This window comes from Mobula birostris, chromosome 10 (assembly GCF_030028105.1).
Source record: "Mobula birostris isolate sMobBir1 chromosome 10, sMobBir1.hap1, whole genome shotgun sequence".
Lineage (NCBI taxonomy): Eukaryota > Metazoa > Chordata > Chondrichthyes > Myliobatiformes > Myliobatidae > Mobula > Mobula birostris.
The window spans coordinates 88,354,459-88,426,547 of NC_092379.1; positions in this window are offsets into that span (position 1 = coordinate 88,354,459).

Consider the following 72,089-nt stretch of genomic DNA (forward strand, 5'->3'; position numbering starts at 1 on the left):
GCTTGGCCTAGGGTTGCGGGCCAAAAGACAATACCATTCACAGGCTTAGATCATTGTTTAGAACACCAGACCAGGTCAGAGTTGTTTCATCAAAGCTTCTCCTTAAAAGGATACTGCTAAATTCCTGCCTGCACTTTAGAACTGTAGTCACCCACATTCTGGTAGGAAGGTGCTTCCTATACTTATGCAAAGCATAGTTCAAATCATTCTTCCAATCAAGGAATGAAGATCCTCTAGATTCAAGTTGATTTGTCACATGTACATCGAAACATTCAGTGAAATGCGTCATTTTGCAAGGGTTTGGCAGGGGCAGCTCACAAGTGTTGCCACACATCCCAGCATCAACAAAACATGCCCACAGTGCTCGGCTGACCAACACAAAGCACAATGACATAGAACAGAACAGGCAGCAAAACGACAACAAACTAAGTCCCCATTCCTCTCTCCCATCCACACACATACAACATAACCCCACGTTAATCTTATTCTTTGGCCTCCAGCAGACCCGGATTCGGCCTCAGAAAATCAGATGTGGGCAAGCAGACACTGAGTGTTCATTTACCCCAGTGGATACACAGAGATTCACAGACACTGGGATCCAGCCAACGGGCCTTGGCTTCTGAGCTTATCATTGCAATATCATGGAGTAGGTTATCGCATTAAGGTGGATCTATGCGTAAATTATTGAAAATGAAGCACAGATGTCCTACTTCCGGACTCATAAATGGGGATGAGCAGGGAGAACACTAGGGGCTAAGTGATACAGTTTAAGGGAATGTAATCCAAAAAGAAGCTGGAGAATTTACAATAAATTGCCAATGAACCCAGGATACCCCAAGAACTGGAATATGAAAGGGTTGTGCTGAAGAAAATGGGGGGATATTGAAGTCTGCGTTGGAACATTGTGGGGAAAATGTCCTTAATTACTGTGAGTATCAGCAGTAAGATAGGGGATATAGGTGAGTGAAGCAGTGTTAGTAGGATGTATGGTAAAGGTGAATAAGAGACTCTTCTGAGACTTTGCATTAAGGAAATGTCGTTCTTCTTGGCTGGGAGCATTGCAGATGGTAAGACATCAGCTTGATTTGAAATCTTGAACATATTGCAGAACATCAATGTGAAGATGATATCAAAGATAATTTGTATCAAGAGTGTCAGGTAGAATTTGCAAGGTGATGCAGAATCGACAATTAGCTCATTTGACTCTTGGTGAAAAAGATTAATCTCTGAGAAAACCAAGTTTATGTGATTAAATTCACATATTTCAAGGAGACCTCAAATATAACAAAATATGCAGATATTATTAATCAGGATTCTGATTCTGAATCAGTAATAAGTGGGAAATAATGAATGGTAAATTTCAAAAGGTAAAACAATCAAATGCTACAATCAAATTTTACTGTTTAGTGATTGTTCATGTTTATTGGACTGAATAACAGAAACCTTGCCATCTAGAGAACCATTTCAGTAAGTTTCAGTTCCTATGAATTTGAATTTCTGTTATGCCGCCTGTGGTATTTCCCTATAAATTAAGAAAATAGAGTATTGAGAGACCATGACTCCTGTAATAAGGACTTGCTATTTCTGTGGTATAGAAATACCTGATAGCACTGGAAAAAATTGACTCTGATGACTCCAGATCTTCTGCCAGACACATGCAAAGCATGTATTTTACAATTGTTATTTATAGTGTTCAAGGTGCTATTTGCTAGTAACAGAGGCAGTGTAGATTGCAACAGACTGTCAGCTTCCACATCTATACCACAGCATTAGGCTGGAACTGATTTTGTAACACTTGACTGAGCCAGAAATTACATCAAGGTTAATTTTAACTGGTAAGCTGGTGAAACACTTCCACTCACAGAATGTATATTTTTACCCTCCACACAGTCAGAAGTTTTTGAAGTTGGAGTGAGTTTCCAACTGTCTGTTTACCAACTCATAACCTTGTCTCTAATATGGGAATTACAGATGTAGCCACAACTGTGTTCATCCATCTCCAGGTCAGCTTTGTTTTATTCCTATTGGTCAACCAACCATAGCCACTCTGACTGCAGTTACAATCACATCTTCCCATTTCCACGATAGCTATCCCTGCACAAAAACAATGAAAAATATATTTGTATTTTATCACTGTGCTGTAAATAAGCTGAGAAACTGGAAGGATGTTTCATTGGAACATTAAATTTGCTGAATAAATCATTAAAGAATGAATGATCTCACAAAATGCACAATGAAATCATGTTAAATAAACTAATTCACTAATGTAGATAATGAAATTGCATCTACATACTTCCCTTTTTAACATTATGCCTTACATACATACATGATTAAATTAACTGCAATCATTCAATCCCAGTTAAGTTTGTTATTATACTTACACCTCCCATCAACTGCAACCTCTTGAATTTGTGGTTTCAGGTTTTGGATTTTTATAAAAACCTGATAGCCCTTCAGTGTTTTCAGGAAATCCAAGCCTGACCAAATAGATTTACAGAGAAAAGAAATAGATGTTTGAAATGCAATGGACAGGTAAGAAAAGAGAACTTGGTCTGAGTGGTGGTGAGGATTTAACAAATAAAGTGCTGGTTTAGGTAGTGTTAACACTCAAAGATATGAAAGAGAGCAACCAAATTGAAATTATATGGCTTCATCAATCAAAGACTATTTCAATTCTCTTTGTTGCGTTACTGGTATAATGTTCATTCTTCTGCCTTTCTAGCCACCTGATGGAGATTGGGAAAAAAAGTTTGATTCATTAAGGCAAAGATTTTTTTTATATCTTCATTTACTGAAAATACTTCTTACAACATTGGAGGTCATTCAGTCCATTTGTCATTGCTAGCAATCATCAATTCCATTCTATGTCTCTTTATTTCACTGCCCCCTACAACTTTTTAATCTCTCACATGCCCACCAACTCTCCTTTGATTCTTTTCCCAAAAGGTCTTTTACAAAAGCCAACTAACCTGCCTTCACAGCTTGTGGAATGTGGGAGGAAATCAGAAGAGCTGAAAGAAAACTATGTGATAATGGGAAACATGTATTCTCCACATTCAAGTCTGAATTGAACCCAAATTGTTAAAGCTTTGTGGCAGCACTATACAGTACATCTTTATATCTCTCCATACAGAAATTTTATTTTTTTCCTTTGTTCGGTTTTGATACAGCAAACAAGGGAGTTCCAGGATTTAAAAAAAATCATTGATAAAGGACTTACAATTTCAGATCAGGATGGTATGTGACTCAGAGAGGAGTCTTAAAGTGGGTATGCTCCCATCTTCTTCATGCAGCAGTCTTCAATCGAAATTATTTTTAGTATACCAGGTGTTGTCAGAGTGCTTAGTGAATTAGCTGCAATACATCTTGTAGACGGTACATACTGTGCACTGGAGGTTGTGGAAGGAATTATTATTTAGGGGAATTAATAAACTGCTAGATCCTGATACAGTTCAAAATTTTGAGAGTTGTTGATTTTGCACTCATCTAGGTGAGTGATGAGTACTCCATCTCGCACCCAAGTTTTTCATTGTAGTTGGTAAGAAAGGCCTTGGTGTACTGTGCAGTCACTACAATAGTCATAGACATAGTCATACTTTATTGATCCCGGGGAAAATTGGTTTTCATTACAGTTGCACCATAAATAATAAATAGTAATAAAACCATAAATAGTTAAATAGTAATATGTAAATTAAGCCAGGAAATAAGTCCAGGACCACCCTATTGGCTCAGGGTGTCTGACCCACCAAGGGAGGAGTTGTAAAGTTTGATGGCCACAGGCAGGAATGACTTCCTATGATGCTCTGTGTTACATCTCGGTGGAATGAGTCTCCAGCTGAATGTACTCCTGTGCCCAACCAGTACATTATGTAGTGGTTGGGAGACGTTGTCCAAGATGGCATGCAACCTGGACAGCATCGTCTTTTCAGACATCACCGTCAGAGAGTCCAGTTCCATCCCCACAACATCACTGGCCTTACGAATGAGTTTGTTGATTCTGTTGGTGTCTGCTACCCTCAGCCTGCTGCCCCAGCACACAACAGCAAACATGATAGCACTGGCCACCACAGACTCGTAGAACATCCTCAGCATTGTCCGGCAGATATTAAAGAACCTCAGTCTCCTCAGGAAATAGAGATGGCTCTGACCCTTCTTGTAGACAGCCTCAGTGTTCTTTGACCAGTCCAGTTTATTGTCAATTCGTATCCCCAGGTATTTGTAATCCTCCGCCATGACCACACTGACCCCCTGGATGGAAACAAGATGCTCAGCCTCAGACCTACTCTTGTAGAAGTTTATCAAAATTAGTTTCTGGTAAAGGGTGATTCCTAATATAACAAAGCTGGGAAACTCAGAGATGGTAATACCTTGGGATGTTAAGGATAGGTAGTTAAATCCTCTTGTTGAAGATTATTGCCTGGTACCTTAGTGCAAGATTATTACTAGCCAGTTATGAATAAATGCCTAACTGTTGTCGAGATCTTGTTGCATGCATGAACAGAGTGCTTTATTTGCTGAGATGTTGGGAGTGGCATTGAATACAATGGAATCATTATTGAACATCCCCACTTCCGATCCGACAATAAAAGGAAAGTTAGTAATGAAGCAACAGAGAATGGTTGGGCCTGAGATGCTGCCCTGAGCAACTCCTACTGTGAAGACCTGAAACCAGGCTAATAGTTTTACTTAGAGACAAATCTTCCATTTGCAGGGAGATAAATTGAGCTAAGGTTTTAATCCAAAGACCTTCACCCTAACTAGGAAGGAAATACAAGGAAGTGTGTTTAACCTAAAACGGCACTCCTGTTTCTTATCTCACATCTGTGGCTTGACCCTAGCATTTCCAGCAGCTCAGAATCAGAATCAGGTTTATTATCACTAGCATGTGATGTGTAATTTGTTAACTTGGCAGCAGCAGTTCAATGCAATACATAATCCAGCAGAGAAAAATAATAATAATAAATATAATAATAATAATAATAATAAATGAGCAAATAAGTCAATTACCTATATTGAATGGATTTAAAAAATGTGCAAAAACATAAATACTGTATATTAAAAAAATGTGAGGTAGTGTCCAAAGATTCAATGTCCATTTAAGAATTGGATGGCAGAGGGGAAGAAGCTGTTCCTGAATCACTGAGTGTGTGTCTTCAGGTTTCTGTACATCCTACCTGATGTCAACAGTGAGAAAAAGTCATGCCCTGGGTGCTGAAGGTCCTCAATAATGGACGCTGCTTCTCTGAGACACCGCTCCCTAAAGATGTCCTGGGATCTTTGTAGGCTAGTGCCCAAGATGGAGCTGAATAGATTTACAACCCTCTACAACTTCTTTCGGTCCTGTGCAGTAGCTCCTCCACCAGACAGTGAGGCAGCCTGTCAGAATGCTCTCCACGGTACAACTATGGAAGTTTTTGAGTGTACTTGTTGACATGCCAAATCTCTCAAACTCCTAATAAAGTGTCCGTTGTCTTGTCTCTTTATAACTACATCTATATGTTGGGACCAGGTTAGATCCTCAGAGATCTTGACACTCAGGAACTTGAAGCTGCTCGCTCTCTTCACTTCTGATCCCTCTATGAGGATTGGTATGCGTTCCTTCATCTTATCCTTCCTGAAGTCCACAACCAGCTCTTTCATCTTACTGATGTTGAGTGCCAGGCTGTTGCTGCAACACCACTCCACTAGTTGGCAGTTCGTATTTATTTCAGATTTCCAACATCTGCAATTTAACTTATAATCTTCCATTTATGCAAAATATAATTCCAGTCATGCAAGCATTCTCTTTGTCTATTAGCACAACCTTTAATGGGGTACCTTAATTTTCCCATTTGTTCAAGTGTTCCCTTGGCATCAAGGGCAGTTGTTCTCTCTGTATCTCTAGAATTCAACTGTCATCCACATTTGACTCAAAGCTATGATGAGCTATCCCCATGACCTAAACTCAGTGTTCCAGATGCAATGTTGTTCAAGTCAGCTTTTAAGTATGTGATTTGATGCCCATGAAGTTTGCAGGCACAGATCCGCATCACTGCTGAAGGAAGAATTGAAGTATTTGCTGGTTTCTTCAACCAGCTTCCAGGGCTGATCTTGCACAGCACAAACCTCTGTAATTTGCAGTGTTTTAAAGTTATTTGACAATGACTTTCATTAATACAATTTAGGCCTGGAATTTGTAAAGGTTTCTATTAATGAGACTTGATCTTTAAAATATGACTCATGTTGCCAATCAGAAAACCTCTGCCATTTAAGGACGTGCATTGTTTGCCATTTCACACTTCCTGGGTTCTTATCTCATATTGAGATATACAGTTTAAATTTAATATGCAGATAATATTATTCAGCTACCATTGCTATTAATTAAAGTTGTGTTTAAATCAACATTATCTATGTTTTAAAAAACATTTCAATGAATGTGACATGAATTTCCTACTTACGTTTTATCCAATCACTTGTAAACATTGTTTTTCACAAATTGGCCTGTCATAATTTGTGTGGAGAAATATTTTGGGTGTTTCTGATTTAAATCCTGTATAAATAATATCAGCAAAGTGACACTGCCAGGTGAAAAATACAATAGGCATACTGGTGAAGACTTGTATTGGATGAGGTACTTGAAGACTAAAGGATGGCTAATGTTATACCTTTATTTAAGAATGGCAGCAAGGACAAGCTAGAGAACTATACTTCACTAGGTCTTGCAACAGTGTTGGGGAAGGTATTCTGAGGAACTGGATGTCTTTGCATTTGGAAAGGCAAGGACAGATTAGGGCTAGTCAGCTTAGCCTTTTCCATTGAATATAATGCCTCATAAACTTGATTTGCGCTTTTTGAGGAGACTACCATCGGAGCTGACAAGGACAGAGCTGTGGATGTTGTCCACACAGAATTCAGCATGGCCTTTGACACAGTCCTGCATGGTACACTAGTCCAGAAGGTTTGGATTATATGCAATCCAAATTGTGAGAGCAAATTGAATATAAAAATTTTCTTGATGGTGGGAGGCAGAGGATGGCAGAGAAGGGCAGTTTTTCAAATTGGCGACCAGTGGTCAGTGGTGTACCTCAGGGATTAGTGCTGCTCCTTTATTGTTCAGCACGTGTATTAATGATATGTAGCTGGCAGGATGAGTAAGTTTGCAGGTAACTCCCACATTGGTAATGTGGTGGATGGTGAAGAAGATTGTTTAAGTTTGTAATATGATTCTCGATCAACTGGCAGAGTGGGTAAGAGAATGGCTGACAGAATTTAGCTCAGACAAGTTCAAAGTGATGTATTTGGCAAGCCAAATCAGTCAGGATGTACATGATGCATGACAGAGCCCCAAGGAAAGTTAATGAACAGCAAACATTTTGGGTACAAGTATTTAGCTCCCAGAAAGTGGTGACACAGGTAGACAGAGTGGTGAAGTTCCAAGATGGCAACAAACTGTGACCTCTGTGGAACTGTAACTCAGATTTATTGGATTTTTAAGTAAGTGTTTAAGTTTTTACTTTTTTTAGGTTTGTAAGGATGGTTTTAGGGACAGAGAGGGGAGTTTGGGGGTCATGTTATGATTTTGGAACAGGGCTGTAGGGAATTAGAGATCAGGCTGGAGTCTAAGTCTCCATTCTATGTTCAAATACCAGCAACTCAGACATGGGATCTCTGTTGCAGGACATCAGATGTTGAGCCTGCAGAAAGGAGATGTGGACCTCCGCAGATCGCTGATTTGTCAGCTGGTTCCAGAGTTGGAATTCCATGGGAACAGGAGGAAAGAGGTTCAATGAACCCTTGCGTTTGCGAATCAATGAGACTGAGCTTTGAGGACTGGTATTCGGGGTCCCACCATCGGCGAGTCTCGAGCTTGAAGTCTACTGTTAGGTGATTGGCACGTTGGTGAATCGTTGCCAAGGATCGCGACCTAAGGGTTGAATTGGAAGTCTGCAAGTCAAGCCCCATTGGCCGGAGCTGAGTCTGCAAATTTCTGTGAGTCCATTGGGAGGTTGAAGCCCAGTGTCTGAAGGTCCGAGTCTATATCTGCTGAAGGCTTGTCCAGTGGTTAAAAGAATGTATATGGAACATGCCTTGTTTATGCTGTCGTTGTTTCGTTGCTTGTTATGTTCTGTGTTGTTCTCCCACACATTGTGGACATGCTATGTTGGCGCCAGATTGTGTGGCGACACTCGTGGCAGCAAATGGCACAGGTCACTTGTTTCAATGTACACACGACAAATAAACATGAACCTTGAAAAAGACATATAACATGCTTGCCTCATCAGATGAGACACTGGATGCAGAAGTTAGGATGTCATTTAGAAATTGTTTTTTAGGAGACACTTGGAGTATTGTGAGCAGTTCTAGTTCCTATGATATATAAGGAAGCATGTGATTAAGCCATAGAGGGTGCAAAAAATATTCACAAGCATTTTGCTGGGACTATATTGCCTAAATTGTATGGAGAACGTGTGTGTTCTGGAACTGTCCTCACTGGAACAAGGAAAGCAGAAGGTTGAACTTGTAGAAGTTAGTAAAATTATGGGACGCTCAACTGGATAGGAAATCAATCTTTCTTCCAGTGTTGGGGAGGCTAAAAGTGGAGGGTATATAGGTTTAAGGTGGGAGGGGAAAGATACAAAGGGGATATGAGGGACAAACTTTACCCACAGAATGCACTGGGTAAATAGAATGAGCTGCCAGAGGAGGTAGTAGAGGTGGGTACAGTTACAACATTTAAAGGATATTTGGAGAGGTATGTAGTGAGGGAGAATTTAAAAGGGATATGGGCCAAAGGCAGGCAATTGGGTATTGTATCGATGAGCACCTTGGTCAACATGGATGAATTAGGCCAAAGCACCTGATTCTGTGCTGTCGTGTCACTCCATGAAGCTGTGCTGTTCTTGAAGAACTTTTGCTTCCTGATTCCAGGGGTGAACACGATTCATTATCATTTTCTGATTTTTTACTTGCACAAACAAAATTATAGACTCAAAACATTCTGCCGTTGCTGGAAATCTTGAGCAACTGATGGAGGAGCTGAGCAAGTCTGACAGCATCAGTGGCGAGGAATATACTGTCAATGACTCAGGCCAAGACACTTCACCACTACTGGAAAGGAGGGGGCAAAACACTTTTGAATATTTTGTCAAAGGAAGCTGTGCTGATACAGTATTCTGATTTCCATTTAATCACCATAAGTATATCCATTTCTCCAACTTGTCTTGTTAAGAACAGTTGAATTGACATTCCCTTTCTGGTTGTAAATGATTGGTCTGCCTGCACTCAAATAATAGTTACTGTGTGAAGCTCAACTCCTGTGAATCTGTTTCTTTGCATCAATGGACTTTGTCTTATTTGGATGATATTTGATGAACCCTGTATTTTTCTTTATAAACACAGTTATGAAAATGTTATAAAATGAGTGACTTCTACATGCAGTTCGGATCTCAGAAATATTGCAGCACAATTAGTATATTAAATTCCAAGATCAAAACGATGATAATTTTGGCAGTGGAGTGTTCTATATGAATAGCTATACTTCTTCCTGAAACTCAGATGGTAGGAAAATGTTCTAAATAAAGCCATACTGTAAAGAACTGGCTTAAGGACTGGTCAAGATATTTTTTTCCGAACCTGTATTATTAACTGATGCCCAAAATATGACATTTTACATAGAAGTGAAGTGCATCTCTGTTACTAAAATGATAGGGCTCCATTCTGACTTTCAGCACCAAATTACTAATGTTCAAGTCTGGAAAATATTCCTTCCACAAATATTTCAATTAAATTCCTCATTTTTTTTAAATGTGGGTCTGTCCGTGAATGCTCTCTCAGCAATTTTTTGTGACAACATCCATGAATTTAAAGATTGCTTAACCCATATATCACGGTTTCCTATTCAGAAAATGTGAGGTTGCTGAGAACAACTGAGTTCCAAAGTTTCAACTTTGTATAGAGACATATTCTGCATCGGATTTCTTGGTAATCATCAAGTATGAATGGCTTCCTATTTTGTAGTTCTTGAGAACTAAATTGTTTTTTGGTGCTACATCTGGTTTAAGATGGTATTGCTGAAGTCCAGTGACCACATACTGGTGGTTACCAAAATACGAAATACAACTAAATACTTTATTAATAACACATTCTGTAAAACTTATGATAAACAGTCACCTCCAACAGTGAGGAGGTGAGTGAAGGCAATGCTGAGTCAAGGGTCAAAGGTTGCATGTGCGAGGTGAAGTCAGGGCAAAGTTGAGGCATAGTTGAGGCCAAGTTGAGGCAAGATTGAAGCGTATTTAATGCGAAGTTGAGGCGAGCAGAGTGGAGCAAAGGAGAGGCAGATTTGAGGCCCATTCACCTGAACCGAGGCTGAGGTTTGATTGATCTAAGTGCCAGGTTGATTAGAAAAGGGCAGGTATAGGCCAAAACATGGCAGCAGGGTCCAGGCACAGAGCATACTGATGGAACAGGGCCTGAGTCTGAGAGCAAGGAATGATTGCACAATTTAAATACTGGGCAGGCAGATTGAAAAGGTAGGTTGTCGGGACCAGATGCAAGAATCAGGCCATTTCCGCTCGTTGCTCTACGACATATACTCTGCTCTGTACTGCACTGAGGCTGAGGCTGTGCTCTCCTCCAGCTGCTCTGGGCTTCCTGTCTGTGAGCTCCATGATGTTTACTCCACTCTATGCTGAACTGAGGTTCAGGCTGTGGCCTGCTCTGGCTGCACCAAACTTCGTGTCTGAGGACTTACAGCCATTCTAAATGCTAATTGCTTACTTTCATTGTCTGCACATTTTTTTTCTCTCTACACATTGGGTGTTTGATGCTCTTCTTTCTTAAATGTTTTGTTTCTTTTTTTTTGTTTTGTGACTGCCTGTAGAGAAACGAATCTCAAGGCTGCATAATGTATACATACGTTGACAATAAATCTACTTTGAACTTTGAACTTTGAAGCAGAGACAAACAAGATATTTCAATTCTATCAAAGCCTCTTTCCTCTTTTTCGCTTGTGTTTCAGACTTATTTTCAAGAGAAGGTAACTATACTGTTCAGTATTCTTGTTATTATTTCATTATAGCTCTGGTACTAATATCTTCATGATTTTGCACACCCAATTCAATGTTTCTATGTCCTTATAATGTGGAGTTCAGTTCTGTGAAAGTATAATATAACCATGCTTCAATACAATTGAAATATAAACCTCATTTCATTCTCTCCAGGAGTCTAAATCTTAAACTTGCATTACTAACCCATGTCACAATTTCTTGTAATTGAAAGTCCCAGATCATGTTGATTTGTAGTCCAGTGGATTATAATTTGTCTAAATTATGTGACAAATTCCATTCAAAAGGTAATAGTACAAAAATTGGTGGAGCACACCTACAAGGAGTGCTACTGCAGGAAAGCAGCATCCATCATAAGATCATAAGACCACAAAATATATGAGCAGAATTCGGCCATTTGGTCCATTGAGTCTATTACACCATTTCCTCATGGGTTATCCTATTGTTCTCTCAGCCCCAATCTCCTGACTTCTCCCCTGAACAATCAAGAATCTATCAAACTCTGCTTTAAATATATATAAAAACTTGGCCTCTATAGCTGCTTGTGCAAAGAATTCCTCAGATTCACCACTCTCTGACTAAAGAAATTCTTCGTCATCTCCATTTAAATGTCTCTGAGGCTGTGTCATCTGGTCTTAGGCTCTCCCACCATAGAAAACATCCTCTTCACATCCTCTACCAAGACCTTTCACCATTCGACAGGTTTCATTTAGGTCAACCCTCATTCTTCTGAACTCTAGAGAGTACAGTCCCAGAGCCATCAAACGCACTTCATATGACAAGCTATTCAATCTTGGAAAAAAATTTGAGAACCTTCTTTGAAGCCGCTCCAGTTTCACAAATCCTTTTTAAGATAAGCGGCCCAAAACAACTCATAATGCTCCAAGTGAGGCCTTACCAGGGCTTTATAAATTCTCAACATTACATCCATGCTTTTATATTCTAGTTCTCTTGAAACGAATCGCAATGTCATATTTGCCTTCCTTACCACAGACTTAACCTGCAAATTAACCTTTAAGGTTGCACAAGGTCTCCCAAGTTCATTTGTGCCTCCGTTTTTTGCATTTTCTCTCTATTTAAAAAGTAGTCAATCCTTTCATTTCTTCTATTATACACTTCCTGACACTGTATTCTATCTGTCACCTCCTTGCCCATTCTTCTAATCTGTATAAGTCCTTCTGTAACCTCTCTACTTCCTCAAAACTACATGCCCCTCCACCTGTCTCCATATTGCCTGCAAACTTTGCCACAAATTCATCAATTTCATCATCCAAATCATTGGCATATATGTAAAAAGAATCTGCCCAAGTATAGACCCCTATGGAACACCACTAGTCACCTGCAGCCAACCAGGGAAAGCTCCCTTTATTCCAACTCTTTGCCCCTATCAATCAGCCTTATCCATGCTAGAATCTTTTCTGTAATACCATGGGCTCATAGCTTGTTAACATAGAAACGTAGAAACATAGAAAATAGGTGCAGGAGTAGGCCATTCGGCCCTTCGAGCCTGCACCGCCATTTATTATGATCATGGCTGATCATCCAACTCAGAACCCCGCCCCAGCCCTCCCTCCATACCCCCTGATCCCCGTAGCCACAAGGACCATATCTAACTCCCTCTTAAATATAGCCAATGTACTGGCCTCAACTGCTTCCTGTGGCAGAGAATTCCACAGATTCACCACTCTCTGAGTGAAGAAGTTTTTCCTAATCTCGGTCCTAAAAGGCTTCCCCTTTATCCTCAAACTGTGACCCCTCATTCTGGACTTCCCCAACATCGGGAACAATCTTCCTGCATCTAGCCTGTCCAATCCCTTTAGGATTTTATACGTTTCAATCAGATCCCCCCTCGATCTTCTAAATTCCAACGAGTACAAGCCCAGTTCATCCAGTCTTTCTTCATATGAAAGTCCTGCCAGCCCAGGAATCAATCTGATGAACCTTCTTTGTACTCCCTCTATGGCAAGGATGTCTTTCCTCAGATTAGGGGACCAAAACTGCACACAATACTCCAGGTGTGGTCTCACCAAGGCCTTGTACAACTGCAGTAGTACCTCCCTGCTCCTGTACTCGAATCCTCTCGCTATAAATGCCAGCATACCATTCGCCTTTTTCACCGCCTGCTGTACCTGCATGCCCACTTTCAATGACTGGTGTATAATGACACCCAGGTCTCGTTGCACCTCCCCTTTTCCTAATCGGCCACCATTCAGATAATAATCTGTTTTCCTATTTTTGCCACCAAAGTGGATAACTTCACATTTATCCACATTAAATTGCATCTGCCATGAATTTGCCCACTCACCCAACCTATCCAAGTCACTCTGCATCCTCTTAGCATCCTCCTCACAGCTAACACTGCCACCCAGCTTCGCGTCATCCGCAAACTTGGAGATGCTGCATTTAATTCCCTCATCCAAGTCATTAATATATATTGTAAACAACTGGGGTCCCAGCACTGAGCCTTGCGGTACCCCACTAGTCACCGCCTGCCATTCTGAAAAGGTCCCGTTTATTCCCACTCTTTGCTTCTTGTCTGCTAACCAATTCTCCATCCACGTCAATACCTTACCCCCAATACTATGTGCTTTAAGTTTGCACACTAATCTCCTGTGTGGGACCTTGTCAAAAGCCTTCTGAAAATCCAAATATACCACATCCACTGGTTCTCCCCTATCCACTCTACTAGTTACATCCTCAAAAAATTCTATGAGATTCGTCAGACATGATTTTCCTTTCAAAAGTCCATGTTGACTTTGTCCGATGATTTCACCGCTTTCCAAATGTGCTGTTATCACATCTTTGATAACTGACTCCAGCAGTTTCCCCACCACCGACGTTAGGCTAACCGGTCTATAATTCCCCAGTTTCTCTCTCCCTCCTTTTTTAAAAGGTGGGGTTACATTAGCCACCCTCCAATCCTCAGGAACTAGTCCAGAATCTAACGAGTTTTGAAAAATTATCACTAATGCATCCACTATTTCTTGGGCTACTTCCTTAAGCACTCTAGGATGCAGACCATCTGGCCCTGGGGATTTATCTGCCTTCAATCCCTTCAATTTACCTAACACCACTTCCCTACTAACAAGTATTTCGCTCAGTTCCTCCATCTCGCTGGACCCTCTGTCCCCTACTGTTTCTGGAAGATTATTTATGTCCTCCTTAGTGAAGACAGAACCAAAGTAATTATTCAATTGGTCTGCCATGTCCTTGTTCCCCATAATCAATTCACCTGTTTCTGTCTGTAGGGGACCTACATTTGTCTTTACCAGTCTTTTCCTTTTTACATACCTATAAAAGCTTTTACAGTCAGTTTTTATGTTCCCTGCCAGTTTTCTTTCATAATATTTTTTCCCCTTCCTAATTAAGCCCTTTGTCCTTCTCTGCTGAACTCTGAATTTCTCCCAGTCCTCAGGTGAGCCACTTTCTCTGGCTAATTTGTATGCTTCTTCTTTGGAATTGATACTATCCCTAATTTCTCTTGTCAGCCACGGGTGCACTACCTTCCTTGATTTATTCTTTTGCCTAACTGGGATGAGCAATTGTTGTAGTTCATCCATGCAACCTTTAAATGCTTGCCATTGCATATCCACCGTCAATCCTTTAAGTGTCATTTGCCAGTCTATCTTAGCTAATTCACGTCTCATACCTTCAAAGTTACCCCTCTTTAAGTTCAGAACCTTTGTTTCTGAATTAACTATGTCACTCTCCATCTTAATGAAGAATTCCACCATATTATGGTCACTCTTACCCAAAAGGCCTCTCACGACAAGATTGCTAATTAACCCTTCCTCATTGCTCAAAACCCAGTCCAGAATAGCCTGCTCTAGTTGGTTCCTCGACATGTTGGTTCAAAAAACCATCCCGCATACATTCCAAGAAATCCTCTTCCTCAGCACCCTTACCAATTTGGTTCACCCAATCTACATGTAGATTGAAGTCACCCATTATAACTGCTGTTCCTTTATTGCACACATTTCTAATTTCCTGTTTAATACCATCTCCGACCTCACTACTACTGTTAGGTGGCCTGTACACAACTCCCACCAGCGTCTTCTGCCCCTTAGTGTTACGCAGCTCTACCCATATCGATTCCACATCTTCCCGGCTTATGTCCTTCCTTTCTATTGCGTTAATCTCTTCTTTAACCAGCAACGCCACCCCACCTCCCCTTCCTTCATGTCTATCCCTCCTGAATATTGAATATCCCTGAACGTTGAGCTCCCATCCTTGGTCACCCTGGAGCCATGTCTCTGTGATCCCAACTATATCATAATCATTAATAACAATCTGCACTTTCAATTCATCCACCTTATTACGAATGCTCCTTGCATTGACACACAAAGCCTTCAGGCGCTCTTTTACAACTCTCTTAGCCCTTATACAATTATGTTGAAAAGTGGCCCTTTTTAATGCTTGCCCTGGATTTGTTGGCCTGCCACTTTTACTCTTCTCCTTAGTACTTTTTGCTTCTACCCTCACTTTACACCCCCCTGTCTCTCTGCACTGGTTCCCATCCCCCTGTTGTGAACTAACCTCCTCACGCCTAGCCTCTTTAATTTGATTCCCACCCCCCAACCATTCTAGTTTAAAGATACCTCAGTAGCCCTCGCTAATCTCCCTGCCAGGATATTGGTCCCCCTAGGATTCAAGTGTAACCCGTCCTTTTTGTACAGGTCATGCCTGCGCCAAAAGAGGTCCCAATGATTCAAAAACTTGAATCCCTGCCCCCTGCTCCAATCCCTCAGCCACGCATTTACCCTCCACCTCATCACATTCCTACTCTCACTGTCGCCTCATATGTGGCACCTTTTGAAAATCTACCAATTCGCTGTGTCTATTCTGCTTGTTATTTTTTCAAAGAATTCCTACAGCTTTGTCAGGCAAGTATTCTCCAGAGGAAACCATTCTGACCGTGGCCTGTTTTATCATGTACATCCAAGTACCCTGAGACCTCATCATTAATAACCATCTCCAACATCTTCCCAACCACAGAGGTCAGACTAATTGGCCTATAGTTTCCTTTCTTCTTGAAGAGTGGATGACATTTGCAATTTTTTCCAGTCTACAGGAATTATTTCAGAATCTAGTGATTCTTGAAAGATCATTACTAATGCCTCCACAATCCTTTAGCCACCTCTTTCAGACACTGGCTTGCATACCATCTGGTCCAGGTGACTTATCTACCTTCAAATCTTTCAGTTTGCTAATGAACTTCTCTCTAGTTAGCGTAACTTCACACATTTTATGACCCTAGCACCTAGAACTTCCATTGTACTGCTAGTGTCTTCCACACTGAAGACTGATGCAAAATACTTTTTCAGTTCATCTGTTATTTCCTTTTCCCCCATTACTACCACTATAACATTGTTTTCTAGTAGTCCAATAACCATTCTCACCTCTCTTTTACATTTGACGTATCTGAAAGAACTTTTGGCATCCTCCTTAATATTATTGGCTAACTTACTTTCTTATTTTATCCTTACCTTCTTAATTACTTTTTTAGTTGCCTACTGTTGGTTTTTAAATGCTTCACAATCCTCCAACTTCCCACTAATTTTTGCTTTATTATATGCCCTCTCTGTGGCTTTTATGTTTGCTTTGACTTCTCCTGTTAGCCACGATTGTGCCATTTTGGCTTTCGAATACTTCTTCGTTTTTGAGATGTATATAGCCTGTGCCTTACAAATTGCTTCCAGAAATTCCACCTCAGCCATCATCCCTGCCAATATTGTTTTCTAATCAATTCTGGCCAACTCCTCTCTCATGCCCCTGCAATTCCCTTTACCTCATTTTAATATTGAATCATCCGACCTTAGCTTCTCCATCTCAGATTTCAGGGTGAAATTGATCATATTATGATCACTTGACCTTAGGGTTCTTTACTTTAACCAATTCCATTTCATTGCACAACACCCAATCCAGTATAGCTGATGCCCTAGTTGCCTCAGACATGAGCTGCTCTAAAAAGCTATCTCATAGACGTTCTAGAAATTCCCCCTCTTGGGGTCCAGTACCAACATGATTTTCCCAATCTACCTGCATATTGAAATCCTCCATGACTATTGTAACATAGCAATTTTGGCATGCATGTTCTATCTCCTGTTTATAATTTGTAGACCTCACCCCTGCTTTAAACTCCCATCAGGGTCTTTTTACCCTTGCAGTTTCTTAGCTCTATCGACAATGATTCAACACTGTTTGACCCTATGTCACCTTTTTCTAAATATCTGATTTTATTTTTTAACAACACAGCAACGTCACCCTATCTGTCTTCCTGCCTATCCTTTTGATACAATGTGTATCCTTGGACATAAAGCTCCCAGCTATAATCTTCTTTCAGCCATTATTCGGTGATACCTACGTCATACATGCCAATCCGTAACTGTGCCATAAGTTCATTTACCTGATTCCATATATTACGCACATTCAAATATACTGTAACACCTTCAGTCCTTATTCACCTTTTTTGATTTTTTCCATCTTTTACATTGCAACTCATCCTGTTGACTGCAATTTTGCCCTATCAACAGCCTCTCCTAACTACATATTGCCTCTACTTTCAAACCAGCTACCTCATCTTCAGCACTATCATCCACCTTTCCTAAGATATTTCTTGCTTTGTACGTGCGGCTCAGGACACTAGTCACACCATGCTCAACCTTTTGATTCCTAACTTAGTCTGAGGTCTTACCAACACCTGCCTCCATAAACTCTCCACTAACTGTCCTGTCACTCCGTTTCCATCCCCCTGCGACTCTAGTTTAAACCCCACTGTGCAGCATTAACAAACCTTCATATAGGATGTTAGTCTCCCTCCAGTTCAAGTGCAAACCGTCCCTTCTGTTTAGCTCCCACCTTCCCTGAAAGAGAACCCAATGATCCAAAACTCGTATGCCCTCCTAAATCAATTCCTTACACACGTAATAAACTGCATAATCTTCCAAATTACGGCCTCAGTAGCACATGGCATGGGCTTTCATCAAAGACTTTCTCATCAAAGACCCACACCAACCAGGCCATGCTCTTTTCTTGCTGCTGCCATCAGGAAGGAGGTACAGTTGCCTCAGGACACACACCACCAAGTTCAAAAATAGTTGCTCCTCTCAGCTATCAGGCTCTTGAACCAGAGGGAATACTTCACTGAACTTCACTCATCCCAGTACTGAATTGTTCCCATGTCCAATGGGCTCGCTTTCAAGGATATTTCATCTCATGTTCTTGATATTTATTGTTTATTTGTTATCGTTTATTTGTTCTCAAAGCTCAAGTTAGTAAAACCTGAGGAATGCACATTGCCAAGCACACTCATATCTCAATTGCTGGAAACTTTCAGACTAATCTAGTGGTGTTTAGTATTGTGGCTTTCTGGATATTCACATTGATATTGCTGTGTAGCCCTAATTTCTAATATAATTGTGCAGTGGCTTTGGGGTGATGCCTATAGTAGATATTACTATTGGGACAATGTATACCATGTTCATGTTCCATAGTCTTTTAATTTCCTTTTAATTCCACATACTTCTGGTATTTTCACTTCTTGATTTCTGTGTGTTATGTGTGTTTGGAATGGCTATATCTGTTTAGAAGTAAATTGTTTTTGCTTATTTATCCTGTATTATCATATCTGGACAGTTATTATGGATTGTTCTATCTGTACTAACAGATCGTTCACAATATAATTTGTGGGACTCTGACTCCAAAACTGAATCAGGCTTATATTTATAGCAAGGTACAGCTTCTTTCATGAGTTTGTATTTTAAAGCAAGATTTTGGTGAATGATGTTTGCCACTTGATTGTGCCTGTGCAAGCAATCAGATTCATTTAAACTGCTGCAGGATCCAGTAATGAATTGAATTATTTCTGGTTTCTCTTGGCGTTTTCTGCATTTTCTTGAATTGCTTTGTGTTTTATTATGTATTTTTGATGATTTGTTGTGACAACCACCAGGTCCTGTATTTCGACATGAGTTTCTGGGAAGAGGTCTCCAACTCTCAGCCAAGCATTCAATACTTCCTTGACGACATCTAGTCTGTTCAGATCATGGGGATGTCTTTCATGGAGAGCCATGCTGTTCAATTGGTTAAGTCTTTCTTTGATAGTGATAAGTTCTTCATTTTTTCTGGGCTGTGCTCTCATTTTGCATTTAGCGGTGTGTATCTATCAGAGTTGCAAATGCCCGCGTGATGTACTGAATCCTGTTTTCATTGACGAAAATACATCTTTAGAAGTTTGTGTAAATTTTTACTGCCGGTTATTCCTTTTCCCCCTTCTGTCCTAGGTAGTGTTAATCTAAGAGCATTCAAGTGTACATAATGTTTTCTGAAATTTGTCATTCCTGCTCTTACTTTTCTTTGTAAATTTTCCAGATAGATACTGTTTGGCAGATTTTCTTAAGCCTTAAATTCTTTCAAATGTTTTTCTTTTGTGTTTCATATTCATCCATCTGTTGTATTATTAATATTATTTTTTTTGTATTTACATAGTTTATTGCTTTTTGCTCATTGGTTGTTTGTCCATCTTGTGGTCTACAGTTTTTCAGTGATTTTATTGTGTTTCTTTGTATTAACTGTGAATGTCTGCAAGAAAATGATTGAGGGTTATATATAGTGAAATATGTATGAACTTTGATAATAAATTTACTTTGACCTTTGAACTTTAAAACTCAAACTCACCAAGACTGAAATTCCCAACTGTATGCTTGCTCTCTAAATGTATTGCGCTTGTGAAATTCTTTGTCCACTCAAGTTGGTGTCTTTCTCAAATCAGAAACTGTGATTTTGATTCTGAATCTTCAAAGCAGGTTTTCGAAAAGCTGTCTCCTGTAATTGATGTCTATGAGATTCCAGATCCATCCCTCTGCTATTTGGTTTAACTGTAATTAATTATTGCTTTTTGTCACCTAATTATTAACTGTTACTTCTATTTGGATTTTGTTTTATTCCTCAATACAGCATCTTTCATCAAAGACATTTTGGAAAACTAGATACATTGTTTGTGCTAAATTAAACCTCCCTGTACTCTGATAGATTCCCATTTTTAAAATCCATGTTGACAACTCATTTGTTTTCAGCAAGTTTAATTTCTTTTCAGTGGGAATTTCACAAAAATAAAATTTCAAAGTTCAAAGTAAATTTTATTATCAGAGTTCATATATATCACCATATACCACCCTGAGATTCATTTTCCAATGGTCTTACTCAGCAAATCTATAAAATAGAAATCATAACAGGATCAATGAAAGATCTACCAGAGTACAGAAGACAACAAAATATGAAAATGAAAATATAAATAAATAACAATAAATAACAAGGCATGAGATAATGAGATAAGGAATCCTTAATGTGAGATCATTGGTTGTGGGAAACATCTCAATGATGGGGGTAAGTGAGTCTGTTATTCAAGATCCTGATGGTTGACAGGTAGTAACTGTTCTTGAACCTGGTGTTGTAGGTCCTGATGCTCTTGTACTTTCTGTCTGATGGCAGCAGCGAGAAGAGAGCATGACCTGAGTGGTGGGGATTTCTGATGATGGGTGCTACTTTCCTACAACAGCATTTCATGTAGATGTACTCAATGGTCGGGAGGACTTTATCCCTGATGTACTCGGTCAAATCCATTACCTTTTGTAGGACTTTCTGTTTGAAGGTGTTAGTGTTTCCACACCAGACTGTGATGCAGCCAGTCAATATACTCGCCACTACACACTATGGAAGTCAGTCAAAGTTTCAGGTGTCATGCCAAATCTCTGCACATAGATCAGTTAGGAAGAAAAAAATAACTAAGCATCTGCAAACATGGAAATGCTGTAGAGAGGTGACAAAGATGAGGAGAATGCATGGCGTCCCCTGCACTCATCCTGTCATCACAATATCTGGGTTCAGTGAGGTGTGCTTGAAGTCATTAATAGGAAAGTCTAGAAAGTTGATCAGGGTCAGTAAAGATGGAAGCCTATGAAGAAGGATAATGAAGTCAAAATCCACACGAGGTACAAACTGGACAGAATGTGGTTCTTGATGTTAGAATTTATCCAAAGGAACATTACAGATTTGTGCATTCCTTCCATGAATCATTTTAATAATTGTTGCCAGTCACAAAGGTTTACATTTAAATTTACTAATTGATAGTTTCTTGCAGGAATATCTTTCATGCTTGATACTTTTGGTGTTGTTTTCTGTTGTAAGCACAATGTTTTTTTAATCTGATGTCATGCACTGCTATTCAATATGGATTTAGATGTATCATTCTAAGCTCCTTTGCCTGATTGCATTGACATGAAAAATAGAAGTCCTTTGTGTTTAGAAAGGCCCCTGTACGCCTCTTGGTAATTTTGGGCCACGTAAGGCATCGCTGTAAGTAATGCTATGTTCTGATTCTTGTTATCGGTTGAGTTACTTCTAATATATTGATCCCAGCTCAGCAACAGTGTGGAAACCAGTGTTAGATCACTTTCTGGTCCTAGCGTGCTTGAGTTTACATTTCACTGACTTTCACCACTGCTGAGGTTTATCTGATAACCTATATCGGACAGTAATATTTCATCATTTAGCTAGTGTCCAGCTCTTCTGTTACAGTTTCATTTCAAGCACTTGCTTAGCACTGTTGAAAGACAAATGGCCTCATTATTCAGCATATTCTTCACAATCTGCAATTCATTGAACAGCAAGAAAAAAAAGTATTCTTATTTATTGTTAAAATATAAAGGAGGAACACAGCTCCCATGAAAAAAGAACATAAATTTGCTGCTTTACTGTAGCCCAGATTTTCTAGTTTGAATATTATTGCTGTGATTGTAACATGCAAGCAACTTGTGTTCATTATTGATTAATTGGTAAATTGGTTTATTATTGTCACATGTACAAAAGTACACTGGCAGTGACAATACAGATCAGTTCACTGTAATGGTGCATTGAGGTAGTACACATTAACAGCTGAATAAAGTGTTACAGTACGGAGAAACTGCAGTCCAAATAGATGTAAGTTGCAAGAATATGAGCTACCTAGCAAGGTCAATAGTCTTGTCATAGTGAGGAAGCATTCAATAGTCTTATAAAAGTGGGATAGAAGATGTCCTTGAGCTGAGTGGTACATGCTTTGAGGTTTTTGTATCTTCTGCCCAATGGGAGAGGTGTGAAGAGAGAATGCCCAAAGAGGGTGGGATTTTTGATTATACTGGATGCTTTACTGAGGCAGAGAGAATTGTAGACAGAATCAGTGGAAGGGAGGCTGGTTTCCATGATGTGTTGAGCCATATTCCCCAGCTCTGCAGTTTCTTGCTGTCATGGGTAGAATTGTTGTGATACAAAGCAGTGAGGCATCTGGATAGGATGCTTTCTATACTGCATTAATAAAAATTGGCGAGGGTCAAAGGGGACACGTCAAATTTCTTTAGTCTCCTGAGGAAATAGAAGCTTTTGTGAGATTTCTTGGCCATGACATCAACATGGTCTTATTGCTGATGCTTAATCATTAGAACTTGAAACTCTCAAACTTAGCACCATTGATATAAAGATGTGCATGTACATTCCCCCCCTCCCTGAAGTCATTAACCATCTGCTTTACTTTTTTGACAATGAAGGGCAGATTGTTGTCATGACACCATGTCACTAGTCTATCTGTGTCCTTCTGGGACTCCAACCCTTTATTATTTGAGAATAGCCCAATACAGCAGTATCATTTGCAAACTTGTAGATGGTGTTAGAGCAGAAGTTGGTCATGCAGTTGTCATTGTATAAGGACTCAAGTAGGGGGCTGAATACACAGCCTTGTGGGACACAAGTTTTGGAAATTGTTCTGGGCACATTGAAGGCAGGCGTACATGAAGAACTGATGTACATTTGCAATGATCGTGGCCCACCAGAACAGGCATTGCAGAAAATCCAATCTGTCATGTGCCTGGATGGCCAGAGAGGGGTGAGGAGTGAGCCTACTGGAGTGCCTCAGAACACATGGCCATTGGCGTGTATGTGCGGTTATCAGGTGTGTCAGCATGAGGAGGCTTCTGCTGTAGGGCCTAGCGGATCTGGTTGTCAAGATTCCAGATGATCGGGGTGAGGATCTGTAGTACGAAATGATGGGGCTATCTTAGTATTCTTGGAGCTGGGTCAGGAGGAGATAGTTGATTTGCTTGAAGGAGATAGCCTAGTGACATGGTGTCATGACAACAACCTGCCCTTCAATGTCAAAAAAGTAAATCAGCTAGTCATTGACTTTAGGGAGGAGGGGAGTGCACATCAATGGTGTTAAGTTTGAGAGTTTCAAGTTCCAGTGAGTAAGCCTGATGTGTGTTGAGTTGGCAGGTGTATTAAATGGATATGAGGTTAGCCCAGATCAGGAAGGACTCAGTGTTTCCAATCAGATAATGTCTGTATTTCTTTCAGAAAAACATTTAATGTTGAGTAGTCCCCTGTCTCCTACCACATAACAGTAGCACAAGAAGGCGGCAGAAGGTTGTGTCTTTCAGTGTAGTCCTACTGGGAGAGGATGGCTCCAGAATCCACTGCAGATGCACCTACTTCTACCACTAAAGGTCCTGAGGGGTTCTGATGGAGGAAAACACTTCTTGAGCACCTCAATAGCATGAACTACGGCTGCAGACTGGGATATCTATGAGGTTGGTGAGAGAGCAGCAGTTTGGCTGTGTTTGATCATGCTTTAATCGATAGGGGCTGGGGGAGCTTATCAAATAGAAGGCCCCCATCTCTACCTGGTGGTGCTGCTTTCCCAGATGCAGTGGGCACTTGATGCCTGGGTAATTGGTGACTCTGCAGTAAGCACACCAGTAGTTTCTTCAAAAACACTCTCAGTCTTGGTGCGGGGGGTGGGGGGTGGGGGAAAGGGCTAAGGGAGCTCTCCCACTTGCATGAGTTCTAGAGGAATTAATGGTGAAGGTCCTGCAGCCTGAAATGGTTCCTGGATCAGGACAGGGGTTCTAGCTGACGATGGAGCCAGGATAGGAATGGGCCAGCAATGCGCCTGCATTCCAGCTTCACTCCACTGGGAGGGTCCTGAATCCTGAAGGTCCTACATTGCGATTTGTTGCCCCCCCACCCCCACTTCCTGGATGGTCAAAAACCCGTTGCATCTCAGTGGTGAATTCCTCATATTTATTGCAAGTGGTGATTTCAGTGTCCCAGTTAGTGGCGGCCCAGGTCAGAGCTCACCCAGTCAGGAGAAGGAAAACAAAGACAATCTTGGCTTGGTCCACAGAACACAGGGGGAGCTGGAGCTCGAGTCACTGGAGCAGGAAGTTGTGACATTGGGTTGGGGATCTATCAAAATGTTCGGGCACTGGTATCCGGAGCTCTGAGGGAGGAGTTTGACTGACGCAGAGTTGCTGCATTAAGATGGAGAGTTGGTTGAGAGTGGCATGCAGATGTTCAGTGGTTTCCTGCTGCTTCAAGATAGTGTGCTTGTGTCAATGGATGACCTCCTTTAAGTGAGCATATTCTGCTGGGTCTATCGTTGGTTCACTCATCCTGTCAGGAGATGTAGAGGAAATTTGACCCTAAAGCAGAGCAGCCAAGGTGATTTAGCAGTAAATGATACTTTAATATACTATTCAACTGCAAAATAACAAGCCTCAAGGGGCCATGACACAGAGAAAACAGATACTTAACATGACAAGGCAACAAGGTAACTAAATGCTAGGAGCAACTGGTTGAGGCTGGTTCGTTTGATGAGTGAGCAAGGACTTTGGCTGAGAGTTGGGTTTAAATGGGCTGCAGGTGACGTGTTGGAAGTGAGTGACAGGTGACCACTGTTAGCTGGTGGAGACTGGTAAGTGACTGCCTGTGCAGGCTTGACATGTAAAGATAATCAAAATTTGATACATTAGCGACTGTGTGGTACAGCTTTGACAATTTTCTATATGTTTAGCAAATTCATCCAATATTTTATAAATGCAATTCTAATAGCTGCTACTTTGAGCTAAATCATTTTTCAGAAACCTGGAGGAAACCTGATTATTTCAAAGTAATGCATCTGGATATTTATTATGGTGGTTGCTTCAGAGTTTAAATTCCTGCTGTTTTCTTTGAATTCGGCCTACAGGCCCTGAATTAATGAGGAATGAGAAAGCTTTGGAATAGCCTCAGATCTTTTTTTTTAGCTATCATTTTTATCCATGCATTTGATATTAAATAGCTAATCTCTCATTCTTTTAATGGTTAGCCGAGTAAATTCTTAGGACCTCATCTGCTATAGAGTCACTGTAAAGTTTGAATAGGTTATCATTTGTTCCAGTGCATTCTGTGCATTGATGTCATTCAACGGCTGCTAACAAACTCAGGTTTGTATAGAAGACTGCAACTATAGATATCATTGAGTTTCATGAATATGATTTTAATGTCATCAATCACTCATCATTCAGATGATCCAGTTGCATCAAGTTTATTGTCTGCACTTAAAGCTTGTAAATATGTTTTTTTTCACATTTGAGAAAGAAGGTAATAATTTTATAGTTTTATTTGATGGAGTTCAGAACCAGGGACGACTTGATAAAACTGATTAAAAGCAGAGTTTGGAATTTCACAAATTACACCAAAGCGAATTGATTTATTTTTACTGCGCTCTACTTAATTGTTCTTGATATATTATGTTTACCTAGTTTTTTTTATTTTCCTGCTACCTTTCAAATATCCATTTAAAAATGCAAGTCACTTCACAGGCAAAATTTACAAATTTATGTAAAAACCTAAAATTAGTCAAATCCAATGCATAGATTCACATACATTAAGAGGAAAATATCTAAAGCCAGAGTGCTGTTTTTCAATGCTTAAGAAATTTTCTGCAAAATGCCATTTAATTCAGAGGATTATATTTGCTGAAGGACAGAAAAGTGCATTGAAAGCAAATGAAAGCAAGCCAAAATCTTAAGATGCATCACATGCAAGAGGAGAGCATGGAGAACTGTCTCAACTTGGATTGGAGGCAGATGGGTGAGACTTCCATTAAAAGTTACTTTACCCTAAGATGTTGTTAACAGAAAGCACAGCAGCAAAGCCAATTTAGAGTTCCAGGTTCAAAATCTCACATTTGCTAGAAATGGATCTTTAAGATCTGCATAATGTTTAATAAACAGTAACATTACATAGTTGAAAGCAAATTATATAGCCACATAACTGCAGATGGATGTGGGTTGAAGGGGTGGTAAGAGAATTGTGTAGTGCTGTTTGACGCAGCACCTGCACCCAGCTCAACAAACTCAACTCTTATGCAAAAATAAACTATGAAATATAGGCACTGCAAATAAATTGGAACATCAAGCACCACATATGAATCTTTCTAACTGCAGTAACATTTGGATATGCCTTGAAAGATAACATTGTATGATTAAAATTGCAGAAGTTTATAAGGTAAGATGATGTAGCTCAGATTGCTGGATTTCCCAGACCAATAAATTGTCCAAAGAATGAAGCTGGTGGAAGGAAAAGTGCATTCTATATTAAGCTGTCAATAGCAGATAAACCATTGCAGGTGGATCATAAAGGTTACTTAATCTACAAATTCTTCATGTAAGGCCATAAATGCATTGGGCTCATTGCAAACCATTAAACACCAGTGCTAGATCTTTACATGCAATCAGGCACAAGGGGAATCCTTTGATACCTAATATATATATATATATATACCATCAGAGAACAAATTATTTGTGGGATTTGGAAGGTCAGTCAGTAAGAAGGATGTTTACACGAGATGCATGTATTACATTTGGTAAACTATCTTAAGCTATGCAACAGTGCAGAATTATCTCCAAGCCAGCATATAGATGTTGGGAAACATTGTATTTGACCTGGATGGCTAATTCGTATCTACAAACATTCATATGTAGTGGACATTGAAACTTTATGGAGAGGGTCAGGATAGAAATGAATCACACTTTGTATACCATTTGAACAGAACTAACTAAGTGTAAGGTAGCATAATCAAAATGAGGGAAGCAATATTTAATGTCCTTCCTAAGCAACCCAACTACACCCAGTCATGCAGCTAAAACCAAAAGGCACATTGTGCTGATGCACAAACTATATTGAAATGAAGATGTGTGTCTCTCTACTTAGAAATGCGAGGAAAAAAGCCATGTCATTGGAGACTCTGGCAAACCTGTGCAGGTATACATTGGTGAGCTTTCTGACCAGTTGTCTCATGGCTCGGTATAGACACTCCAATGCACAGGAGTACAACATGCTACAAACAGCGAGCTCCATCACGGGTACAGCTATCTCCACCATCAAGGACATCTACAATAGGCAATGCCACAGGGAAGCACCATCATAAATTATTAAGAACTTCCACCATCCCAGCCATGCTTGCTCATTACTGCCATCAGTTATGAGCCTTAAGACACTCAATTCAAGGTTCAATAACAGCTTCTTCACTACTGCCACTGGGTTCTTGAACCAACCTGAAAAACTCAAGTTTCTGCCTTGGATTGTATGCACTAATGTAATTTTGTTTATTTTACATTTAGTTTTAAATTTATGTAATTTGTTATCTTTGTAACATAATGTGAACATACAACATAGAAATTTACAGCACATTACAGATCCTTTTGCCCACAATGTACTGACCATGTAACCTACTCTCGAGGCTGCCTAGAATTTCTCTAGTGCATAGCCCTCTATTCTTCTGAGCTCCATGTACCTATCTAGAGTCTCTTAAATGACCCCATTGTATCCGCTTCCACCACACCACTGGCAGTGCATTCCATGCACCCACTGCCCTCTGTGTGAAAAACTAATGCCTGACATCCCCTCGGTATCTATTTCTAAGCACCTTAAAACGATGCCCCTTCGTGTTAGCCATTTCAGTCCTGGGAAAAAGCCTCTGGCTGTCCATACGATCAATGCCTCTCATCATCTTATACACCTCAATCATGTCACCTCTCAACCTCCATCGCTCCATCGCTCCAAGGAGAAAAGGCCAAGTACACTCAATCTATTCTCTTAAGGTAGGCCCTCCAATCCCGGACACATCCTTGTAAATCTCCTCCGTACTCTCTCTATAGTACCCATATCCTTCCTGTAGCGAGGTGAACAGAACTGAACACAGTACTCGAAGTGCGGTCTGACCAGGGTTTTATATAGCTGTAACAGTAACTCTCTGCTCTTGAACTCAGTCCCATGGTTGATGAATGCCAACACAACATATGCCTTCTTAACAACACTGTCAACCTGCGCAGCAGCTTTGAGTGTCCTTTTGACATGAACCCTAAGATCCCGGATCCTCCACACTGCCAAGAATCTTACCACTTATATTATATTCTGTCTTCAAATTGGACATACCAAAATGAACCACTTTACACTTATCTGGGTTGAAGCCCATCTGTCACTTCTCAGTCCAGTTTTGCATACTATCAATGTCTCACTGTAACCTCTGACAACCCTCCAGACTATCCACAACACCCCCAACCTTTGTGTCATCAGCAAACTTACTAACCCACCCTCCTATTTTTTCATCCAAGTCACTTATAAAAATCACAAAGAGCAGAGGTCCCAGAGCAGATCCCTGACGCACACCACTGGTCACCAAACACCATGCAGAATACAAACCATCTACAACCACCCTTTGCCTTTTGTGGGCAAGCCAATTCTGGATCCACAAAGCAATGTCTCCTTGGATCCCATGCCTCCATACTTTCTGAGGTAGCCTTATCAAATGCCTTACTGAAATCCATATATACTACATCCACTGCTCTACATTCATCAATGTGTTTTGTTACATCCTCAAAGAATTCAATCAGGCTCGTAAGACGTGACCTGCCCTTGACAAAGCCATGCTGACTATCCCTAATCAGATAATGTCTCTCCAAATGCTATTAAATCTTGCCTCTCAGGATCTTCTCCAACCACCTGCCCACCACTGAAGTCAGACTCACTGGTCTATAATTTCCTGGGTTATCTCTACTCTCCTTCTTGAACAAGGGAACAACATTTGCAACCCTCCAGTCTTACGGGACTTCTCCCATCCCTATTGATAACGCAAAGATCATCACAAGAGGCTCAGCCATCTCCTCTCTCGCTTCCCATAGTAGCCTAAGGTATATCTCATCTGGTCCTGGTGACTTATCTAACTTAATGTTTTTCAAAAGCTCCAGCACATCGTCTTTCTTAATGTCTTTTTGCCTGAGTGTTTCAGACGGTTGTAAGTCATCCCCACAATTACCAAGGTCTTTATCCCTGGGAATACTGAAGCAAAGTATTCTTTAAGTACCTTTGCTTCCTCTTCCGACTCCATGCACACGTTTCCACTATCGCATCTGATAGTTCCATTCTCACTCAACTCATCCTCTTGCTCCTTGCATACTTGTAGAATACCTTGGGATTTTCCTTAATCCTGCTCACCAAGGCCTTCTCATGGCCCCTTCTGGCCTCCTAATTCTATTCTTAAGCTCCGTCCTAGCAACCTTGTAATTTTCTAAACGTTTTGTAAACTTTTCTTTTCTTCTTAACTAGATTTTCTGCATCATTTGTACACCATGGTTCTTTAACTCTACCATTCTTTCCCTGTCTCAATGGAACACACCTGTGCAGACCTCCATGCAAATGTTTCCTGAATATTTGCCACATTTCTGTCATGTATTTCCCTGAGAACATCTGCTCCCAATTTATGCTCCAAAGTTCCTGCCTAACAGCATCATATTTTCCCCTATCCCAATTAAATGTTTTCCCAGATTGTCTGCTCCTATTCCTTTCCAGTGTTATGGTGAAGGAGATAGAGTTGTGGTCACTACCTCCAAAATGCTCTCCCACAGAGCGATCTGATGTCTGACTAGGGTCATTTTCCAATACTAGATCAAGTACAGCCTCTCCTCTAATCGGTTTATCTACATATTATATCAGGAAACCTTCCTGAACACATCTAACAAACTCCATCCTATCTAAACTCCTTGCACTAAGGAGATGTCAATCAATATTTGGGAAGTTAAAATCTCCCATCACAACAACCCTATTATTATTGTGCCATTCCAGAATCTGCCTCACTATCTACTCCTCGATATCCCTGTTATTATTGAGGAGGGGGGGTCTATAAAAAGCACCCAGTAGAGTTATTGCTTCTTTACGGTTTCTGACTTCCTCCCACACTGACTCAGTAGACCATACCTCCATGACTTCCTCATTTTCTGCAGCCGTGACACTATTGCTGATTAGCAATGCCATGCCCCCAACCCCCTCTTTTGTCTCCCTCTCTGTTCTTTTTGAAACATCTAAAGCCTGGCACACTCAGCAGCCATTCCTGCTCCTGAGACATCCAAGTCTCTGTAATGGCCACAACGTCACAGTTCCATGTATTGATCCATGCTCTAAGTTCACCTGCCTTGTTTATGATACTCCTTGCATTAAAATAGACACATCTCAAACCATCAGACTGAGTGCATCTTTGCTCTAATGTCTGCCTATCCTTCCTCATAATCTCCATACAAGCTGTCTCTACTTGTGCTCCAACCTCCCCATCCTCTTCCTCTTCACTTCAGTTTCCAGTTTATATCCTCCCAATCTAGTTTATACCCTCCTCAATAGCATTAGCAAACCTCCCCACCAGGATATTGGTCCCCTTTGGATTCATGTGCAATCCGTCCTTTTTGTACAGGTCATACTTGCCCCAGAAGAGGTCCCAATGATCCAAAAATATGAATTCCTGCCCCTGCTCCAGTGCTTCAGCCATAACTTATCCTCCACCTCATTCTATTCCTATACTCACTGTCACGTGGCAGAGGCAACAATCCCAAGATCACTGTCTTTGAGGTCCTGCTTCTCAGCTTCCTTCCTGACTCCCTGTATTCTGCTTTCAGGTCTTCCTCCCTTTTTCTACCAATGTCATTGGTACCAATATTTACCACGACCTCTGGCTGCTTACCCTCCCATTTCAGGATATTGTGGACGTGCTCGGAAACATCACAAACCCTGGCGCCTGGGAGCCAAACTACCGTCCTTGTTTCTTTTTCACGTCCACAAAATTGCCTATCTGTCCTCCTAACTATAGAGTCCCCTATTACCACTACTCTCCACTTCTGTTCCCTACCCTTCTGAGCCACAGGACCAATCGCAGTGCCAGAGGCACAGCCACTGTTGCTTCCCCCAGGTAGATCGATCCCCCACCAACAGCACTCAAAATGGATTTACTATTTATTGTTATGTTTATTATTCAGTGTTGCGTTAGTTATGTTATGATTGCACTGCTCCTGAGAAACGCTGTCTCATTCTGCCCTGCAGAGCTGATGTACGGTTAGAATGACAATTAAGTTTTTTAAATCTTGAATCTTTGAATCTTGCATCTTATTGTTAAGGGGGACAGCCACAGGGGTGCTCTGCACTACCTGACGCCCTGCTTTCCCTCTTCTGACGGTCACCCACTTATCTGTCTCCTTTGGCCCTGGTGTGACTACCTGCCTATAGCTCAAGTTTATCACTTCCTCACTCTTCCTAACAAGCCAAATATTATCAAGCTGCAGCTCCAGTTCCCTAACTTAGTCTCAAAGGAGCTGCAGCTTGATGCACCTGGTGCAGATGTGGCCATCAGGGAGGCTGGAAGTCCCGTGGATGTCCCACATCTGACACCCAGAACAGAAATCTGACCTTGCAGTCATATCCACTATTCTAATGTGCCAAGCCCCGCAAGACGCTCCTTTTTTAAACTCTTTTCCCTGACTTGTGCAAAGCTTTCTCTCCCTTCGAATTGATTGGTCCACTGCTAATGTGTCTAGCCCCGTGAAATGCTCCTTTTTAAAACTTCGCTGCTGCTGTAAAAATAATTTTGGTGGTATTTATATCCTTTACGCATATGCCCAGGACAATAAACATATTGGACCTAGTTGGAGATGTTCTTTGAATTTGCCAACAACAGCATTCATTATTGACCAGAAAAATATTGTTATGCGTACTTGGAAGAAGTAAGGTCCAGCAGAAGAACTGATTAAAAGTGCTCTATAATGGAGTCATAAAGATTGCTTCAACTTCAGCAGACATTCCAGCTGTGCTGCATGCAGTTAAATGAGCAGTCTATTTTTGCAAAACTTGGAAAATGAATTTTATGAATCTGTAGAACACCAACTGCAAACTTTGGTATCCATGTAAAACACATGTTTGTTTCTAAGTGAGTAATGGAACATGGCATAAGGTAGTGTTTTCAGAATTGGATCATTTTATATGTAAAAATTTGTAAAATATAGATCTTGGAGACAATCTTACTCAACATCAGCAAAACCAGGAAGCTCATTATTGACTTCATGAGGAAGAAATAGGAAGTCAATGAGACAGTCCTCATTAGAGGATTATTAGTGAAGCGTGTCAGCAACTTTAAATTCCTTAGTGTAGGAATTATGCATCTGTTCTCTACCTGCATTGTATTCTCTTTATTACGGTAACTAGTCACATGAGTGAGAGTGTGGTGAAAGTGATGGGAAGAAGTTACATATTCTTGCTTATTTCATGGCAGTTTTGGAAGTTGGGGCTGATGGAGATCATATCTTTTGCTGACCACTCAGTAATTTTCAGTTATGCTTAGTTTACACCTGGGTAAGTTTAAGTTTCATCGTATCAAGATTGTATGTTTACTAATTGCTAAGAAAGGATAGAATACATATCCTCGAGTCTTGGAACAACCATTATTGGATGGAAGGTGCATCATGCAAAGATAACAAATCCTTAAGATCATCGGCAGCGGCAATTGTGTTGGTTTTGGTTTAGTTTGGCCACTACACTCACTGTTATCATTTCAGAGGACCTGTCCTGGCCAAAAACATAAGAGCAATTACAAAAATGCAAACTTCTAATTCTAGTTTTAGATATCCTTCTGAATCTTTGCAAACTTTTAATTCCTTAGAAGTTTGCAAAGATTCAGAATGATATCTAAAACTTTGACGAACTTCTATAGATGTGTGGTGGGGAGTGTATTGAGTGGCTGCATCACAGGCTAGTATAAAAATAGGAAAATCCTAGAAAAGCTAGAGGATACAGCCCAGTCTAACATGATAAAGTCCTCCTAATCACTGAGAACATCGACGTGAAGCATTGTCACAGGAAAGCAGCATCCATCATCAACGAACACCCACCAATCAGGACATGTTCTCTTCTCACTGTGACCATCTGGAAGAAGGTACAGGAGCCTTAAGGAACACACCACAAGGTTCAGGAACAGTTATTACCTCTCAGCCACCAAGCAGGCTCTTGAACCAGAGAATTTAACTGTACTCAACTTCACTTGACCCATCTGAATTGTTCCCACAATCTATGTATTCACTTTCAAGGACTCTCCATCTCATGTTTTTGCTATTCATTGTTAAATTATTTTATTATCATCATTATTATTTTTGTAGGATTTTCTATATTTTCTCAGCTCAAGTTGGTAAAACCTGAGGTACTGGAATAGCCAAGCACACTTATTTTTCAATTGCTAGGAATGTTCAGACTATTATTGTAGGGTTTAATATTGTGGCTTTCTGGAGATTACACAGATATTGCTGTGTATGGTGTAATTGTGTAATGCTATTATGTAATGACTTTGGAAATCAAACCAGTTGTAGATATTACTATTGGAACAATTTATGCATGTTCCATAGTCTTTCAATTTCCTCCTTTAATTCATCCTATTTCAGTGTTTTTCACTTATTGATTTCAGTATGTTATGTGTGTTTGGAATGGCTATATCTATTAAGTAAGTTGTTCTTGCTTATTCATCCTGTAATATTATATCCAGACAGTTATTATGGATTGTTCTATTTGTAATAAATTATCCATCATGGTATAGTTTGTAAGATTGACTCTAAAACTATATCAGGTTTGTAGTTATAGTAAGGTATGGTGCCTTTTCTGAGTTTGTATTTTATAGCAAAATTTTGGAGAATGCTGTTTGCCACCTGATTGTGTCTGTGTAGGTAATCAGATTGAGTTAAACTGCTGCAGGATCCTGTAATGTGTTGGATAGTTTCTAGTTTTTCTTGGCATTTTCTACTGATATCATCTTGAATTTGTTGGTCTTTTATTATGTATTTTCGGTATTTGTTTGTTTTAACCACCTGGTTCTCTATTGCCACAAGGAACTCTTCTGTTTCTGTGAAGAGGTCTCCAAATCTGAACCAGCCGTTTGACGTTTCCTTGTCAAGATCTAGTCTGCTCAGATTGTGTGGATGTCTTTCATTGAGGGTCATATTCTACCTTTGGTTATTTTTTTCTTCTATAGTGATAATTTCTTCATTTTTCTGGGTTGTGCTTTCATTTAAGTTTAGTGGTATGCACTTCTTATCAGAATTGCATATGCTCACATGGAATGCTGAATCCTGTTTTTGTTAGTGAATATACGTTCTTGGAAGATTTATCTGACTGTTGTGTAATTTTTTTATGTCTGTTATTTCTTTTCATTCTTCTGTCCTATGTAGTGTTAATCTAAGTGCATTCAAGTGTACATCATGTTTTCTAAAATTTGTCATTTCGGGTTCTCATTTTTCTTTCTAGATTTTCCAGAATGGTTTTGGACCAAGATATTATGCTAAAAGAATACATTAAAGTGAGTATACCTGAATTTTTATAGCCTTTGTTATATTTTTACTATTGAGCTTTGTTTGGAGATTTTCTTAAGCCTGGAAGTAAATCCCCCCTTTATTGAACTATGATCTATTTTCTTTACTTGTTGATATCCCAAATACTTATATATTTAACATATATTCATTGATTGCATTGTATAATGCTGTTCTGTTTCATATTTTACTAACTCTATTGGTGCTGCTGGAGCTGACAGTCCCATGGGAAGATAACTTGGAAGAGGCCTTTGAAAGGAAGCTCTCCCCCCCAAGTACGCAGGACTGGTCAGCGACTGTCAGCAGGCTGGATGGAGAGCGAGGTGTCTCCCAGTGGAGGTTGGTTGCAGGGGATTCATAGCCCATTCTTTAGTTAGAACCTTCAGCATTTTGGGCATCGAGGGAGAGAGGAAGAGGAGAGCCATCTGCAGTACCACCGATGCGGCAGAGAAGGCCTCAAGATGGCTGTGGCTCAAAAGAGGGGAGCCATGGAGTCATAAGTAGCTAGCCATCTGGACACAAGCTGGGGTCTGATCAGCCCCGGCTGGGTCACCTGGAGGAGGTTGTATAATGTTGAAAGACCCGAAACAGCCGATGATTCCAGGAACATCACTGAAGATGCGTCCAGAAGCATCAATAGATGTATGTACACAGTACCTTTATATTTGATGCTCTGCACTTATCTAGTCCAAAGTTTATGTTTATATCTTTTGAAAATAGCTCTACTATTTGAATTAATTGCTTTACTATTACTGATGAAAGAGTATATAATTTCAAATAAACCATGCATTGAAGGCATGTCAAGGTATAATTCACTTGGTTATTTCTGATTTGATACCCTATGTTCATCTGATTTGGTAAATTAGGGAGCAAGTTTAAAGCTAGATAAAGCCATAAATGAGTCGCCCAGAAAAATGTCTTGGTTTCCTTTGATAATAGAGGTTGTTTTTTTTTGGTTGTGTTACGTACCCTGTAACTGGGTTGCCAAACCAGCAGAAATGGATCACTCAGTTGGAGTCTGGATTACTAGAACCAAGAAAGTTTTATTAAAGAAACAAGCAACACAGTAATCGAAAGGATAATAAATGCAACAGTTCAGCAATGATAACCACACATGTGCACAGAATTAAGATAACAGCATCAATCAAGCTCTATCGTTGTCTAGGGGTAAATGACCAATTTCAAAGTGACACAAAAGTCCAGTTCGATTTAATAGTTCAGTTGCAGTAATCGTTGCCATGGCGATGGACAACGTGGGGGTAGGGAGAGAGAGAACGACTGATCATTCAGAAACGGCTTCCACTCACAGTCCGGCGATATTTGCTCATAAGCAGATTTCGGGCAGGTCCTTGGTGATGTCGCCTGAGGTCACCGACTGTGACCCCTCCTCCAGATGCGGTCGATCCTCTGCAGTGAACCCGACACCCAAGCGAGGGTGGACACACACCGGGTTCCCGCTGATTGTACCTTTCCACCCTGTGCGTTTAAGGTCCGGTACGTCCCACCGACTCGTGAGAGGCGCACCACTTCCAGGGTCTCGTTACCTCGGGTGTCGTGTGTGTGCTGCCTTAGCGAACCTGTCCCTTTTTATCCCCCTGCTGGGGTATCGCCTGTCCATCACTTCAAACAGTTCAGGGTTCAAAGGGGGAGCCGCTCCGGACAGCTCTCTCTCTCCCGTCCCTTCATTACACATCTCCAGATGCTGCTTCATTGTCCCTTATCTCTCCTTCCCCTGAGGACAGGTGACAGACCAACTGCTGATCTCACAGGACAGCTAACATCTATGTGTATTCTCGTCACAGTTGTTATATACGTTAAGAACTCCTATTAACCATGTATGCATTCCAGAATTAAATGTTTTTTGGTGGTCAATATAACAGCATGAAAGTTTGTCTATGAAGGCTCTTAGTTATCCAGGTCATTTTATATCAAGCAGTAGTAAATCAAGGCAACAGAACTTGCTAGGCAAGTCCACTAGCCTTGATTTACTACTGCTTGATAAACCAGAAAGTTTCTGCTTTTGCACCGGGCTTGATTTAGAAGTACAGAATCTATTATCAGTTGTTCTTTACATCCTTTCATACCCTTTCTGCTCTTCTGTAAGTATACTGTGGTTACCTAAGTGAGTGGTGATTAGTTGCGAGATGCATGATGTTAAAAATTTATACATAGTTTCTAAACGAGTAATAGGATGATATTTTGATGGGTCATTTGTGACTTCCCCTTTAGGTGAGAGATATGCTCTATCTTCTGGCAAAAATTTGGACACTTTTTCAGGATTTTTAAGAAAAAAGGTCCAGATGAAGGTAAGTACATTTTTATATTATTATTCTGACATTCTTTCTTTTTTATTTTCACAGTCTGTTGTCTTTTTCACACCGGTTGCCTGACCTACAGTCTTTCACTGATTGTATTATGGTTATTGAATTTGTTGAGTATGCCCACAAAAAATGAATCTCAGCATTGTATATGGTGACATGTATTTACTTTGATAAAAAATTACTTCGAGCTTTTGTCATGTGTTTGTGATGTTGTCACTTTTACCCTTCAATGAAGAACCCTTGATGTTAGTTTGAATCACCAACTATTTTTCCAATAGCTTAAGGAGAGGTACTGAGATGTCTTCTTTTAATATTCTCCACTGGGATTGAAAGCTTGCTTTATTTCCCTTCAAGGTTTGCTTTGAAAGAGTTCCTTGGATGATGACGGTCTTGTATGATAACCAATTTTACCTTAAAATTAAATTTTATTGCAATATTTATTTCACACAGCAACCATTTTCACTTCCCATAACCAGTAAGTTTTTAACCACCCCAGAAAACAAATAGTTCATCATTGTCTGCTTTATCACTAGAAAATAGCTCATAATCTCCTGTGGTTCAATTGAACCATAGCAGGCAAATAATAAAGAATAACATGGAAAATGGCTCTTCCAATACAAGTTTTTAGGGAGTCACATGGCATCTAGTTATAAATTTCAAATCTTTATCAGTTTATACAGATCAATAAAAAAAAGTTAGATTAAACATCGAGTACAAGTGATGGGACATGAAAGAAATTCCTACAGGAATATCAATAAGCACTAGGGTTGAGTTATCCACATATTTTTAATTATATCTGCAGGCCTTGGCACAACTTCTTGACAGTAAACGTCAGGAGCTGGTGGTTTAGAATGGAGTTAATTCCAGATCTATGGCATCTGCAGTATGGACACCTTCAGGCAATCTGAAACATTGGTAAATGTTGCCAATGACAGTCAAAGTCATCTTTCCGCTTCTCTCACCCTGAGCATTACCTAATGTCTCTATGCTGCTCAGATTGTACTGCTGCTTCCAGGTAAAGAAATAGTGCCTGATAGGACAGACACTAGAAACTTTTTACTCAAACATCTTGTTTGATCATGTTTTTTCTCAAGGCACCAAGCATAATATTTTCAAACCAGAAGTTCACTTGGTTAATGATTACAAAGACTCCACAGCTGACAGTCAATTACATAGTGATATTTGTTGGGAGAAAATTGTGCTAAATTATGAACTGATTGAATTCGGTCCTTATGGTCCCCAACTTTTCAACAGACTTGTGTTTCCTGTCACTCTACTTTATTTTTCTGGAATTCCAGACTTTTTGGAAAGACTGAAAACTAAAAGAAGGTATTAAAAAACCTTTCCGAATCTTATTTGTTTCAATCATCTTCTTTCTTGACAAACTTTAAGGACTGTTGGAACCTTAAGTGTTCCTTCCCCAAAAAATATCTTGCCACCCTCCAGCAGTCATATCAATGTGAACTTGTGGTAAATGAATAGCAAGGGCTAACCCAGGAAATGTTGCAATCCCAACACTGAATAGCAGTGAAACCTTGCCATTTTTTTTTACTCCTGAAAAATGAAAAGCAAATAGCTAATAGGACAATAATAGAAGAGTTATTGTGTGTAGGTTAAAATCTCCTTTGAATGCAAAGTGCACATGCATTTACCATTACAAAGTAACTAAACCTCACCAACCCAAGGAACAAATCATTGGTTTACAAATAACAAAAGCACTCTGATGTATTCTAAATTCTAACACCCTTTTTTAGACAATGGGTCAGTGCTTGAACAAAATTTCTACTTTGCCCACACACAATCAAGAAATAAGTTTTCATCTCCCCTGCTCTGCCTCACACGCTTTTTCCGATGTATTTATTTTCCACATTAATGATTTAGACACAGGGGTATTACTGAGCTCTGGGAACCAGGATGAAACTATGCAAATTAGAGCAAAGCTCATTATTTGCCCTTGGATGGCAGGATATTATCTCCAGCAAAGGGCTAAGAAGAGAAATATTTTGGATGTGATGTAGATTTAACAATCTGTAGCTGCCTACATCGTAACATACTTTCTCAGGAACGGTTTCCACTGGTCCAACAGAGTCACCAACAGAGCTGCTGATCGAAGAGATCAATGTCAATAGTTCACATAAAATTTGAATGTAAATGACAAATACGTCAAGATCTACAATTAATGTTGGTACTACTCCTGTCAGGCTATGAATTCATTCATTGGTATTCGGCCATGACTGGACCGTGTAATCGAGTACAATTCATTAGCAGATGCCAGATTTCATTTCAGGATGCACCAGAATGCTAGTTTCAGTCAGGCAGTAGCACGTACTGTAGGTAGATCCATTATATTATGGATAGCAACTCTGTAGACATCCTTATATATGTTTCTGCACAATAGATAAGGAATATATAATGCATGGTAGCCTGTCAATTACTGTGAGACACCACTATTTCAACCAAGGATTATGAAGAACAATTCTTCAGTTAATTGACAAACAAGCCTCCAGCAATGTGTCAGAGAAAAAATAACTTGATTGTATTTTCACATAAATATTCTCCTTTATTTTCTCTGTCAAGGGAGCATGATCTGATTATGTTTATACAGAAGTGTTTGCTCCCATTGTTTAACCCTTATTACAGGTCAGTGCCAAAGTACTTATTTTTTATAGCAGCATGTCAAAAAATTGATATTACTGAACATCTGCTTGGTCTGGAATTGTAGCAGCCAGACAAAATCCCAGAATCATCAGGGGAAGTCAAAATCTTTGAAGACAGTGAAAGACTTAGTTGAGTGAACTCGCTGCACTGATCAGGACATCCAGAGCAAGGGGTAGGTGGCATAAATTTAATGGAGCCTTGTAATACAAGCAGGACATTAGTTAGTACTTTCAAAGTGTAGCAATTTTGAAAAGAATTTAAAAAGAAGACAGCTTTATAGAGCGGGCTTCAGAGTACAGGGAGTCAGAGTAGGAGGGCTTTGGCTCAACGGGGCTTCAATGATAACATGTCGAGGCATGGTAAGTTACTTGTGAAGAATAGGAATAGGAAGTATGTCTGTGAGGTCGGTGATCTGTACTGGGTGTTGGATGTGGGATGTTTAGGAGACTCCCAGCCTCATGTACGGCCACATCTGCGCCAGGTATGTCGAGCTGCAGCTCCTTAGGGACCGGGTTAGGGAACTCGAGACCTTTTCAGGAGCTGAGAGGTAACTTTGCAGCTATATAGGACCCTCCTCAGACCCCATTTGGAGTACTGTGCTCAGTTCCAGTCACCTCACTACAGGATGGATGAGAAAACCATAGAAGGGGTTCAGAGGAGATTTACAAGGATATTGCCTGAATTGGGGAGCATGCCGTATGCGAATAGGTTGAGTGAACTCGGTCTTTTCTCTTTGGAGCAACGGAGAATGAAAGGTGACTTGATAGAGGTGTACAAGATAATGAGAGGCATTTGTCTGGTCAGGGAAGCTGAGGAGGTGATAGATAGGAACTATAAGCAAGTAGTCACACCACGAGTAGTCGCCTCGGGAGACGAATAAGTAGGTAACAGTCAGGCGATTTTTATAAAGGACCTGGATGAGGAAGTGGAGGGATGGGTTAGTAAATTTGCTGATGACGCAAAGGTTGGGGGTGTTGTGGATAATATGGAGGGCTGTCAGAGGTTACAGCAGGATGTCGATAGGATGGAGAACTGGGCTGAGAAGTGGCGGATGGTGTTCAAGCCAGATAAGTGTAAGGTGGTTCATTTTGGTAGGTCAAATATGATGACAGAATATAGTGTTAATGGTAAGACTCTTGGCAGTGTGGAGGATCAGAGGGATCTTGGGGTCCGAGTCCATAGGACACTCAAAGCTGCTGCGCAGGTTGACTGTGTGGTTAAAAAGGCATATGGTGCATTGGCCTTCAGCAATCATGGGATTGAGTTTAGTAGCTGAGAGGTAATGTTGCAGCTATATAGGACCCTGGTCAGACCCCATTTGGAGTACTGTGCTCAGTTCTGGTCCCCTCACTACAGGATGGATGAGAAAACCATAGAAGGGGTGCAGAGGAGACTTACAAGGATGTTGTCTGGATTGGGGAGCATGCTTTATGAGAATAGGTTGAGTGAACTCGGTCTTTTCTCTTTGGAGCAACAGAGAATGAGAGGTGACTCGACAGAGGTGTACAAGATAATGAGAGGCATTGATCGTGTGGATAGTCAGAGGCTTTTTCCCAGGGCTGAAGCGGCTAGCATGAGAGGGCATAGTTTTAAGGTGCATGGAAGTAGGTACAGAGGAGATGTCAGGGGTAAATTTTTATGCAGAGAGTGATGTGCGTGGAATGGGCTGCCGGCAATGGTGGTGGAGGCAGATACAATAGGGTCCTTTAAGAGACTCTTGGACAGGTACATGGAGCTTAGAAAAATGGAGGGTTATGGGTAACCCTAGGCAATTTCTAAAGTAAGTACATGTTCAGCACAGCATTGTGGGCCAAAGGGCCTGTATTGTGATGTAGGTCATAAAACATTGAGTGTGCATCTTCAGGCTCCTGTACCTCCTCACTGATGGCAGTAATAAGAAGACCATAAGACATAGGGCAGAATTTAGACCATTTGGCCCATTGTGTCTGCTCTGCCACTTAATCATGGCTGATCCTCTTATTTCTCCTCCTCAACCCCATTTCCTGGCCTTCTCCCCGTAAACTTTGATGCCATGTCCAATCAAGAACTATCAACCTTTGCCTTAAATACACCCAGCGACCTAGCCTCCACAGATGAACGTTGCAACAAATTCCACAAATTCAGCACCCTCTGGTTGAAGAAATTTCTCTGCATCTCTGTTTAGAATAGACGTCCCTCTATCCTGAGGTTGTGCCTTCTTGTCCTAGACTTTCCCATCATGAGAACCATCCTTTCCACATTTACTCTGTCTAGGCATTTCAACATTCAAAATTTTTCAGTGAGATCTCCCCTCATCCTTCTAAATTCCAGCTAGTACGAACACAGAGCCATCAAATGTTCCTTGTAAAATAACCCTTTCATTCCTGGAATCTTCTTTGTGAACCTCCTCTGGACCCTCTGCAATGCCAGCACATCTCTTCTAACATGAGGAGCCCAAAACTCTACACAATACTCGAGGTGAGGCCTCACCAGTGCCTTATAAAGCCTGAGCATCACATCCCTGCTCTTGTATTCTAGACCTCTTGAAATGAATGCTAACATTGCTTTTGCCTTCCTCACCACTGATTCAACCTGCAAGTTAACCTTTACGGTGTCTACACCCACATCCTTTTGCATCTCAGATTTTTGGATTTTTTTCAGCATTATCACCTGAAGAAAGTAGTCAGTACATTTATTTCCACTACCAAAGTGCATTACCATGCATTTTCCAGCATTATATTTCATTTACCCATTCTCTTAATCTGTCTAAGTCCTTCTGCATCCAGCTCGTCCCTCAACACAAACCCGTCCCTCCACCAATCTTTGTGGAAAAGGCCATGTCCTGGATTGTGAGGGTACTTTCTGATAGATGCCACCTTCTTAAGGCATCATCTTTTGAAGGTGTCCTCCATGGTGGAATGGATAGCGCCCATGTTGGAACTGGCTAAGTCTACAACCTTCTGATGTCTCTTGTGATCCTGTGCATTGGTATCTCCATACCAGATGGTGACGCAACAAGTCAGAATGCTCGCCACAGATTATCTGTAGAAATCTGCTCGAATCTTAGATGACATACCAAATCTCCTCAAACACTTAGTGAAATATAGCCATTGGCGTGCTTTCTTCGTAATTGCTATCACAAATCATCATGCCAACAGAGTGTTTATTGCAGTTGAAATGATACCATTTGGCCTATGAAAATATTCTTGGTACTTATTGAAAAGCAAAGTGTAATGTATCTGCACAAAATTGTGGTGTAAGTGTAACACTCAGCTATATTGGCTCGTATATGTCTAGGGGAAATCCCGCCCAGCACCTGCCTGAACACTTCCCACTGAGTCGGTTACTGTACCACTGCCACCCAAATCAATCTGAATTATCGATCATCAGCCAGCACGCACAGTATGTTTTACCAAGTACTCTTTATAGATATTACTATGAAATTAATATCAGTTTGATACTGAAAAGGAAGTAATGGGGAAGAAAACATGCCAGACTTATCAAAGTTCAAGTTCTTCGTGCACAAGTTGGAGCTCAATCGAATCCGGGTGACCACCCGGATCCTGTCGACCTGCGGCTCGGGACCACCCAGAGTGATCGATCGGAGCCCTTTCGCACGTCCGACGTCCTCCCCATCTTTTCTCCGACTCCCCGCCAAAAACCCCGTTCCCAGTCATATGAGACAGCATTATCACCCAAAAAAAACGATAACATGGATACCCATTGGCTAATAGCACCCTGCTATCTGTATTAACCCAAGCAAATGTCTAGCTAGAGACTTTCTCAGCATTTAACATAACAAAGAGGCCATTTTAGTTCACATACGCAGCAATTTAAAAGATCAACATAACAAAGAGGCCATTTTAGTTCACATACGCAGCAATTTAAAAGATCAACATAACAAAGAAGCCATTTTAAATTTAACATACAAAAAAAGAGACCCCGTACATAAGCAGTTAAGATCTGTGTCAAGGTCTCTCCTTGCCCTGGAAATTGAGCTAACTACAAAATTGAGGAACAACTGTTATTGAACATATTAAGTCATATTTATTGAATTTTCTTTCACCACAAGTAATTAAAAATACACTTAGTGGCCACGTTATTAGGTACAGCTGTACACTTGCTCATTAATGCAAATATCTAATCAGGCAATCATGTGGCAGCAACTCAATACATAAAAGCATGCGGACATGGTCAAGACATAGAAACATAGAAAAATAGGTGCAGGAGTAGGCCATTCAGCCCTTCGAGCCTGCACCGCCATTCAGTATGATCATGGCTGATCATCCAACTCATAACCCTGTACCAGCCTTCCCTCCATACCCCCTGATCCCTTTGATCAGATTGGTTTTGACTAGCAGGTAGACAACAGTAACTCATGTTACAGGGCCATATCTAACTCCCTCTTAAATATAGCCAATGAACTGGCCTCAACTGTTCCCTGTGGCGGAGAATTCCACAGATTCACCACTCTCTGTGTGAAGAAGCTTTTCCTCATCTCGGTCCTAAAAGGCTTCCCCTTTATCCTCAAACTGTGACCCCTCGTTCTGGACTTCCCCAACATCGGGAACAATCTTCCTGCATCTAGTCTGTCCAATCCCTTTAGGATTTTATATGTTTCAATAAGATCCCCCCTCAATCTTCTAAATTCCAGAGAGTAAAAGCCTAGTAAGACATTCAGTTCTTGTTCAGATCTAACATCAAAATGGGGAAGAAACGTAATCTAACTGCAGAAATTTGATTTGAATATGGAATGATTGTTGGTGCCAGATGGGGAGGTTTGAATGTCTCAGAAACTGCTGTTGTCCTGGAATTTTAATGCACAACAGTCTCAAGAGTTTACAGAGAATGGTGCGAAAGACAAAAGGACATCCAGTGAACAGCAGTTCTGTGGACAAAAATGCCTTGTTAATGAGAAAGATCAAAGAAGAATGATCAGATTGGTTTCGACTAGTAGGTAGACAACAGTAGCTCAACTAAATAAGTGTTACAGCAGCATTGTGCAGAAGAACATCTAAGTGTGCAACATATTGAACCTTAAAGTGGATAGGCTACAGCAGCAGAAGACCACAAACCTACACTCAGTGGCACTTTATTTTGTACAGGAGTTGCCTAATGAAGTGTCCTCTGAGTGCAGGTGAAGATTCAATAAAATATTCTTGTCCTGTCTCTCCATAGCTTCAACACTGTCCTTGAATTGAATGACAGCTGCAAATGTATTTCTACAACTGAAGACACTTAAATGTCAATTTCTCAGAATGATGAGCAGTGAAGATATTTATGGGAGATTATGGATGCTGAAACCCTACAAGGTTCTGTTGTTGTATCATAACAAAACCAACAACCCTAAGCTTCACAAGTGCTGAACTTGTATTGAGTTGGATTGACCTGCATGTAGTAAACTGCCAGAACTCACATAATTGATGTACAACTATTTTCCCAATAGAATTCAGTTAGTGATGTTCTGTTGTATCCACAGCTCTCTTTCTGCATCTTGATTCCTTTGCAACAAACCATTGACTTGTATATTTAATTAGTTACCAGTTTTTAAAACCTCCATATTAGTTTCATTTTTTCTCTGTGCAATATTAGCTTTTCATTGAAGGAATAATGCACTTTGGCAGAAGAAATAAGCCGGCAGACTATTATTTCAATGGAGAGGGAATTCAAAGTTCTGAGATGCAACGGGATTTGAGAGTCCTCGTACAGGATACCCTTAAGGTTAACCTCCAGGTTGAGACAGTGGTGAAGAAGGCGAATGCAATGTTGGCATTCATTTCTAGAGGAATAGAGTATAGGAGCAGGGATGTGGTTTTGAGGCTCTATAAGACACTGGTGAGACCTCACTTGGAGTACTGTGGGCAGTTTTGGTCTCCTTATTTAAGAAAGGATGTGCTGATGTTGGAGAGGGTACAAAGAAGATTCACTAGAATGATTCCAGGAATGAGAGGGTTAATATATGAGGAACGTTTGTCTGCTCTTGGACTGTATTCCTTGGAGTTTAGAAGAATGAAGGGAGACCTCATAGAAACATTTTGAATGTTGAAAGGCATGGACAGAGTGGATGTGGCAAAGTGTTTCCCATGTTGGGGGAGTCTAGTACGAGAAGGCATGACTTAAGGATTGAAGGGCGCCCATTCAGAGCAGAAATGAGAAACAATTTTTTTAGCCAGACGGTGGTGAATCTGTGGAATTTGTTGCCACAGGCAGCAATAGAGGCCAAGTCATTGGGTGTATTTAAGGCAGAGATTGATAGGTATCTGAGTAGCCAGGGCATCAAAGGTTATGGTGAGAAGGCGGGGGAGTGAGACTAAATGGGAGAATGGATCAGCTCATGATAAAATGGTGGAGCAGACTCGATGGGCCGAATGGCTGACTTCTGCTCCTTTGTCTTATGGTCTTATGGTCTTTGATTTTTGTTTAATGTCCATGTGAAGCATTTACATTTCTCTATATCGGAATTCATCTCTAATCTGTTTGCTCATTTCCCAAGTATGTTCAAGTGCTCCATAGAAACCATAGAAATCATAGAAAAACTACAGCACAGAAACAGGCCTTTTGGCCCTCCTTGGCTGTGCCGAATCATTTTCTGTCTAGTCCCACTGACCTGCACACGGACCATATCCCTCCATACATCTCCCATCCATGTATCTGTCCAATTTATTCTTAAATGTTAAAAAAGAACCCGCATTTACCACCTCGTCTGGCAGCTCATTCCATACTCCCACCACTCTCTGTGTGAAGAAGCCCCCCCCTAATGTTCCCTTTAAACTTTTCCCCCCTCACCCTTAACCCGTGTCCTCTGTTTTTTTTCTCCCCTTGCCTCCCTTTGCTTTTTTTGTTTGGTTTACAATTCATCATCTTAAGTTCCATGTTGCCTCTAATTTAAACAAATCCCTTAAGAATGCATGTTTCAGAAAGTTTCACAACACATCCCCGTGTTGCCCTACTGTTGATAACAACCCAGGCTAATGACAACTGGTTTATCACCATCTCTTTGAGCTCTGTTAGTCCGGGAATTACTTGTCCTGTACAAATGTTTTCCATATTAATTAGTTTTTGCAATGCAGCCTTTGAACACAGGCCTGAATGAACTCTATGTTCCCCATTCTCCACCTTTTATCAAGCACCTTGAGTTGTTATCTCAAAGAAAACCAATTAATTAATTTCATATTTTCTCAATTTATATTATCTTTAATCCACAATGCCTTTTAATATAAGTTCAATAACTTCATTAACGTAACAAAGAATCTCACTGTCATTAGAATTTTGTGTTTTATTGCTACCAGTGTGCATGCTCATTCTTTAACAAGATGCTCAGATTGTACTCTCAATATGTATGACAAGGAGAATTTAGTAACATCTCTTCCTTCCCTCACTAAATGGTCGTGTTACTGAACAGGACAATCCAATGATGAGCTAATGATTAAAGATAGAAATTCACATCTAAATTTAATGGAATGAATAACTTGGGATCTGTAGTGGAGATATTGAGCTGACGGAATGTTCTAAAACGTTTTTAACTTCATCCATTAATGGTATAGATCTTAACAGCTTTGTGGGACATTTGGGAGTGGGTAATAAATATTGTTTCTTGGAAAAACACCATCAACATCCTTTAGGAAAATAAATGCTAGTAATGCTATGTTTTTGGCATAAAATAGTATGATTATACACTCAGTGGCCATTTCATTAGGTAGCTCCTGCATCTAATAAAGTAGCTGCTGACTGCATGTTTGTGGTCTTCTGCTGCTATAACCCATCCAGTTCAAGGTCTGAGGTGCTCTTCCGCATGCCACTGTTGTAACGTGTGGTTATTTGAGTTACTGTTGCCTTCCTGTCAGCCTGAACAAGTCTGACCATTCTCAGCTGTCCTCTTTCATTAACAAGGCATTTATTTCCTCAGAATTGTTGCACGTTAGATGTTTTTGTTTCTCACACCATTTTCTGTAAACTCTAGAGACTGTTGTGTGTAAAAATCCCAGGAAATCAGCAGTTTCTGAGACACTGAAACCACCCCGCATGGCACCAACAATTATTCCATGATCAAAATTACTCAGATTTCTTTTATCCCCAATCTGGTGTTTGATCTTAACAACAACTGAACCTCTTGACAATGTCTTCATGCTTTTATGCGTTGAGTTGCTGATTGACTGGTTAGATATTTGCACTAATGAGCAGGTGTACATTAGAAAATGGCCACAAATCATGAATATTATGTATAGCTATCACAGTGAAGATCAATCATGCAATATTAAAGGGTTAAATGCACACTAACATCTATTTACAAACAACTGTCTATAATTAACCCTTCAATCACATTAAGACATGTATAATTATTGTTAACCCTTGCATGAGTTTGAGGAATTGAAAACAATATGAATGCTAAATATTGTTATTTGTTGCGGCATCTGCAGATTAAATCATTTAAAATGAAGTGATAAGCAATAGATTTTAAATTCTCACAGTAGTTTCAAGCTGTAACTAGACCCCATCCAGTTTTTCAAAAGTAGCTACAGATGGTGATCAGTCTTTTACTGCTCCCTTCTCCAAGTAGTGACAGTAATCCCTCTCAGGCCTATTTTGTAGAAGTTGCTATCACGCCTCCCTTGCTTCAACAGTATCTTTTGACCAGTAACTGTTTTTTTAGGACTGAAGCTCATGTTATTGGGTAATTCCTGTAATTTGCAAGTGGTGCCTTTGGTGTTGCGTTATAGCACATACAAACAAAAAATGTACATAAAACAATATAGCACAGTATGGGCTCTTTGGCCCACAAAATTGTGCCTATCTATATCAACCTACTCTCCTATCAATCTAACCCTACCCTCCTGCATAGCTTATAAGCCTTCATTTTACTTATGTCCATGTGCCTTTCTCAGGGTGGCTTAAATATACCTGTTGTATCAACCTTGACACCACTCCCAGCAGTGCATTCCAGGTACACACCACAAGCTTTGCTCTACTCACATTAAACAGATGTTCTCTGGTATTGGCCATTTATAGAGCTGCAACACTGCCTCATGACTCTTGAACTTAACCCACTAACAAATGAAAATCAGCAAACAGTATGCTTTCTGGAACACTCTATCAACTTGTGCAGCAACTTTGATGGATCTGTGGACGTGGACTCCAAGATCCTTCTGTTCCTTCACACTGTTAAGAATCTTACTTTTCATCTTGTAATCCGTCTTCAAGTTCTATCTTGAAAATTCACAACTTTTCATAGGTTTCAATAGGTACATTTACTGTCAGAGAAATGTATACAATACACATCCTGAAATTCTTTTTCTTTGCAAATATCCACGAACATAGAGGGGTGCCCTAAAGAATGAATGACAGTTAAAAGTTAGAACCCCAAGGTCCCCCCAGCTCCTCCTCCCATGCACAAACAGCAGCAAGGCAACGACCCACCCCCCCCAACAAAAAAGCATCGGCGCCCCCCACCAAGCCCATAAGCGTGCAGCAAAGTATCAACAGAGACACAGGCTTGCAGTACCCCAAATGCCAATCATTCACCCGGTAATTTGACATACCACAGTGTCTCTCTCTCTCTCTCTCTCTCTCTCTCTCTCTCTCTCTCTCCGCCCCCACCCCCCCAAAAGGGGGAAAGAGGTGTCCCGTTTCACAGCGAGAGGAGAGACATAACAAAACAACTCACTGATTTATTGTGTTAAAGGTCTGTTGTATCACATTTTTCAAGCTCTGTGCAACAGCAAGCCTGCTGCTTACAATCTTCCTAGTTTTCCCGTGATGCATCAATCGGCAGCACTAGCCTTGAATCAGCCCGCCTCCAGTTGAACCCTCGCTGATACTTCTTTGCCCAACTCAGCATCCTGTCTATATCCTGTTGTAACCATTTGCCGTATCTTCAACACTTCCAACCTCCATGTCATCTGCAAATATAATACTCCACCCCTCTGCTTCCACATCCAAGTCATTTATAAAAATCATAGAGCTGAAGTCCTAGAACAGATCCTTGGAGAAAGCCACTAGTTGCTTCCAGGCAGAATGAGCTCTATCTGCTACCACCTTCTGTAGGCAAGTCAATTCTGAATTTAAGTACCCAAGTTTCCATGGATGTCAGGCCTTATTACCTTTTAGATGAGCCTACCATGGGGAAATACGTTGAAAATCTTACATCATGAACACCGCATCAACTGTTTTACTTTCAACAGTTTGTTTTGCCACCTCCTTGAAAACCTCAATTAGTCTTGTGAAGTAGGACCCGCCCATCACAAAGCCATGTTGACTACCGTAATAAGATTATGCTTCTCCATAAATCCTATCCCTAAGAATCTCCATGATTGGAAAGCTCATGCTCCAATTACTTTGTCTCTACTTGTCAATCTGCGTAACTATTTTCCCAGCAATGACTTAGTACTTCATTAATATAAAATATAAGAAATAATCTGTTTAATTATATCTGTTAAACCTTGATATATAGCTCCGAGTGAAAGGCAATACAAGATTCAATATACTCTTAAAATCTGCAGCGGATTTACGTTATCAGGAAATTTGTGTCCCTATTTTCACTATTTCAAGAGGACAAATAGTCCTGAGAGCAAAGTTGTTACACTCTCTTTGTGTCTGCAGGGGATTTTCTCTTGCCCCTGTATAAAATATCCCTTCAGTCAATGATGGAGTCTTAGTGATCTAAGAATTGCAGAAATGGAAATTGTTACTGACTGACAACTTAAAGGTCAGCTTCTAATTTAAAAAAAATTATCTGCACACAGCAACGAATATTATAACTCCATATTCTATAAAATTATTCCACAAAGGACCTTGTGTGACATGTAGGTACAAGCATGGTACAAAGTCCATTTATAAAAGTGACATTTAAGAAAGATACCTTCAGCAATTCAATTTTCTTTTTATTGGAATTAGATGTGAACATGCTGCACGATAGGACAGTAAGTAGTAACAAAACAGACACTAATACAGCTAGATAGCAAGGCATGCAGAAAGTCTGTTTGCTAGTGTGGGCTATTTCCTTAAAGTATAAATGAAGGGAGCAGAGTATTATGGAGTCATAATTAAACTCTTGTGCTTCTGACTGATTCAGATTAAGCTCATGCAGATGCTTAGACCAAGAATGCTCTCTTGAGGTAATTTGAAAGACTGGCTTTTGACAACCACAACTAACTTCTGTTCTGGAAGCAGTGGCACTAGTTAATGAATGTTTTTCCTTTCATCTCCATTGTCTTTGTTATTGACAGGGCTCCTTAGTTTCAGCTCATTCAATTGCTACTTTAGTATGCAGGTCAAGAATTCTTGCCTCACTTTGACCTGTTTATCTATTATGCTCATTTCAGTTGGGTATAGGAATCAAGTACCTACGGGAGAATTCAAACTGATGGCGACTGACAAACATACAGTTTTGTTTTCACCATTCATGATTTTTAGCATCAATTTATTGATAATTCAGAGGATATTTGAAGGGAATAGCTGGAGAAGTTAAATTGATCCTTCTTTTAAGAATGATGTTACCCTCAGTCATGACTCTGGTCTAATGCATGACGATTAGAAGATGTGTAAAAGATTTATTTATGATTGAATTTAATGATGTAAAAATTGCTTTGCTTTGACAATGTTACTAACAGCACTAAGGTGCTGATCTGTGCTAGCAATACAGTAACTAATAGAATGAGTTTCTTAGTTCTTCTTGTCCTCACCTGGTATCCTAGTACCCCCTGAGCTTCCACATCCAACATCATTCGCCACAACTTCCATCATCTTCAAAAGGATCCAACCACCAAACACATCTTTGCGACTTCACCCCCCACCCACAACCCACTTTCACAAGGATCATTCCCTCCGTGATTCCCTTGTTCACTCATCTCTCCTCACTAATCTCCCTCCTGGCAAGTGCTACACCTTCCAATCCACCTCTTCCCTTGACTCCATTCAGTGCCCGAAACTGTCCTTCCAGATGAGGCAACACTTCACCTGTGAACCTCTTGAGGTTGTCTACCGCATCCGATACTCCCAAAGCAGCCTCCTCTGCATTGGTGAGACCTGACATAAATTGGGTGATTGCCTTGCCTGGCACCTCTGCTCCATCTGCAAAAATCTGTATCTCCAAATGGCCAAACATTTTAATTCCTGTCCCCATTCCTATTCTGACATGTTGGTCCATGCTCCTCTCCTATCAGATTCCTTTTTCTTCAGCCCTTTACTTATTACCTCCCAGCTTCTGAATTCATCCCCTTCTTCCCCCACCACCTATTTTTACCTATCACTTTCTAGCTTGTCTCCCTTCCCCTCCCCACCACCTTGTTATTTTTGGCATCTTATCTCTTTCTTTCCAGTCCTGACGAAGGGTCTCGACTCAAAATGATAACTATAGATGTGTCTGACTTGCTGAGTTCTTCTAGCATTTTGTGTGTGTTGCTCCAGTTGCATTAGCTCCTTTCAAAGGAAAATGATTCAATATTAAATCTTCATTTATTAAAGAGCGAATTGGTTGTAAAAGCATCCAGGAAGAAAATGATTGCTTTGTGGTTTATGTTTCAAGCTAATATATTTTTATAAGTTAACCTTTCACGTATTTCATGAAAAACAATACATATTATTTTTAAAAAGTAATTTAATTTTGGACCAAGTATGGACTTAATTACTACCAGGTGTAATTGGCCCAAGTTTTACCAGACTATTTACTTAATTATCTCCTACTCTTGCACTCAGCATCTCCTTGCATTGGTTTTCAATGGTTAGGATGGAAAGCTGCCATCAGTGGTCCCTCTACAATTTGTAACTACCTACCTCATAATCAGAATCAGAATTAGGTTTATTATCACTGATATATGACATGAAATTTTAAATACATGAGATTCTGTAGATGTTGATGAAGGGTTAGCCTGAAACATCGGCTCTTTATTCTTTTCCATAGATGCTGCCTAACCTATCGAGTTCCTCCAGCATTTTGTGTGTGTTGCTGTCATGAAATTCATAGTTCTGTGACAGCAGTACAGCACTGTACATAAAAATTACTTTCAATTACAATAAGAATATTTAGAAAGAAATATAAATAGTTAAAAAGAGGAAAACAGTGAGGTAGTGTTCCTAGGTTCATGAATTATTCAGAAATATGATGATGGAGGAAATAATACAGCTCCTAAAACATTGTGTGTGCATCTTCAGGATCCTATACCTCCTCATTGCTCATAGAAAAGCGAAGAGGAAGGTCCTTCATGATGGATGCTGAATTCTTGAGACATCACCGTTTGAAGATGTCCTCGATGGTGGGGATGCTTATAAACACGTTGGAGTTTAAAACACCCTGCAGCTTTTTTCCAATCCTGTGCATTAGTACCTCCATAACAGACAGAGATGCAACCAGTCAGAATAATCTCCACAGTACGTCTGTAGAAATTTGCTAGAATTTTTGGTGCCAGACCAAACCTCCTCAGATTTCTAATGAAGTATAGCTGCTGCTGTGCCTTTTTGTAATTGCATCAATATGTTGGGCCCAGAATAGGTCTTCAGAGATGTTGACACCCAGGAACTTGAAATTGATCCATCAACGTTAACTGCTGTGTGATCTCCAGATTTCCCCTTCCAGAAGTTTACAATCAATTCCTTGGTCTTATTGATGCTGATTGTGAGGTTGTTGTTGTGCCACCACTCAACCAACTGATCTAGCTTACTCCTGTACGTCACCATCTGAGACTCTGCCAACAACAATTATGCCGTTGACGAATTTATAGGTGGTGTTTGAACTGTGTCTAGCCACACGGTGATGAGTAGTGCAGCAGACTAAGCAGCATTGCTGAGGTGCCACCTGTGTTGACCGTCAGTGAGGAGGAGATGTTATTTCCAATCTGCACTGACTGGCGTCCCCTAATGATCCAGTTGCAGAGGGAGGTACAGAAGCCTAGGTTTTGGAGCTTCATGGTAGTATTGAGGGAATAATGATGTTCAATGTTACAACTGTAATCAATAAATAGCAGGTAGGTGTAGTTAAGGGTGAGTGGAGAGCCAGTGTGATTGCATCCACTGTAGACCTGTTGTGATGGTAAGCAAATTACAGTGGATCCATGTTCTTGCCTAGGCAGGAGTTAATTCTAGTGAACAACTTCTCAAAGCATTTCAACATAGCAGATTTGAGTGCTACTGGCTATTGGTCATAGAGACAACTCACTCAGCTCTTCTTGGGTAATGGGAACATTAATGCCTTTATGAAGCAGGTTTGAACCTCCAAGTCAATATGTCCATTGGTCTGACACCTAGCGACAGTTCATCCTCTTGAAAGGCGTTATGACAACGGTCTCTGAGACAGATATCACAAGATTCCCAGATTTGCAGGGATTTGCAAAGTTATTAATTTATCATCGCTTTCAAAGTGTGCATGAAAGGCATTCAGCTCATTGGAAAGGGAAGCTTCATAGATATTTATGATGTGAGGTTTCACCTTGTAGGAAATAATGGCCTGCAAACCCTACCTACTTACCTGTACACTTATCAGCATGCTGCACGGTATGTCTTTCAAACACTAAAGGGGAAATCCAATCTCTGGGCAACAATGGCTAAAGGAAACATTACATCACTTTCTTTACATAGAAGCTGTTATGTTATACTGAGTTGTTCATACTTGCTCAGAAATTGCATTTCTTCCTCCTTTTGGTGTAGTAAGTTTGTGCTGTGCATGTTGCTAAAGCACAAGATAGACCATAAGACCATAAGACAAAGGAGCAGATAGTTGCAAAATAGACAAATGAAATGTACAGTACTGTTTTGGATGCCAAAATAAGAACCTGTGCAGGTGGCTCTCAACTGAAACCATAGAGCTGTCCGCTCCCGTGTCCTTATCACATTGGTCATTAGAAAGCAAGACAGTTATTTTAAGATTTATTCCTTTATAAGCGTGGAGAGGTCTGTCATATAAATGAGGATATCATGGGAGACGAAAACATGGAGCTCTTGTCTGGTATTATGTGAATAGCAGCTATCAATACAAATGGGTGTCATATTGAAAGGATATTCACATGTGGCAACTATACTTTAAGGACATTGAAATCTAACATCGAGCATAGGACATTTTGAGCAACACACACAAAATGCGGGGAAATCAGCAGGTCAGGCAGAATCTACGGAAATTAATAAACAGCTGATGTTTCAGGTTGAGACTCTTCTTCAGGACTGAAAAGAAAGGGGGAAGAAAGCTGAATAAAAAGTTGGGTGTAGGGGAAGGAAGCTAACTAGAAGGTGATAGGTGAAGCCAAGTGGGTGGGAAAGATAAAAGGCTGGAGGAGAAGAAATCTGAAAGGAGAGGCGAGTGAACAATGGGAGAAAGGGAAGGAGGAGGGGACCCAGATGGAAGTGATGGGTAGGTTTGAAGAGGTGAAATGCCGGAACAGGGAATAGAAGAAGGGAAGAAGAAAACTGAAAAAATAACTAGACGGAGAAATTGATACTCGTGCCATCTGGTTGGAGGCTAATCAGACGGAATATCATAAGAACATAGAAGGAGATGAGTTATTAACTTGAAACTTTCTGCATAATCACTCAAAGTGTTGAACTGCATGTGCATGTAACAAGAGCCGTATAACTAATCTCCTTCTATCTTAGGCCATGAACTTATCAATCATCTCTGCTGTGGACACTTTCTAGAGGTCCAAGATCCATATGCTCCACAACCGCTGGACCAAGTGTGTAAATGTAGGAGGGGACTATGTTGAAAAATAAATGTGCTAGGTTTTCTAAAATTGACTCCTTCTACCTTAGGCCACGAATTTATCAATCACCCCTCTTAGGTTGGCAAAATATCATGAGGCAAAGACTCCATAATATGCCTCACTGCTCTGTGTTCCATGTTCTATGTCTACACCCAAAATGTAAACAATGATTATAACCATAAAAACTATGTTTAATCACCTGCTGTTATCATGTTATTATTTCCCAGAATGGCCTCTGGTTTAACTAAATAGAGACCTTTTGATATCTACTGCTCCAGCTTCCATGTGGCTCATTTGAAGTCGCCATACTCAATAGATCCAATTTCCAGATAACTGTGTTTTAGTTTGTTGCCCTTTTATGAAATATGTTTTTGTACCACAATTTCTAAAGCTAATTGAACATTTTTGGTCCAATTGCAAAAGCATGACAAAATTCTAATATCAATATTTGTTGAATTGAATAATGAAGTGTTTTTGTCAACTCTGAGGTTTCGATATCTATATAAAATGTTGACAAGTTTTGTAGAAAAATATTGGAAGGTGGGTGGTGGTGCAGGACAGAAAAAATATAAGGCAGTATTTGATTAAAATAAGTGGATTGAAATGGTGTTCATCAACGTTGAGATATGTCTGAGATTGTTGGGGAAATCTGTATGCATGCCCGTTGCAGAATCCCTCACCTCTTGGGAAAAATTGAAAAGCACAGTACTGTAATGTACTTCATTCTGATGATCAGAAAACTGTCAGGGCTGTCTACCTAGATTTCCTGTGCACATTCCTAGTGGAGAAATTCTTCTTAATGGACCACCAACTAATAGAAGTATCCTTCTGTCCCTTTGGGCAGATCACATTACATTTATATTATTGCCAGTTAACTAATTAAAAATCACTGTTGGTTGACTTGAAGATTTATAACCATTACTCTTCAAAATGAGGTTTGGATCCAATTTCATCCCTGAGGATTATTTTTCTCGGAGATCTGTCAGTTTTCAATTATCTTGTCATCTGCAAGAGTATGAAATATTTTATGGAGATGGAATCCCCATATTTGCTATTTTAATATTAATGAGGATGTTATTAAAAAGCAATAGAGTTAGACAAATGGTAGCAGGAAGGAAACAAAGTTAAATACTTAAATAGGAGAAGAAAGATGAATTATCCTAAATTGTGTCTTAATCCTTCCTAACATTCAATTATATTTTGGATGTTTAAGTCTGTATTACCCTGCATGGAAAGTGAAGTCAGGTATTCAGCTTTAATTTCATTGAATAATTTCTTCTTATTATTTTTTTAAATTTATTAGCACATTTGAATTTGTCACCACTGGTTGTTGCCTCCAGATTTAGTTTGAATAAAATTTGAAGTTAAACTACATACCTCATTACTGGAGTTCCACCATATGGTTGATGTTGTTCTAATTTTTCTCAGTCCTTTTTGATGAGTCTTGTTGTTCTTGGAACATCTGCAGAGTATTGGCTTCGAAATGGCAGGGAATAAACTATTTTCCTTGATTTCTTCGGAGTGTGTGAGTTTCACAACTTGAAGGTTTTGTAGGGGGTTATGAAAAGGGTCTGAGATTCAATGAAATAGGTACAGTTATAATTGTGGGTACAATGAATTAGGTAGCCATTTGGATAACGCATGAACCTCAAACAATGATAGCTATCAATTTTTAATTTGAGTAACTTGAGGGTTTGATGAATGATGAGGTTTCTTCATCTCACAGATGCGAGCTTCATGCAGTTTACCTGAAATTACACGGTATCAAACCAATAGCTTATTACACACTGGCATAACTATAGAAGATCTAAAGACTAATAGCAGTATGAAGATAGTATTATACTGAGATTACTTTTACAGTCCTAGTTATAGAAATGGTGTCAACGAATGAAAATGTGAGCCAGTTGTTAAAAGGAAGATAACAAGAAGCATGAAATAGTAAAAAATGGCACCTCCAATATTGCTGTATCTTTATTAATTGCCTTGTCTTTTTGTGTTTGTATTCTACGTTACTCATCCTTTTGAAATTGTTGTGAACATTTGATACAATGTCAAACTGTAATCAATTGACTGAGAAGAGATTTTTAAAGGAAGACAGGCAAATGTCTACATGAGCCAGCTATTCAATGAAAATCAAATGGAAAGAGTCAAAGGGGCTGTCAATGTTTAACGCAATATTGTAAGAAATATGTAGATAGACCTTAAGCCGTGTGAAAGTAGATTCCGATGCTCAACCAGAAGAAAAAAATGTTTATAACTAACAGAATATGCGCACTGACTTTGAAATCCATTTTGTTTCTATTTTGTGGGAGGGGGGAATAGCATGGCTGTGTAAGAATGTGTAAATGAACAAAGGATGATAGTGATAATAAATGATTCTAAGTCTCGTGGTAAGATACTGCAAGAATGTATAGAGTTATTCTTGACGAAGAAACAATACTGTGCAAGTTAAGTTAATTTTTTAAAAAGAAATAATAATGAATTGTTCTTTTAGGCAAGCATGAAGGCTGGTTTACAATTGAGATATCCTTCGACCACTATGTATTTGATATCAGTAGATTTAATGTAAATTCACCTCAGAAGCTTGAACACATAAATTGAAAATGCCTATATAAAGTCTGTTTCTGTTGTCAAAATAGAAGATGCAGTTTTTGTGAGAAATGGACATGCTAATCTGCTGCAATAGAATGCTATACTCAGGGCGTTATGAATGAAGTTTTAATCTGACATATGGATGTTTAATACAAAACATCAATATTCTTATATTGATCTGCTTCATTCTAAAAAGTACAGCAATTTTTTTTAAAATAATACTGTTGCCTAAATTGAGGTAAAAAATTCTATTTCTGAAGAGAATCAGAAATAATTTCAGAAGGTTAAATAGGTGAAGAAAGATTCTTGAAGAGAAAATAATTTGCATTTAAATCTTTTCTCTGCTTTTGGCATAATTCCAAATAAAAAACAACTTACAGAAGGAGGAAAATTCATTATTAAAATGTGGATCCCCCGAATATAGATCTTCAGAACACAGAAACATGAGTGGAACTAATTATAAATTTTGGAATGAATGAAAAATTCCATGCCAGTCATTCCTTATTACCACAGCACTTGGATTTAACATGGCATTTTCATACTGAAATGTATATATCAAGAATGAAATTGATATTTGTATGTGTGTTGGGGGGAAGATGTGTGTTCATCAGGAAGATTATTTGTTACACAGTTGCTCCTTGGGTTTCATATCCAGTTTCTTCAGTTCTACAAATGTTCTGGAGGAAAGGTAAACATATTCTGAAAGGATGTGGAAATATTTTAAGGCTCATCATTCAATTAACCTCTTTAATATAAATTGATCTGATTTGCTGCTTGTAAACTTCAAATGTCAATGCAATGGCATATGATGATCAGGTATTAGGTGGTTTTAGTTTGCTGGAAGCATTGAGAGGAGACCAAGAGAACCTTTGAGGGAATAATGCCTATCATATCAAGCCTCCTTTAGGAAGTCCACTGTTAAGAAATCCCTGTCTAAGCATCTTTCTCTCTGTTTATTGGAGTTACAGCCTTGACTATAAATTTCAATCCAGGAGTAAGATTTGAATCAAACAACAATTGGCAGGTAGATGGAGCTGAGTTTATGGACAGATCAGCTATGATCGTATTGAATAGTGGGCCAGGCTCGATGGGCCGGATGGCCTACTCCTGCTCCTATTTCTTATGTTCTTATGTTCTTTTGTGTATCTAGTCCATTTCCAAAATGTTAATGTTCTAACAGTCATGAATATAAGTATATTTACATCTTATTAAATGTGAATGTTGTTTGATCAAGTGTTTTACTTTTCCGGTCACCTATGAAAAATTAAACTTCTTTAGTGAAAGCATTTTACACATAAAACAAGGAATTGTACAAGTTATGGATATATATTGCAATAGCAAACCAATGAGTCAGTGTATAAGATTTTGGAGAGGATCTTTGTGTTTGTTATGATCAAATGTGTGAATTGTTTGATTTCTTGCACAAAAGGCAATGTTTGTTTATAATTCCATTTCTCTGCAGTCTGAGAATGAAGAATGATTTCAATGGACCACTACCAAATTAACTAAAATCTTTTGCGCAGCCATAACTATGGTAATAATATATAGAATTTGATGACATAAAGTTTGGAGGTGACACAAAGGCTGGAGGTGTTGTGGACAGTGTGGAGGACTGTCAGAGGTTACAGCGGGACATTGATAGGATGCAAAACTGGGCTGAGAAGTGGCAGATGGAGTTCAACCCAGATAAGTGTAAAATGGTTCATTTTGGTAGGTCAAATATGAATGCAGAATATAGTATTAATGGTAAGACTCTTGGCAGTGTGGAGGATCAGAGGGATCTTGGGGTCCAAGTCTATAGGACACTCAAAGCAGCTGCGCAGGTTGACTCTGTGGTTAAGAAGGCATACATTGTATTGGCCTTCATTAATCATAGAATTGAATTTAGGAGCCGAGAGGTAATGTTGCAGCTATATAGGACCCTGGTCAGACCCCACTTGGAGTACTGTGCTCAGTTTTGGTCGCCTCACTACAGGAAGGATGTGGAAGCCATAGAAAGGGTGCAGAGGAGATTTACAAGGATGTTAGCTGAATTGGGGAGCATACCTTGTGAAAACAGATTGAGCGAACTCAGCCTTTTGTCCTTGGAGCGACGGAGGATGAGATGTGACCTGATCGAGTTGTATAAAATGATGAGAGGCATTGATCGCATGGATAGTCAGAGGCTTTTTCCCAGGGCTGAAATGATTGCCACAAGAGGACACAGGTTTAAGGTGCTGGGGAGTAGGTACAGGGGAGATATCAGGGTTAAGTTTTTTACGCAGAGAGTGGTGAATGTGTCGAATGGGCTGCCGGCAGCAGTGGTGGCGGTGGATACGATAGGGTAGACACTGCTGAACCGTGTCTACACCCACTTGGACAAGCCAGCGAGCACTGTGAGGATCATGCTTTTTGACTTCTCCAGTGCGTTCAACACCATCCACCCTGCTCTGCTGGGGGAGAAGCTGACAGCGATGCAGGTGGATGCTTCCCTGGTGTCATGAATTCTTGATTACCTGACTGGCAGACCACAGTACATGTGCTTGCAACACTGTGTGTCCAACAGAGTGATCAGCAGCACTGGGGCTCCACAGGGTCTGTCTTGTCTCCCTTTCTCTTCACCATTTACACCTCGGACTTCAACTATTGCACAGAGTCTTGTCATCTTCAGAAGTTTTCGGATGACTCTGCCATAGTTGGATGCATCAGCAAGGGAGATGAGGTTGAGTACAGGGCTACAGTAGGAAACTTTGTCACATGGTGTGAGCAGAATTATCTGCAGCTTAATGTGAAAAAGACTAAGGAGCTGGTGGTAGACCTGAGGAGAGCTAAGGTACCGGTGACCCCTGTTTCCATCCAGGGGGTCAGTGTGGACATGGTGGAGGATTATAAATACCTGGGGATACGAATTGACAATAAACTGGACTGGTCAAAGAACACTGAGGCTGTCTACAAGAAGGGTCAGAGCCATCTCTATTTCCTGAGGAGACTGAGGTCCTTTAACATCTGCCGGACGATGCTGAAGATGTTCTGCGAGTCTGTGGTGGCCAGTGCTATCATGTTTGCTGTTGTGTGCTGGGGCAGCAGGCTGAGGGTAGCAGACACCAACAGAATCAACAAACTCATTCGTAAGGCCAGTGATGTTGTGGGGATGGAACTGGACTCTCTGACGGTGGTGTCTGAAAAGAGGATGCTGTCTAAGTTGCATGCCATCTTGGTCAATGTCTCCCATCCACTACATAATGTATTGGGTGGGCACAGGAGTCCATTCAGCCAGAGACTCATTCCTCCAAGATGCAGCACAAAGTGTCATAGGAAGTCATTCCTGCCTGTGGCCATCAAACTTTACAACTCCTCCCTTGGAGGGTCAGACACCCTGAGTCAATAGGCTGGTCCTGGACTTATTTCATAATTTACTGGCATAATTTACATATTACTATTTAACTATTTATGGTTCTATTACTATTTATTATTTATGGTGCAACTGTAACGAAAACCAATTCCTCCCGGGATAAATAAAGTATGACTATGACTATGACTATGACTATGACTTTTAAGAGACTTTTGGATAGGTACATGGAGCTTAGAAAAATTGAGGGCTACGGGAAAGCCTAGTAATTTCTAAGGTAGGGACATGTTCGGCACAACTTTGAGGGCCAAAGGCCTATATTGTGCTGTAGGTTTTCTATGTTTCTTTGTTTCTAGAATTCTGAAGTATCAACGAGAAAAACCTTTCAAAGTTATCAAGGTATAAGGAGTTGAATTGGCAGCTTAGAAATGTAAATGGTAGAAGGCAAATTTTAAATGCTAGTATTCTGAAATGATTGAATATCTATAGCAGGTCAATTAGCTTCGAACAAGAGTTATGTGAAACCACTTCTATTTTAAACACTTTTATCATCCACAAATAAGATTTTCACTTGATAAACAGCTTTCACGCTTTAATCACCAGTTCTGTTGTGACAGTAATCTAAACCACTGGAGCTGATAACTGCAAAAAGTCCTAATTGACAAAGACACATCTTTAACAATGTGCTACTACAGGAGATGGCCTCTTTATGCTTCCGTGATCTCATTATTGGTGTTACAATGAGTGCCAATTACCATGAACATTTAATGTCTCCTACATAATTAGAATGTTACAAAATCAGAATGTTCCACGCACTGTGATTGGTTTCAATGGACTTCAATGTATTGGTGGAAGTTTCAATAAGTTATACAAGTGTCAATAAAAGAAACTCCCTTCTCAGTTTCCAAAACAAATCTCTTAAGTGGCATTCCAAAGAAAACCCACAGCCTGCAATTTTAAACAGATAGTTATAGCTGTTTGATTAGTCTGGATGACTGCATATAAATAGATTTTAAAGATTGGTTCCTGTTTGAATTAACTGGCTACTTCACCAGGTTTCACTTCTGAAAGACGCCCCCTCCCATATCTAATAATCCCTAACAACCCTAACAGTATTGATAGAAATGGGAATTGATTTCATTCCTGTGTGATAACTAAACATATATGTAGAAGAGGGCAGGTTGGAAATTAAATTAGCTGTGAAAATTAAATAACTCTGCCATTAACTACTGTACCATGGATTGGTCTGTGCCTTTATATTAATCACTTCTCGACTGGCAGTGATGAGCTCTAAGATCCAATTAGGGCCTGATGAATGGTTAGGGAAGTATAGACCTATATATGTTCCTTGATCCTGCAATATTTTTGGAGGGCACACTAGTATAATAGTGGTTAGGAAAGTGAAACAATGTTGCAAAGGGTTAATGTAACTTGTTGTGGCCTGTGTTTAGTTGTTAGCTGGGAGTGGAGAGGAAGTAAGTGTTAGTAGGCTATAACAATGAGGTAGAGATTTGGTAAGTTAAGGAGAGACCTGTATTGAATAAGAAATGGGGCTATCACATCATTTGCTGGGTATCGAAGATGGTTTCAAGTCCATTAAGTTCTGCTTGTTAAATTGAATCTGATAAACAGTGGGGGGAGAGGGAATGGAGATGATTAGGTAATCAATTGGATGAATTTTCAAGGGGATCACTACTCTAGATGGGCAGGCGCATGGTAAAACTTACTAAGATAGGTTCATATTTCAAGCTGGTGTCTGCTCAGGGCCCCTCTGATTTGTGCAGGTGGAGCAAATAACACTATAAAAATTAAAACAACAGGAATTCTGCAGATGCTGGAAATTCAAGCAACACACATCAAAGTTGCTGGTGAACGCAGCAGGCCAGGCAGCATCTGTAGGAAGCGGTGCAGTCGACGTTTCAGGCCGAGACCCTTCATCAGGACTAACGACTTTGTTAGTCCTGACGAAGGGTCTCGGCCTGAAACGTCGACTGCACCGCTTCCTACAGATGCTGCCTGGCCTGCTGCGTTCACCAGCAACTTTGATGTGTGTTACTATAAAAATTAAGCTGGATTGTAAGTACCAAATACACGGTACTTAGGTTCGCTTATTCTAATTCCTCCCAGTGAGGGTGTCATCATACATGCATATCCACCGGAGGACTTATCGGCACCAGCACAATTAAAGATAAACTAAAATTCATTTAACTTTCCAGACTGACATAGAATTTCATAACACAGTATTGAGAAAAGCACCATTGTGTGATTCATGCTCTAAGGCCATGCAACTTCAGAGCAACTCGGTGACTTCCAGGAGTGTGATGACTTGCTGGTTAGTTCCACATTAAGAATTGGACGCACTGACATTAATCAACTCTCTTCAGTTTGATAGATATATAATAGTGGTTTGATAAACTCTGGGCATTCAATGGTATAGAGGATGAGGTGCAGCAGCAATCACTGCTGAAACTTGCACGCCTTGGCAATGTGATAAAAATATCCTGCTTTTAGTCTTTTTATGTGATGAAATATTGCACAAAACAACACCTGAACAGGTTATACAATTTTCCTGGATTTACCTTTTAACTAGGCAAATTTGTAGTGAGGTGTAATTAGCACACGACTAAAAAGAGTTCTATTTTAAATCCCATTAGCTTTCCATTTGGTTTGTTCCATTGTAGTCACTTAGAACCATCTTGGCAGTTAAAAATTTCAAGGTGTTGCCTCTTGCATCATTTTCTCTTCTTCTGCAGAGAATTCTATTTACAGATTTTAGATGTTGCTAGCAGTAGAATTAATTCAAATCAATTCAGTCAACTTCTGCTTTCCAAAGCTACATTAATTTGGGGGTAATTTATCTGGGTTCTATGGATGAATCATGTTTATATACTAGAGTAAAAATACACTTAGTACACTTCCTAGCTCTTTACTCCACCCATCCCCCTCCTCCCAGTTTCACCTATCACCTACTATCTTGTATTTCTTCCTCCCCTCCCTCCTCTTCTTACTCTGATCTCATCCTTTTTCTCTAGTCCTGATGAAGGGTTTCGGCCCGAAACGTTGACTGTTTACTCTTTTCCATAGATGCTACCTGGCCTGCTAAGCTCTTCCAGTATTTTGGGTGTGCTATTTAAAAGCTGATCAATATTCAAAGTAGTACTCTAGATACAATTCTCAAGTCAGAAATATGTATCAAACTTTAATCGTAACTTTCTCTATGAAATGTAAAAAGTAGTAATGTGATCAAAAGCTTTCTTTGTTTAAAGCAGACCATTTAAAACACACCAAGAACTCCACTATGGAGACACCTGAGATTGCAAACATTGGAATATAGAGCAAGAGGAAAACAGACTGCTGGAGGAACTCCATGGGTCATGGAGTGTCTGGGAAGGCAAAGGGAATGTTTGATATTTTGTGTCAACATCTGATTCAGGACAGAATGTGAGGGAAGATGATCAGTATAAGGAGGTGAAAGAGAGGGGAGAGACAGAGGCTAGGTGGTGATAGGAGGACACAGATAAAGGTGAGTGAGGAGGTTGGAAAAGTAACCAAGGGAGAACAAGCACAGGTAGATAGGTACATGGGTGATTGGCAGATGGAATCAGGTTGAGAAGGATAGTAAGCCTCAGTAATGAGGGGCAATGGGATGGAAGGGGAAGCTGGTTCTTTTTCCATGCTGATGCCCAACATATTGATGCAATTACAAAGAAGGCACACCAGCGGTTATATTTCACTGAGCACTGCAGTAAATTTCTGCAGATGTACTATGGGGAGCATTCTGACTGAGTTGCATCATAATCTGGTATGGAGGCGCCAATGCACAGGATTGGTAAAAGCTGCAGGGGGTTGTAAACTCAACCAGCTCCATCATGGGCACTAGCCTCCCCACCATCGAGGACATCTTCAAAGGACAATGCCTCAACATGGTGGCATCCATTATTAAAGACACTCACCTTCCAGGGCATGGTCTCTTCTGATTACTACCATCAGGGAGGAGATACAGGAGTTTGAAGATACACATCAGTGTTTTAGGGAGAGCGTCAGAATCAGAATCAGGTTTATTATCACCGGCATGTGACTTGAAATTTGTTAACTTAGCAGCAGCAGTTCAATGCAATACATAATCTAGCAGAGAAAAGAATAATAATAAATAACATTAAAAATAATAATAATAAATAAACAAGTAATTCAATTGCATATCTTGAACAGATTTTAAAAAGTGCAAAAACAGAAATACCGCATATTTAAACAAAAAGTGAGGTAGTGTCCAAAGATTCAGTGTTCATTTAGGAATCGATGGCAAAGGGAAAGAAGCTGTTCCTGAATCACTGAATGGGTGCCTTCAGGCTTCTGTACCTCCTACCTGATGGTAACAGTGAGAAAAGGGCATGCCTGGGTGCTGGAGGTCCTTAATAATGGATGCTGCCTTTCTGAGACACCGCTCCCTGAAGATGTCCTTCTTCTCCTCTGCCAACAAATTTGTGAGTGGCCCATTAACCCATGAATACTACCTCTATTTTGCTATCTTATTTATATTTTTATATTTCTTAATGAAAATTAGAGTTTTTTCAATGTATTGCACTGGACTGCTTGCAAAACAATAAATTTCACAACATCTGTCAGTGATGATGAACATGATTCTGAATTTGCTTCTGATTCTGATCCTGTTTGGAATGGGACAGAACCACAGGGGATAGCTGACACAAAATAGGGAAACTTCCAATGTGCACCAGCATTTGCTCCATCACATTGTTGATAGTCAATTGAAACCAGTAACTGCTGAAGTTGATACAAAACTGCATCCATTTACTTTCTACTGCAGGACTCTGTTCACCAGTACTTGAATTCTGTTTCTTTTAATGGTAATGAAATGTGAGCTATACAGTTGATTTAATTTATGAAATAGATCACAAGTTAATTCAATGAGGCTGGCCTCCCTTGAAGCATTCCAAGGAACTTGGCAGATTCTGAGTAGAGAATTACTGTTGTGGGATGAAAATGCAATGCAGGCCTAACTGAAAATAGACTGTCTGAGCTTTAATAACAAGACGAGCGACTCAAGCTAAATGGCTGTAACTATGGCCATCATTTCTTCCCCTCCATTGAATATAATCTAGTTAACATTCTATAGTCATGTCATGATTTCATCCAGACTGGTGCTTGCTTCAAGGTTTTTCATTATATTTTATAATGCAGCAATAAATAAAACATCAAATACTACTCTTGTACTAGGAAAAAAATTATGCACTGAATTTGACATCAAAAATTTAGTTTCTATTTTTCTGCCATCAATATAAGCCACGTTAAATCTATAACATAATGCAGGTTCGAAAATCTGTTTGAGAATTTTACAAAAGCATACATACACACACACACACACACACACACACACACACACACACACACACACACACACACACACACACAAACACACACATATATATAGCTAAATGTTAATGATTATTTTGGTGCAATTTTTAATTTGCAATGAAATGTCATTCAGTTTGTCTGAATTTTCTTCAATCTATTAAATTTTTAAGTTGATTATTATCATGATGACTTGCTTTTGTTTCCTTTACTGTTTGGAGAAACCTAGAATTCTTAGTTGATTTATTTATAAATAATGTAGCACTTAGGTTTTTGTCATTTTTTATGATGAAGCAAGGAGTCTGCAAAACGTCTTGGACAGATTAATAGAATGGACAATCAGCAGATGCAATACATTGTTGAGAAGTGTATTTCCATGTACTTTGGTAGAAGGAATGAAAACATATACTATTTTTTAACCAGGGAGCAAATTCAAAAATTGGAGGTGCAAAGAGACTAGGAAGTATTCGTGCAGAATTCCCCAAAGGTTTTTTTTAACTGCTCTCTATATTTATATCTTTTTCTGCCACTTGACTGACTTCAAAAGCATACATATTCCTCAGATATCTTTTTAACATAAGCAGTCTGAAAACTTACTGGGGCCAGATCCCAGCTATCTCTACTGCTGTAAAGTTAACTTCCTTAATTATGTAAAGGTTCCAACATTAGCACATCAGTACTTAATATGCTAAATGATATTATCCATCTGGTCTGCAAGCTTCTTTGAACTAAGCAACATAGTCAGCTTGAATGAGACAAGCCAAATTAAATAGCCCATTGTCTTATACTATACCTCTTGAGCAGTTACCCTCATTATATGAGTGAGCAAGTCTAAGGCTCAATACAAAACTTGTTTGCAAAGTTGTGTTTTTAACATCAAGTTGACAACTACTTGCTATTTTCATTTTAAGAAGACCAGCTCTCGTTTATGACTAGAAGCCAGACCTTGTTAGTTGAAAGTTGACTTACAACCCAATGACCTGATAAGTGGCAGCTGTTGTGTATAGAAAGTGAGTTTGGCAAAACATGAGGCCCACTGGCCTAGGAAGTGAATATCTGTCACATCCTATCTTGCTAAGCAAAGATTTTAACTCAGGTTTTTTCTACAGATGTTAGCTTTAAGATCAAAACTCTTCTTGGGACCAGACACATCCCAAACTCCACAAAATGAGGCAAGGAATATGCGTACCCCTACACAAGGCTAGTGATCAGGACTTGGAAAACAAGAGGAGCAAGGATAACATGATCAGGGCGGTCCCTGCTCTTCACTCATCCAGGGTTGAGAACAAACCAGAGGAATAGGTAAACAGGCAAGTTTGAGGCAGGGTATATCAAAGTGGACATACGAGAAGTAACCCATAGTAGTACAAGTTGGGAATTGGAGTTAACGGAGTCTTAGGATTGGAGACGTTATACAAAAAGCAGAAGTCACTAAACTTCCATCCTTGCAGATCTCAACGAAAACAATAATTCCAATGGCTAGGGGAATTTCCATTGGAGAAGTGCAAATTTATTTTTAAATCCTCAACCCAATTTAAAGCAGTGCCAATCCATCCAGAAACTGTATTTGCTGCTGCAGAAGCTAAATTTGCAGCAGCTAGAAAGGTTTTAGCTATCCTTACAGCTTAAACATCAAGCCAGTCAGCAGCTTAGTATGAGTCAACAAGGAAAACGTGTGAAAAGAGGTGCCCATCTGTTTGTGTCAGTTCTGTTACTCTCATAATGTATAGAGAAAAATTCTTTCAATTTGACTGTTTCTGCTAGCCATTGTTAACAAACATCAAGTCCTTCTAGAACATTCTTTGCTGCATTTATAAATTTTTCCTTAAAACTGGATATGTGTTTTTGTCTTGAGATACACATCAGAGATTAAATCATCAAATTACCCCAAGAGTCATTTCCTTTATAAACCTATTTACCTTAAACCTTTATATACCTTAAAGAAGGTACATACTGATAGCAGTATATCTAAACAAATTTTGTCATCAGAAATTTGTACCTTTCAAGTGAACCGAAGAATCACATTAGTGCTACTATATGTGTGAGCACTATCAAGCCATGGCTGTACAGGCAGTTTTACTCTAATGTATTTTTTAAAATATATAACCATATAACCATATAACAATTACAGCATGGAAACAGGCCATCCCAGCCCTTTTAGTCCGTGCCGAACTCCAACTCTTACCTAGTCCCACCGACCCGCAATTGATCCATAACCCTCCATTCCTTTCCTGTCCATATGTCTATCCAATTAAACTTTAAACGACAACATCGAACTTGCCTCAACCACTTCTGCTGGAAGCTCGTTCCACACAGCCACCACTCTCCGAGTAAAGATGTTCCCCCTCATGTTACCCCTAAACTTCTGCCCTTTAACTCTCAACTCATGTCCTCTTGTTTGAATCTCCCCTACTCTCAATGGAAAAAGCCTATCCGTGTCAACTCTATCAATCCCCCTCATAATTGTAAACACCTCTATCAAGTCCCCTCTCAACCTTCTACGCTCCAAAGAATACAGACCTAACTTGTTCGACCTTTCTCTGTAACTTAGGAGATGAAACCCAGGCAATATTTTAGTAAACCTCCTCTGTACTCTCTCAATTTTATTGACATCTTTCCTATAATTCGGTGACCAGAACTGTACACAATACTCCAAATTTGGCCTTACCAATGCCTTATACAATTTCAACATTACATCCCAACTCCTATACTCAATGCTCTGATTAATAAAGGCCACATACCAAAAGCTTTCTTCACCACCCTATCCACATGAGATTCCACCTTCAGGGAACTATGCACCATTATTCCTAGATCCCTCTGTTCTACAGCATTCTTCAATGCCCTACCATTTACCATGTATGTCCTATTTTGATTAGTCCTACCAAAATGTAGCACCTCACATTTTTCAGCATTAAACTCCATCTGCCTTCTTTCAGCCCACTCTTCCAACTGGCCTAAATCTCTCTGCAAGCTTTGAAAACCTATTTCATTATCCACAGCGCCACCTATCTTAGTATCATCTGCATTCTTACTAATCCAATTTACCACCCCATCATCCAGATCATTAATATATATGACAAACAACACTGGACCCAGTACAGATCCCTGAGGCACACCACTAGTCACCATCCTCCAATCTGACAAACAGTTATCCACCACTACTCTCTGGCGTCTCCCATCCAGCCACTGCTGAATCCATTTTACTACTTCCATATTAATGCCTAACGATTGAACCTTCCTAACTAACCTTCCGTGTGGAACCTTGTCAAAGGCCTTACTGAAGTCCATATAGACAACATCCACTGCTTTACCCTCGTCAACTTTCCTAGTAACCTCATCAAAAAATTCAATAAGATTTGTAAAACATGAACTTCCACGCACAAATCCATGTTGATTGTTCCTAATCAGAACCTGTCTATCCAGATAATTATATATACTATCTCTAAGAATACTTTCCATCAATTTACCCACCACTGACGTCAAACTCACAGGCCGATAATTGCTAGGTTTACACTTAGAACCCTTTTTAAACAATGGAACCACATGAGCAATACGCCAATCCTCCGGCACCATCCCCGTTTCTAATGACATATGAAATATTTCTGTCAGAGCCCCTGCTATTTCCACACTAACTTACCTCAAGGCCTTAGGGAATATCTTGTCCGGACCCAGAGACATATCCACTTTTATATTCCTTAAAAGCGCCTGTACTTCCTCTTCTTTAATCGTCATACTTTCCATTCTTGTTTCCTTTACCTTACACAATTCAATATCCTTCTCCTTAGTGAATACCGAAGAAAAGAAATTGTTCAAAATCTCCCCCATCTCTTTTGGCTCCGCACATAGCCGTCCACACTGATTCTCTCAGGGACCAATTTTATCGCTCACTATCCTTTTGCTATTTATATAACTGTAGGAACCCTTTGGATTTATTTTCACCTTACTTGCTAAAGCTGCCTCATATCTTCTTTTAGCTTTTCTAATTTCTTTCTTATGATTCTTTTTACGTTCTTTATATTCCTCAAGCACCTCATTAACTCCAAGCTATATTTATCGTACATCCCTCTCTTTTTCTGTACCAAGTTTCCTATATCCCTTGAAAACCATGGCTCTCTCAAACTTTTAACCTTTCCTTTCAACCTAACAGGAACATAAAGATCCTGTACCCTCAAAATTTCACCTTTAAATGACCCCCATTTCTCTATTACATCCTTCCTATAAAACAAATGGTCCCAATCCACTCCTTCTAAATCCTTTCGCATCTCCTCAAAGTTAGCCTTTCTCCAATCAAAAACCTTAACCCTGGGTCCAGTCCTATCCTTCTCCATAATTACATTGAAAGTAATGGTATTGTGATCACTGGACCCGAAGTGCTCCCCAACACATACCTCCATCACCTGCCCGATCTCATTTCCTAACAGGAGATCCAACACTGCCCCTTCTCCAGTTAATACCTCTATGTATTGCTGCAAAAAACTATCTTGCACATATATGCCAAACTCCAAACCATCCAGCCCTTTTACAGAATGGACTTCCCAGTCTATGTGTGGAAAATTAAAATCCCCCACAATCACAACCTTGTGCTTACTACAAATATCTGCTATCTCCTTACAAATTTGCTCCTCCAGTTCTCGGTCCCCATTAGGTGGCCTATAATACACCCCTATAAGCGTCATTCCACCTTTCCTATTCCTCAATTCCACCCAAATAGCCTCCCTGGACGAGTCCACTAATCTATCCCGCCAGAGGACCGCTGTTATATTTTCTCTGACAAGCAATGCAACACCTCCCCCTCTTGCCCCTCCTATTCTATCACACCTGAAGCAATGAAATCCTGGAATAATTAATTGCCAATCACACCCCTCCTGCAACCATGTTTCAGTAATAGCTACAACGTCATATTTCCAGGTACCAATCCATGCTCTAAGCTCATCCACCTTTCTTACAATGCTCCTAGCATTAAAATAAATGCATTTAAGAAACTCTCCACCTCTTACTCTCCTTTTATCCTTAATGGAGCAAACAACTTTATCTTTTTCTCCCTTATCCCCTACGCCTTTGGTCTGAGTGCTCCTGATCTCTGTCCCCTGCCTATCCTCCCTCACACACTGTCTACTAGCTATCTCTATTTGTGAACTAACCTCCTCTCTCCTAGTCTCTTTAATTTGATTCCCACCCCCCAACCATTCTAGTTTAAAGTCACCTCAGTAGCCCTCGCAAATCTTCCCGCCAGGATATTAGTCCCCCTAGGATTCAAGTGTAACCCATCCTTTTTGTACAGGTCACTCCTGCGCCAAAAGAGTTCGTCCCAATGATCCAAAATCTTGAATACCTGTCCTCTGCTCCAATCCCTTAGCCACGCATTTATCCTCCACCTCATTGCATTCCTACTCTCACTGTCGCGTAGCACAGGCAGTAATCCCGAGATTACTACCTTTGTGGTCCTTTTTCTCAACTCCTTTCCTAACTCCCTATATTCTTCTTTCAGGACCTCTCCCCTTTTCCTACTTATGTCATTGGTACCTATATGTACCACGACCTCTGGCTCCTCTCCCTCCCACTTCAGGATATCTTGGACACGATCAGAAATATCTCGGACCCTGACA